General features: G+C 38.1%; 2 protein-coding genes and 1 pseudogene across 2 annotated transcripts; all 3 read left to right on the top strand.

Annotated features, from left to right (window-relative positions):
• The first annotated feature begins 28,413 nt into the window (after window positions 1-28,413).
• LOC145776641 (uncharacterized) lies at window positions 28,414-31,128 on the top strand. The gene is made up of 3 exons (XM_082587873.1): window positions 28,414-28,524; window positions 28,737-29,307; window positions 31,025-31,128. Exons 1-3 carry the CDS (start codon window positions 28,414-28,416, stop codon window positions 31,126-31,128), a joined length of 786 nt encoding a protein of 261 aa, XP_082443999.1.
• Window positions 31,129-51,237: 20,109 nt separating this feature from the next.
• On the top strand, window positions 51,238-52,342 carry LOC145776642 (SCAN domain-containing protein 3 pseudogene; annotated as a pseudogene).
• Window positions 52,343-52,380: 38 nt separating this feature from the next.
• On the top strand, window positions 52,381-52,893 carry LOC145776643 (SCAN domain-containing protein 3-like). Its single transcript, XM_082587875.1, has one exon. It carries the CDS (start codon window positions 52,381-52,383, stop codon window positions 52,891-52,893), a length of 513 nt encoding a protein of 170 aa, XP_082444001.1.
• The last annotated feature ends 19,196 nt before the right edge of the window (window positions 52,894-72,089 follow it).

Consider the following 72,089-nt stretch of genomic DNA (forward strand, 5'->3'; position numbering starts at 1 on the left):
TTTTCCCAACTCACGTTTGTTTCATTCAAGTATGCGTTACTAGCGAAACTTTCAAACTGTCTTCTCCAATTAGCAAAACCGGTGTCAGACTGCTGATCCAAATCTAGCTTATGTTTCACAAATGTGTTTAAGAGAGTCCATTTGATTTCTCTGCTGTTTTGGTTTATTCCACCTAAAGCGATTCTAGCAGCGTTTCTTTCATCATCATTATTTATGGTAAGAAGGTATGTTTCTAATGCATTGTCCGCCATTTTATCTTCAGCACACAAGTTCTTCGAGTAGGCAACAACGTTTCAGCTTCAAATACAACTGTAGCCTAATTCAAATTGTTTGCTCGCAGCGCCATATAAGATAACCAGGGCCTCCAAGAGCCCTGCCGGACCCCGGTGCAGATGTTGCTGCCGGGCCCCCCCAACGCGACATGTCGCATGATATCTCACAAATCACAAGCAAAATTTGCGGTGCGCGTTAATCCACAAGGCCAATGCATACATGGTGTTCCGCACAGTGTTTTTATTTTAAAACCTGTTTAAAAAATAATACAAAGAATGCATTAGGTTAAAGTATTAACACTCCACCATTTCACAAAGAATGCAGTATTGTACTGGTGTTTATGACTTTAAATTCACAGATACACACTAGCTATACACAAAGATAAAAGGCTGTGGCTATAGTTACACTATGTAGTGTAAATATAGCCTCAATAGTGTTGCCAGATAAGAAATTCTGCCCAAATTTGAGGAAAAGTTAATAGCTGTTGAAAACAAAAACTTGTACGGTATCATATTTTTAAAATTTTTTTTAGTCCTGGGCAAAGATCAAAACCCTAACCTTATTCTTAACTCTAACCCTTCCTAACTTTAATCCTAACTCCGGCAACATTTGATTGTAACCATGGCAAAAAGTGGGTAAAAATATCCACTTTGAAGATACAAATGGCAACACTATCCGGCATGGCTGACATACATATGTAGCATTGCATATGTGTGCATACAGCTTTACATTAACATACCGTACAATATCATTTCTGACCTTAAAATCAGCAGAGACTAGGAGACCAAACTTGGATGAATGCATTGCTATTGTTCATGACATTAAGAAATATATATATATATACCAACTTCATTTCAGGATCAATAGGCTGCTTCTTATTTTTACTCCTTTAGTTTTCTTTGCTTGTTTGAGTGAAACTGCATTCAAGCACAATTGAGGGTCACTTTCTCTTCATTTCTACAGCAAGCGGTCAGTAGAAAACAAAGTTGAATATATTTCTATTTTCAAGTCCTATCAATGTAAATATACCTACATCTATCACTATACTATGTATCGATACCTTTACAAATACCCTGCATAACTACAGAATGGCTGTTTTGAGTCAATATTGACACTGTTCCTGAAATTCAAGAGTAAGATTGGATTGGCCTGGCTGAAGAAGACTGCTAAGAAATACTTAGTGAAAACAAATGAAAAGGAAAACTTAAGATATATAAAAAAATATTATTTTTAAAAATCAACACCTTTCTGCAGTGCTGGAAAAAGTAAGTTGCATTGCAATTAGGACACTTCTGATTCTGTCTAGAGTTAAAAGAAACTGTACTTCAATTTCAACAGAAGTAAAGATCTATGATTTTTTATTCAAAAAATCACACTTTCACTTATATATCTTTTAACTTTTTTTTGATTTTTGTTAGACTGCTATAACATTTGGCCCTGCTACAAGGACAAAATTATTTTCCAGCACTGCCTCCACGAAACTTGCTTGCATTCCAATATAGCAAAATCATTCAAGTCCTAAAAACTCAAAAATACTGTAATGTTTCAGGCTATATTAGAGAAGCTCCATGATTTTAGTATAATTAGTATCCAAAAAAACACTTGAGCATTTTTGTACTGAAAAAGTGACAGTAACGACTTCTTGCTAAGCAATTCGAACAATATTTCAATACCGGTACCTACTGTTTACTATTCTCTGAACTCTTAAAATATCACTCTAAACAAGATTATCTACAACTAAAATTGTACCAGTTCAACATGATTACACATAACTGTCACTGCTGCTTGCTTGTGTCATAAATTGACAAGATGTCAGAAAAATGCATGGAATACCTTCTGTGTAATGACTGTAACCTAACCTGATCAATCAATTGCTTATTAAAACATACCGTACACACCCAAATATTCACATTGAAACACCACTGAAATTAAAACATTGAAATAAACTGAAATATTCATTCACACTGCAATATATGTTTTCTGTAGTTTTTTAAAAAGAATGCCCATGATGGGCCCAATCGAAATACAAAACTAACATAAAAAATAATATTTCATGCAAATCGACCTTGGCACGCAAATTTAAACATTTTGTCAGGCCCCCCTGAAAGCAAAAAATTGAAAATTCTGTAGTCATAAAAAAGAGCATACCCATGAAGGGGCCCAATCAAAATACGAAACTAATATAATATGAAATAAAAAACATTATTTTATGCAAAATCGACCTGAGCACGCAAATTTAAACATTTTGTCGGGCCCCTTTAACTCAACAAATTGAAAATTCTGCAGTTTTGAAAAAGGGCATAGGCTAGCCTACCCATGAGGGGGCCCAATTGAAATATGAAACTACCGGTAATATAAAAAACAATATTTTATGCAAAATCGACCTGAGCATGCAAATTTAAACATTTTGTCGGGCCCTTTGAACTAAAAAAATTAAAAATTCTGTAGTTTTGAAAAAGAGCATACCCATGAGGGGGGCCCAATTGAAATATGAAACTACCGTTAATATAAAAAACAATATTTTATGCAAAATCAACCTGAGCATTTTGTCGGGCCTTTTGAACTCAAAAAATTGAAAATACTGTAGTTTTGAAAAAGGGCATACCCATGAGGGGGCCCAATCGAAACACGAAACTAATATAAAAAACAATATTTTATGCAAAATCGAACTGAGCACGCAAATTTAAACATTTTGTCGGGCCCCATGAACTCAGAAAATTGAAAATTTTGTAGTTTTGAAAAAGGGCATCTATAGGCTACCCATGAGGGGGCCCAATCGAAATACGAAACTAACATAAAAAACAATATTTTATGCAAAATCGACCTGAGCACGCAAATTTAAACATTTTGTCGGGCTCCTTGAACCCAAAAAATTAAAATTCTGTAGTTTTAAAAAAGGGCATACCCATGAGGGGGCCCAATCGACATACGGAACTAATATTAAAAACAATATTTTATGCAAAATCGTTGAAATCAACTTTAACGCGTGAATTTAGATATTTTGTCGGGCCCCCTTGAACTCACCGGGCCCCGGTGCAATGAACCAGTTGTCCCCCCCTCTTGTGGGCCCTGAAGATAACCACTGGCCCTAAGCTGTAGTTACTTTTATTAATGAACGAACTTGACTAATCAGATAGGACAATCAACTAACAGCAGTAACGAAGCTCAACTATAATCTTGACCTTACTACACAAAATTGCTAAGTGACACGAAAAGGTTTCACAATGAATAATAATCACAACAAACACTTGGTGTGACGTCATAATCTTACAAAACAGTGCAGCGAAGAATTTCAAACGACATCTATGGTATCTTTCTGCTGATATGGTACCATTGGCTCTCTTTAGTTCAAAAGTTCCGAATGCTGAAAAGAGACGAATAGCCGATAAGCTCATCAATATGAAGCCAGCAAATCCACTTGTATCACCGCTAGATCGCACTGATTCCAGATACGGAAAGCCCAATTTCCCAAATGAAATTACTCTCGTACCATGTCTGACAGATTTCATCAAAGTTGACTCGTGGTTTTTCTTCCATATCTTGGAAATAGACGATAGTTTTCTCGCTTTGCCTGTGGGCGAATGGTCGCTATCTGCTGCTTATCAGTCAGCGCTTCTCTATGTTGGTTCAGTAAATGTAGTCAACGATGTCGCTGAGCGTGGTGTACAACTGGGTACCGATTACTTACGCAGCGCTAGGAGTGAGAAACATTTTCAAAACACTATTCAAGTTGTTGAAAGTAACAGGAAGCACATTCCAAACTTACGCAAGAGAAAATCTGTTCCTGCAGAAACCGTAACCAAGTGATATTAAATGACTATTGCTTTTTCTAAGACTGAGAGTACCGGTACGTTTAAGCATATTGGAAGACATGCTACACAATTTTACACGGTCGGATTTTCCACTAGCATGATCTTGAATAAAGTTATGTTCAAATACTTGTGAGTTTATATCAATATCACTTCATGCCATTCAAAATGTGCTTAGACTAATATTATAACATTTATCTCATTTTTGTTTTTTTGAGAGATTTTCAAACTGCTGGTAGCCCACATAAACGCTATCCAATTTCAATGATCTTTGAACACAGTAACTAACTTGGTTAGTCTAACAACAGGTGGGATCTACAAATTAATTTCTCAAAAAACATAAAAATGTTGGGGAGACGATGCGCCCTACTCTACAAGTATGCGAAACTGCCAGGATTGAGGATAAACATTCATTCAATCAACCAATTCCCAAAATGGCAAGAATAGGAATTAAGTGACGGAAAGACGAAAATGGGAAAGAGAGTGAAAGGAGGTTCCAGATGATGAGTGGCGACGGAAACCAGCTGATCATCCTTATTCCAGTCGTTTTTAGAACTTTTGAAAGGAAATATTAATCAAATTTTCTTTAAAAAATTTTGCTAAAAACAACAATTCCCATTTTAAGACAAAATTTCCTTGTAAAATTGTTCAAAATCCTTCCGATCTTCATTTCCTTTTTTTATCCTTCGAAGTGTTGAAAAATCCCTATTTCGAGATAAAACCCTTCAAATTCAAACTTCAAAAGTGGAAGTTACACTGCTCTCACCACCGTCATTCTGGCAGAATAATTCAGCGCGATCCGCCTAAAAAAGTGATCCGTAAAAATTTGTGCGATAAACAATGCGATGAAAGTAGCAACACTCGGAAGCTGATAAAATCACTTCTCGTTACCATATTAAAGCAAATGTTATATTTTTTCCATAGGAAAATGAACAGTGAACACAGAAATTTAAATAAAAAACTCGACTTGTCAAAGATAAAGCAAGTGCAATTGCGAAAAGTAAAACATAAAATCGCATATTAAGACTGCTGTATGTGATGTTACTGATGTGGCAAGAAAAGTAACCATCACAAAATCGTCTATAAAAATATCCAAAATACCTTACGTATTTAAAAATAAATAGAGATTTCAACGTTTATAGACGCCTTCAATTAAGCGTTTATAAAAATACTTTCCCGAAATATTTTTCGGAATTTTATTTTTGAATCGTGTTCAGAATTAAATTTCCTTTCCAGGGGTATTAGTCTCGTGGTGCGGCAGACGAAGGAAACGCGAGCAGAATGGTTTAAAAATGGGGTAAATATCTTACGTATTTAAAAATAAATAGAGATTTTGGTGCTATGAAGTCTGGTCCTGTTGTTGTGAGGTCTACTATAAGGTCGAGTGGTGTCTGTTCTGATGAAACATTGAATGAGTTAGGGGATTTTGAAGAGCCAGTATCGCAAAAGCGTGAACGACGTTGTGAATCGGTTAACATAGATAGTAAGTCGTTATTCCTCATGTTAGACGAATGGAAAGTAATGACTCCCAGTCGCACTGCGCATAGATTTTTATCTGGTTTATATCGCGATATTATACGCGATAATCTGGTGACATATTATACCCTCTTCCAGTGGCGTAGCCAAGGGGAGGTTTTGGGAGTTACAACCCCCCCCCCCCCCCCCTTTGACACGCGTATGACGTCACGATATTGAGAATGATGCTTTCAGTCTAAAAAAAATTGCCTAATTTTAAACGAAACTGCATTAAAAGAACGAGTTTTGCCAATACCAAACATTTAAACATCTCAGCCAGGAATTAGCAACAAGAAAAGATAGAGACTTAGCTTTATTTCCGAAAAATGCCGAAGAAAACATGATCTTATCCTTTTGCTATGCCACCGGACAGCACCATTTTACAGGAATATTCATACCCACATTTTTATTGAAAATGCTCTCAGAATGCACCAAATTCAAAGTAATTTTTCAAAATTTTCTGGGGGAGGCCCCCGCCGCTGGGTCGTCAAACCCCCCCCCCCTTTCAAAATTCCTGGCTACGCTACTGCCTTTTTCCAATCTGCCTTGAGCCAGCATGGAAGCAGTACGGCTCATAAAATCACATGGAACCCTGTCAAGTAACCCATGTTGATGCGCAATCTGCTGCAAACGGAGATAGCGAATGATTAATTATTATTATTATATGCAAAAAAGTTAGAAAAAATTTAGAAAGCATTTTTTGGATTTGAAACAAATTTATTTAAAAGGAAAGCGAGTTGTAAGTATCGATAATTTTGTGGAGCAATATGAAAATGAAATCAGAACTAGTGAAAAAATATACTCTGCACATTATATCCACCAAGCAGTGGCGCCGGCAGAGGGGGGGCAGGCGGGGCAGCTGCCCCCCAATGTTTTGGGCATCATCTTTTTAATTTTTTTATATTATTACGTATTGTTTTGTTTTTTTAATATTTGGATCCCAACCTGAAGTCAACTCAAGTTGCAAGGGGGGGGGGGGGGTAAAAGCTTGCTGCTGTTATTATTACGATTTTGTGATTCTATTCACGTACTTCGCCGGCTGCCTGTCACGTAACAATTGTTACCGGCTGTTCAGCAGATTGGCTCTTGCTTGGTTCTTGAGTGGTGACAGTGCATACAGCAGTGGGTCATTTAATGTTTCAAGGATATGATGTAGATTTAACTCAACGAAGTCTACTAAACTAATATAGTAAGTAACCAGTGGTTCGATGACTATCTCTGGCTAGAGTATTCAGAAGCTAAGGATGCCACATTTTGCTTTTCCTGTCGAGTTTTCAACAGTTTGGTATGTTATAGTCCTGTTAATATTAGTTAAAGTTTATTCTAGTAAACTGCAATTATGCTTCACCGGTGTTAAATGATTTTTTATTCTTAATGTTTCTTTATCCTATCCACGAAGATTTCATGCGCAATATAATGACGATAAAGTTTAAAACACAAAATGAGCAAACAATTATATTATTGTATATAGTATTAAGATGCAAAAAATGCAGTATGACGAAATAATGCAACTAAAGTTAACATGTTCCTGCTTTTATTAGAAGTTAAAATACGTTTCACTTGTAGTAAAATTCTTTTCTCATTCTATTATTTCTGAGGATATTGCGTTGCTTATTGCCTTTAAATTGGAAAACATGCGTCCCCGCGAGCAAGATTGTGCGTTTTTTACATCGATTCAATGCCTTACAACGTTGAATCGATGTAAAATCAGCAGATTTAGCTGGCTTGGGTTGGCGTTTTAATTGATTACACTGGTCTACACAAAATTTCAGGTTTGGGTTTTGACAACTCATTTTAGCTAATTTTGGGGTGCTGAATCCGAAAATGAACTCAGATTTTCTCTATCACATCACGTTTTTGAGATATGAAATATCCCTAATTTTTGAAAAAAATCAATTTTTGCCCCCCTTCTGTTGTCAAAACAAGGAATTCTGATGCAATAAACACTGTTTTACCTGCAATAATCTAGCTTTAATTAGCAAACAAGCATTCTATATTATATTCACACAAATTTGCGTTGTCTTTATTAAAATTTCATGCCTTGGAATAAACAATAGGCATGCAAAAGAGCAACCATAATAACATCAAACGCTACATTATGCTGATGAACATGTCGATAGGACAGTGACAAGGTATTATCTGAATTATAGCCTACAGTTCACACAATATGCACACAGACATTCCAATGGAGTGCAGAAATTCTGAAGACACACACAGAAATAGCAAAGTGCCAAAATAAAGGGACTTGGGCAGGGCGAGTTCAGAAACAGTCAAGAAAGAGCTTTCATAAAATATGAATTCTTCCCTTATAAGCTTAAAAATGCTCTTTTGAGAGACTTTCTTTTATGAGCAGCATCTGGAATTTCTCTTTTAAAACTCCAGCAATAGTTGGCCATCATATGACAATCCCACCGACCTTGATAACTGTTGTGTTCTTAGCTCATTCAATCAGAGTCATACTGGAATTCTGTTTTATTATAAAATTGCACAACCAAGATATAGTGTGAAACCTGCAAAGTAAGCCCAAAACGAGAAGTGCCAATTAACAAAAGCAGGCGGATGAAGATTAAGCAAAAGAGAAGACCTGAGGGAAACGAAAACAAAGTACATCGTTTCAATGCAAATAAACTAAAATACATAACACCTCCCCAATAAAATTTATGACCACCCATAACGAAGAGGTGGTCGGCGTCTTCTCTTTGATCGCCTTAATGTTTGTTCTTGATGCGATGACGATGATGGATCGTCGGTCGCTATCGGCGTCGATGAATCCTCGGTCGCAATCGGCGTCGATGAATCCTCGGTCGCAATCGGCGTCGATGGATCCTCGGTCGCAATCGGCGTCGATGGATCCTCGGTCGCAATCGGCGTCGATGGATCAAGAACCTCGTCAGCTGTCGATGACGACGTGAAAGTAGTCTCCCCTGGGTCCCCGTCTTCCGGCGAGATGTAACGCGGACGTAGCTGGTTGATATGGCGTCTCCATATTGGACCTCGAGGGTCCACTCGAACCTGCAAACTACGACTCCCGTGTCGCTTCACCACGACGGCAGGAACCCACCGAGGGCTTCGGCTTTGCCTGGAACCAAAGTATTAAGCATAACAAGGAGCACCAACATCGAAGTTAATTGTTTTCCGGTTTTGTTTCCGAGGCGAAGGACTCGTCGATGGTTTCGTGATCTGAGCTGAGGAAGGAAGTAAAATATCTAATTTAGTACGTAGTTGTCGGTGGTTTAATAACTCACTGGGAGAGTAACCACTGGCATTAGGCGTACGGCGAAACTGCATCAAGAATTGAGTGGTGGCACTTTTAGGCGGTAACGACGATTTTCTCAACGCCTGCTTGAAAGTGCGCACCAAACGCTCTGCAGCACCATTCGTAGCTGGATGGTATGGTGCTCCAGTGATGTGGACTATACCCCTAGCTTTACAATAATTCTTGAAGTCTTCTGAGGAAAACGTAGTCGCATTGTCCGAGACAATGGAGTGGGGGTATCCAAAATGGGCAAAATCCTGCTCTAAAAGATCAATAGTAACAGACGTCGATACGGAAGAAGTTGGGTGAATAGAAGGATACTTACGGTACTATAAGCATCGGTAACAATAAGCCAATTGGAACCTAAAAAATTAATAGCGTGATCGACATGAATTCGACTCCAAGGCTTCTCTGGAGCTATCCATGGGTGGATAGGAGTCTTGCTTGGTGCAGCTTGATGCTCACCACATGTAGTACATGTTCGGCAGAGGTCGACAATGTCCGCATCGATATTGGGCCAGTAGACTGCTGTCCTGGCCAGCTGTTTCATTCGCTGCATGCCGAAATGACCTTCGTGTAAAAGGGAAAGAATATCATTGCGGAGTTTAAAAGGAATAACCACTCTAGAACCATATAATAAACAACCATAACATGTTGTTAGAGAATCAGCAACTCTTCTAAACTGTTCGATTGGATCGTTAGAATTTAATTTCGCAGGCCATCCTTCTTGTGTAAAGCGAATGATTTTAGACAAGACTGGATCCTTGGAAGTTTCCTTGCGCAAAGTAGAAGAATCGGAATGACTAACCTGGGAATCCAACGTATCAATTGCGCAGACAATATCAACATCATCTGCACTTTCCTTCCCATCAAAAATTGTGTCATCGTTGGACGGAAGACGGCTCAAGGCGTCAGCATTTTGGTGATGCGTTGTTTTGCGATACTCTAACTTATAGTATAACTAAATTGACTCAAAAACAACGCCCAGCGTGCTAACCGGTTAGCCGCCAGCGAAGGGGTAGGTTTATCTGGACCAAAAAGTGAAAGTAAAGGCTTATGATCCGTTACCAAAATAAAATTCCTACCGTAGAGGTATTGGTAAAATTTCTTCAAAGCGAAGATGATGGATAAAGCCTCCTTTTGGATTTGGCTGTAGTTTCTTTGAGACTTTGTCAAGATTTTCGACACATTGGCTATTGGCCTCTCGCTTCCGTCCGGGGAGCGGTGAAACAGTGTGGCGCCAATGCCCACGCTTGAAGCGTCGCATGCAATTCCTAAAGGAAGCAACGGGTTAAAGTGTACGAGAACATCGTCTGCGGAAAGAAACGTTTTTAATTTTGCAAAAGCGCATTTTTCTTTGTGTTCCCAGCTCCAAGGAACACCACTCTTGGTTAAATGATATAACGGTTGCGCTACCGTAGAAAATTCTGGGGGCATAAACTTAGAATAAAATTGAACCGACCCCAGAAAAGAACGTAAGGTACCAACATTGGAAGGAGCAGGCATGTTCAGTACTGCATCGACTTTAGGACCCTTTGAAATCCCCTGTTTAGAAAGAACATGACCTAAGTACTCGACATTTGCCTGGGCAAATCTACATTTTTCCTTCCTACATCTAAGACCTTTCGAAGATAAACGATCGAGTAGTCGTTTAAGGTTCTGGAAATGCTCTTCCGCTGTAGCTCCACTTATCAAAATGTCATCCAGGTAGACTGCTACACCTGGAAGGTCACTAGTTAAATCATCCATTATCTTTTGGAAATGGCCTGGGCCAGAAGAGATGCCAAATGGCATAACATTTTGCAGTAAAACCCCTCTATGGGTACTTAATGCCAATATTTTTCGACTCTTTGGACCTAACCTAATCTGGTTATAAGCATCTGCCAGGTCAATCTTAGTGAATCCGTGGCCACCCCCTAGTTTACGCATTAAATCCTCTGGAAGAGGCAAAGGGTGCCTGTGAGTTTTAAGTTGTGGATTAACCGTCGAGGAATAGTCACCACAAACTCTTAATTTGGATTTCTTACCTTCGGTAGAAGCCTTGCGAACTGGTACTACAGGAGTTCCCCAGTCACAAAATTGTACAGGTGTCCAGATACCTTTTTCTATGCCGGCGTCATAGGCAAGAGCTAAGTCTTCTTGAATGGCGAAAGGCACTGGTCTGGGCTTTAAAAACACTGGTTTACAATCAGAGTTAAACTCAATCTCTAATTCGTAATCCTGAAGACAACCTAACTCAGGTTTAAATAAGTCTTCGTATTGATCACATAACTCGGAACATGATTTTTGCAAGTTAAAATCTATGTCGTTGTGACGATGAATAGCATGTAAAGATGAAGAAAAGAACTTATCTACCGAAATATCTAGTGCTTGAATAGCATCACGCCCTAATAAGTTAAGATTAGGGATTTCACATAGCCTACCATAAATTGAACTGTGGTCGTCTTTCCCGATTTGTTGCAGCTCGCTTCGGCAGTGAAAGATCCAATAATAGGCATCGAGTGCTTACTTGCCGACTGAAAACGTAGCTGCGGAGTCTGCAAGATAGGTTTGCCTAGCTGCGACCAAACTTCAGAAGAGATGAAATTTCCCCCTGTAGCTGTATCAAGTTCCATTAAGACGGGAAAAGACTTAATAAAAATTCGAACCTCGAGTTTAGGAACTTTACTCGACGAATTATGAACAGTATTTACCTCCTGTATGCAGTTGACCTTAGAAGAATGAACTTGAGCGGCTTTTTTACGACATGCGGATTGTACATGCCCTGTAAGTTTACAGAAATGACAGACCGCATTTTTAAATCTGCAGTTGTTAGCAAGGTGATTAGAGTTACCACATCGATAGCACTTACTTTGCTTGTTCGCATTAGCACTGACCACCGTAGCTTTCTTGAAAGAATATCGTCTATCGATGCCTTTAACTTTATGTACCACCGACGGTTCAGTGCCAAACACCGTCTCCTTAGCCACTTTGGCAGCGTCTTCAGTTTCTATGGCTATTTCAAGAGCACGTGAAAAAGTAAGATCGTCAGGTTTAATTTTAAAGAGAGTTTTAAGAACTGCTTCGTTTCCTACCGAGCACATAAAACAAGTACGCAAAGCTTCATCTAAAGGATTAGTAATAGAAGAAAAATCGCACGTGGCAGCGGCTTGCCTTATTCGTGCACCCAATTCTGGAACAGTCTCACCTGGTTTCCGCTTCAAGTTGCTCCAGAAGCGAAATCGTTCACGAATAACGAAGCGCTTAGGGTCGAACTGTGCCTTCATGTAATTCGAAATTTCCTCCATTGTAAGTTCATTGATTGGCTTTGCTGTAGACTCTTGTGCGGCCAGATTGAGGATCATCTTGTAGATGCTGGCTGACTGGTTAGTGAGGAAAACTTGAGCCTTCTTATCATCAGGAACGGACTGTGCTTTTACAAATGTGCGAAAACGTGACCAATAATCAGTCCAAAGTTCTAAAGCTGAATCAAACTCACAAAATTTTGGAATGGCTTGAGATAATCGATTTTGGTTTTCTGATTCGCATGGAATTTTGAGTGCTGAAATCAACTCCTTCAGTTGTTCTTCATGATGACGTTCTTGCTGTTGCATTTGTTGTCGTGCCTGTTCTTCTTGCTGTTGCATTTGTTGTCGTGCCTGTTCTTCTTGCTGTTGCCTTTGTTGTCGCGCCTGTTCTTCTTGCTGCTGCCTTTGTTGTCGCGCCTGTTCTTCTTGCTGTTGCATCTGTTGTCGCATGTGTTCCAGCTGCGACTGCATTAATTCCACGACTTTTTCCATATTGTAAATAATTAAAAAAAAACTAAAACTTGTAGAAAGTAAAACTCGTAGGGACTAAAACTGAACACTTCTGCGTACCACTGTAAGTTTCTCGTTCAGACGTTCAGCATCCCATCCTCGTCGCCAAATAACTCTGTTGTGTTCTTAGCTCATTCAATCAGAGTCATACTGGAATTCTGTTTTATTATAAAATTGCACAACCAAGATATAGTGTGAAACCTGCAAAGTAAGCCCAAAACGAGAAGTGCCAATTAACAAAAGCAGGCGGATGAATATTAAGCAAAAGAGAAGACCTGAGGGAAACGAAAACAAAGTACATCGTTTCAATGCAAATAAACTAAAATACATAACAATAACGTTCCTCCATAATTTTAATATCCTGGTGGAAACGTTCACCTTGTTCTTCACTAACTTTCCCAAGGTTTTCTGGAAACTCATCCGCATGGCTCTTCAAATAGTGAACTTTGATGCTCATCCTGCATCCCAAATCTTCAAAACTAAGCAGTAGCTCCCTTAAGAGATCTTTATAATTTTCTGCTTTTCTGTTTCCCAAAAAATTTCTCACAACAGCACCGAAAGCATTCCAAGCTCTAGCCTCGAATGGCAACATTGATTTTACAAAATTTTCATCCTTTAACAATTGCCTGATTTGTGGTCCATTGAAAATCTCAGCTCTTTTGTTCTCTTCACTGAGACCAGGAAAAGCATAACATATATACTTAAAACACTCTCCTTCATGATCCAAAGTTTTTACATATTGTTTCATGAGACCAAGTTTGATGTGAAGAGGAGGCAAGAGGATCTTTTTGATATCAACTAACTGATCACGTATGATATTTTTGTCTCCAGTTCTTCTCGTTTGTGATAAAATGTCACGCTTGTACTAGCTTTGAGAAGTTTCCTTTCCTGTAGCCTTGATGCCAATAACTCCACAGATTGCTTAGGCAAATACAAATCTCTCACTAAATCATTTAATTCCATTTGATTAAACTGGGAAGGCTTGTCTGACAGATCCTCAGGTGCTGGTTGAAAAATTTCACTTTCTCCTTCACTAAACGATGCTTCTGAAGAAGAAATAGCCTCTTCGTGTAGTTCTGGAAGTGATGTAAATACTGGCAGTGGTTTTTCATCACTGTGAGGAACTGGGCGCAATGCCGAATCCAGATTTGGATATTTCAAACGATGTTTACTCTTTTTGTTATACCCTTTCACACCAACAAGACAAAAATAACAATCGTCAAAATGATTTCGTTGCTCTCGCCAAGTCATGGGTATACCAAATTTCATTTGTGAACATTTTCCTTGCGACCAACTTCTCAGACATTCAACTCAGGTCTCGCACACTTTATGAGGAGCCCAGCTTTTGTCCTGGTCCCCCAACTTGACTTTTGTCCTGGTCTCCCAACTTGACGAGGAAATCTGAACCAATTTATGAATTTAGTGTAAAAATATCTCTATGTTTGAAAGTTTATAGCTGTCAGAAAATAATTATATTTGACATTTTACTGCACTAAAAAGGGCAAAAACTGGTCAATTTCACAAAATAATGGCAACGATAGAAAGAAAACTTGATGTGATAGAGAAAATCTGAGTTCATTTTCGGATTCAGCGCCCCAAAATTAGCCAAAATCAGTTGTCAAAACCCAAACCTGAAAAAAAAAGTTGAAATTTGTAGACCAGTGTTATTTTTACTTTCAGTAAAGCTTGTTTTTACGTCTAATAAACGTAGCAACATGTTGATTTTAACTGTATTGTTCCGTCATGCTGCATTTTTGGCATCTTAATAAGAAATATAAAAATTGTTCTCTAAAATTGTGTTTTAAACTTATCATTTGATATTGCGCATTTTCCTGATGAAATCTTCGTGGATAGGAAGAAGAAATATTAAGAATAAAAAATCATTTAACATCGGCTGAGTATGTATTGCAGTTGAACTATGCCCGGTGGCTGTCACAGTATATTTATTCCATTAACTTTTATTTGCCTCAATTCTCACAATGTCATAGGTTACGCAATACGCATGTGACCGCCTCTCCCTCTGCGTTTGAAATATCTACTATGTTTTGACATTTGTATTTTCCAAGCATGGAAACACGTTTTCACAGCGTTTTAGCATAGTATTTGATAATTTCTCTGTCAACTAACAGACTAGTCAAAATCATGAGGCATATTTAACTAACAGACTGTTGGGTAATCAAACACTCAGACAGGGCATTTGTAAAAAAATGTTTTTCAATCTGGAAAGAAGCTACGCAAGAATTTCGCTAGCCATGGCAGTTGCAAGTCCCATGCGGAATCAAACTGTGATTTATTTTGAATTTTATTTTTTTCAACAGATCAGACATGTCAAAAATGTGGTAGGCCTACTTTTGGTAGGCTATGTTGCAGTAGACAATAGCAGCAGAAAACCAGAGAAATTAAATAATATATCATTGTCTCGCATGTCTTGCACCAGTGGCGTAGCCAAGGGAGGGGTGACTTACCGGAATAAGATAGCTTTTTGGATCAACCAAGGAGAAAATTGATAAATAATAAAACTGTAATAATCTCGCAAAAAAAGCAATCAACCTATGTCTCTAAAGCAAAGTTTGCTTAATTTTAAACGAAACTGCATTAAAAGAGCGAGTTTTGCCAATACCAAACATTCAAACATCTCAGCCTGGAATTAGCAACAAGAAAACATAGAGACTTAGCTTTATTTTCGAAAAATGCCGAGGAAAACATGATCTTATCCTTTTGCTATGCCACCGGACAGCACCATTTTACAGGAGTATTCATACCCACAATTTTGTTGAAAATGCTCTCAGAATGCACCAAACTGAAAGTAATTTTTCAAAATTTTCTGGAGGAGGCCCCCCAGAAATCAATCAAGAAATCAAGGCCCCAGAAATCGGGCTTCGCCCGCCGGCCGTCAACACCCCCCTTTCAAAATTACTGACTACGCTACTGTCTTGCACTGTCAGTATTTTGCCCCCCCATTGTTGAAGGTCTGGCGGCGCCACTGCCACCAAGGTTACAGAAAACCTCACATTTCTTCCAAAAACAAAAGCGACCAAACATTGAAAGATGAGTCAAACTATTGCACTAGTCTGGTAGTTTCTAAATTTAGAAAACCAAAAAAACGTCGTTCAACTGGGTTTTACACTAACAATGAATCAAAAAAGCATATTCGATACGTCAATGTCATAAGTGAGTCCATGTCCACATCGGCTGTTTATAAAAACACTGCTTTTGTAACCCCTATGTGTAATGACTAGGGCAAGTTTTTGTTGCACTAAAAACATGAGAAAGTTGCACTTAATTTTAACAAAAGTTGCAGTAAAAAGTTGCATTTATTTATTTACCTTTTTACCATTCATTTACTTCGAAACACTAGACACAACCTGTTTCCGTTTATGCGGGCTTGGCCAAAAGCCAAGTCATACTTTCACTTCTAATTTAGTTCGGGCACTGTCGTGCTTTGCTGAGGTTGTTGAAGTTCTAGCTTGCAAGCAAACTGTTGCGTCATAGATAACATTGAGATGCAGCTAATCCATCACATAGCTTTTGTTATGCAAATCAAGAAAATAGAACCATACTGTACTAGAAACAGTTTTATAGCATGTTTTTTAAATCACTCCTTTACATTTTGCTCAATACTTGATAAAAGTTGCAGTAAAAAGTTGCATGAAAAATAGAAAAAAGTTGCAAAAAGTTGCAATATAAAATTCCTACAAACAGCTTAAAACATCATACCACATAAATTCTGAGTATTTAGGAAGCTGCCGGAAGCTGTAAAAAAAAGTTGCAAAAGTTGCAAAAACTTGCCCTAGTAATGACACACGGATAAATGACTTTTGGACTGCTATAAGAAAAGATTTCGAGTACATGAAGGAATTTTCAACTAAGGTGTGGCGCAGTTTGGCAATAAATCGTAACTGTTTATCTGATACCGCTCTCGTAATAGACAAAAACCACGAAGTGTCTTGGCTAGATTTACTCACGGCATGTAATAACCCCTATAGGAAAATCAAGAGCGAATAGGAAAAGCACTATACAAATCCATCGGCCATTGGTTGGCTAAGCAAACGTCTAGTAGACGCCTACATTTTGCTACCTAAAAGTCAATGAACCGAGCAACATTAACGCCATAGGGGCTTTAGACTACGATTCCACCGGATTCCACAAGCAAGCTTCTTCAAGGGACACCCTTAAAGTCAATAAAATTTTTAAAAACGGCCATGATAGAAAACGAGGACAAACTACCCCATTTTTAAACCATTCTGCTCACGTTTCCTTCGTCTGCCGCACCACGAGAATGACACCCCTGGAAAGGAAATTTAATTCTGAACACGATTCAAAAATAAAATTCCAAAAAATATTTCGGGAAAGTATTTTTATAGACGCTTGATTGAAGACGTCTATAAACGTTGAAATCTCTATTTATTATTAAATACGTAAGATATTTACCCCATTTTTAAACCATTCTGCTCGTGTTTCCTTCGTCTGCCGCACCACGAGAGTGACACCTCTGGAAAGGAAATTTAATTCTGAACACGATTCAAAAAAAAAATTCCGAAAAATATTTCGGAAAAGTATTTTTATAGACGATTTTGTGATGGTTACTTTTCTTGGCACATCAGTAACATCACATACAGCAGTCTTAATATGCGATTTTATGTTTTACTTTTCGCAATTGCACTTGCTTTATCTTTGACAAGTCGAGTTTTTTATTTAAATTTCTGTGTTCACTGTTCATTTTCCTATGGAAAAAATATAACATTTGTTTTAATATGGTAACGAGAAGTGATTTTATCAGCTTCCGAGTGTTGCTACTTTCTTCGCATTGTTTATCGCGCAAATTTTTACGGATCATTTTTTTAGGCGGATCGCGCTGAATTATTCTGCCAGAATGATGGTGGTGCTCTCTGAGTCTCTGCTGGGCTCTCTCAGAAATCAGAATCAAAATGCTCAAGAGAGTGTTGCCAGACTCAGCCAAACGAAATTCCCTGCAGTTATTGCGCAAATTTCTAAACTGCAACCTAATTTCACCAGTTCTTTTTCAGTTCAATTCAGTTGAGTTTTTTTTTTTTTATTTCTGACCATCACAACAAAAAAACAAAACATTTTCTCTGTCAGTGGCTTCAAGATTCTTTTCGTTGTGTTTGTGGTGATTTTTCAGTAAAAAAGGTTTTCATCTAACTTTGAGAAATATTGTCTGCAACTTCCGCACTACCCGTGCAGTAAAGATGTTGCCTTCTAAGACACCCACTTCAAAATCACCCAATTGCATTTCCATTCGGTTGGTAGGTTTGCTTTGAATTTTTATCCTCGGATTGACAAAGCCTTGGTAGGTTATTCTTGGTAGTTTTGCATAGCCTACTTGTAGGCCTAAGACTTTTGATGCAGGGCCGGTTACCGAGTTTGATGGAATAAAGTTTCCAATTGTTGAGTTGAAGTGTTGTTGCTGGAGAATTATTCCTCGAGCTGACTAGATGACCAAATGATCTTTCGGTGCTCCTCGTTAATTAGATTGAATTACTCAGCACTGAGCATAATTATGCGTTCTTCTATGTTTATGTGCGGTATGGTATGTTACGGTATTGTGGTGTAAGAAAGTTTATTGTTTACCGTAGGTTACTGTGGCAGAATCTGAATGGCAAATAAAGTTATTTCTCTCTCTCTCACTAGCTTTTTAGGCGAGATTCACACTAAACTCACAAAAATGTTTTTAACATACAAAAACGTCCACGAAAAATGGAGCATGGCCTATTTCCTTTTACCATTCACACCAGAAATTGTATTCCTTGTACAATTGTTCCGGCTAAGGCCAACTGTAAGGCAAAAAAACGGATTTTGAGATTTCCGTTTTTTTAACTATACAAAGTCAGACAAATTAAAAAATGTTAAAAAAGTAATCAATTTATTAAGTTGGTTAGATCGTTTTGAATTTTTATTCTCGGACTGACAAAGCCTTGATAGTTTATTCTTGGTAGTTTCGCATAGCCTACTTGTAGGCCTAGAGCAGGGGTTCTTAACCGGAGGTAAATTTACCCCCTGGGGGTAAATTTCACCTACCGAAGGGATAAATTTACTGAATCATAAATTAAAGCAAACTTTATTTTTTTTAGTTATTAAAAAACCGGTAGTGTTGCACTCGATTTTGATTCAAATTTATATATGCTTAATCTAAGTTTTCGTCTTTTTCTATGATTGCTTTTTGTTTGCTGTTGATTTCTTTCCTCACTGATTGACTGTTGAATTGCGTGTCAGTTATTGATAAAAGAAAAAAAAACTTAAGCATTCTTGTGCGCTTTTATCATAGTTATTTAGGACATTTGAGTAGACATTATTTTTCACAAGACCCCATCAAGAACAATCGTGTCTTCGGCAAATAAACAGCTTGTTTTTGATATTTGCCAAGGTACATCCAAACAAAAAAGGATGTTTTGCATTTCTTCACATGGTTGACTGGACACGATGACATCACAAGGGGCCACCAAAACGGTGGGGGTAAATTTTACTTTTTTCATTTGCCAAGGGGTAAACGAGACAAAAAAGGTTAAGAACCCCTGGCCTAGAGGCTTTTGACGCAGGGCCGGTTAGCCTACCAAGATTGACAGAGTGAAGTTTCCGATTGTTGAAATGTTGTTGCCAGAAAATTATTCCATTCATTAGGCGCTGCTGAATGGAGAGCAGTCCTCAACGTGCGTTCCTCAAGTGCACACCCTGAGAGTCGAACCAGCGCCGATTGATCTTGAAGTATCTTCATTCACGAAGTCACGCGCTTATCAACTGAAGTATCGGGGCGGCCGGATTCATTGAAAATATTTTCCACATATCTTGAACTGCCCTGAGACTTGAGAGCCTGCTATAAAATACAGCCAATGTTTGGATCTTTCAACAATCAAGACAACTTTCATTGTAGATAGATATGATTAGCAGTTTTTTTTTGTTACTTGATAAGGGCTAACGTGTGTATGGCGAAAACGTTTGTAGCTTATAGTTTATGTTCAATTTTAATGGATTATGTTAAATGCCGTACGTGTGGCTGCTTGGTTGTATAAGTCTGTGGTTCAAGACAACTTGATATAAGACCTCCGTAAAGAAAAGAACGAGTCACCTTTCGATATGATCTGAACAGTTATTGAGCAAACTGCACCCATGGTGTGGGTTGGAAGCCTGCTGAAAAAAAGTAAACACACAAAAAAGGGTCACCGCACGCCACTGCACTAAAGCTGCACTATAGTCAGTGTTGTACGCGTCAATGAAATAATTTTGATGGCGTCAGCGTTAGCGTAAATTGCCTAAAAACTTTACGGCGTAAAGTACTGCATCAGCTCTTAGAGAAATTGACGGCGTCAGCGTCAGCACTAATTTATAGCGCTATTTTAGCAAGAATCCCAAAAAACAGAAGTATTTCGCCTTACCACGTTTAGGCTGACAATAGCTATTAATATTAAAGAGCAGGTATTATGTTTTGAGACTGTATTGTAATTGGCTGCTTAGCTTATTAGTTATTTCCTTGTAGAAACACAAGGATTTCAAAATCTTTGTCTGACAATCTGTTGCGTTTGGGACGCATAATGTCCTTTCCAAGTAAAAACATGCGTTCCACGTACAGCAGCGCTGGATGGTATTGGTGAATGGCGTGTTGTATTTTAAAAACAAGTCTTGAAAACGTTTACTAGGAAAGATATCACTGTTCTAAGCGTGCTGGGTTGGTCTAGCATATGTAAATCTTTTGACGAGGTCTACTGCACCAACATCGCTCTTTTCAGGGGCATAGAGCTCTTGAAATATAATATCTTCAACCTTTGCGATGACATTCATTGACTTTTCGCTTTCTTTCTCTGATCCCTCGTTCTCGGTACTGCTCATGATATCAGTGATCACCATTTGGCAAACTTCTTCCGCTTGTAGGCTATTCCAGATAGCCTTTCCAACCAACGCGAAAGCCGGGAATTCGGATGAGTCGCGCTGACCAGAATACATTGTGAAACAAGATTTTCCATGAAAACAAAAAATGACGCATAGCGCGTGACGCTCAAAATCGGCAAAATAGTTGACGGAGCTATCACTTCCGCCAACTAAAAAATAAACTGACGGCGCCAGCCTCAGCGTCAACGTACAACACTGACTATAGTCCTTATTTTCGAAATCTCTCTTCTTAAATTTTTTTTTTCTTTTTTAACAATTGTCGTGACTTTTATAGCAGTGTCGTGTTGTGATTCTTCTAAGATTTCATTGGTCGCCAACTAAATCATAATCAATGCTAATCATCAACGTATGGGATCTCATTTGTTTATCCGTCGCCGATTGTAGTAGGAACTGACAGCAATACATACGTGTTTTGCCCATAAGGCCGCCAGGCTCGTCTGTAGGTTATCGCACTAATTAATTCATGCCATCCACTAGCGACTGCCGCTAGTGGATTATGTCATTAAACTCTTTAGTTGCCTAATAAATTGCATAACTCTTACTAATTAAAGTCATTAATTGCCGCCTTTACCAGTCAGTTGAACTTAACAACCATACCAGCAAGTGCCAAGGGTATACATTATGCTTCCCGACATTATGTGGAAAGAGCTTGTGCTAAAACCAGAGGTGGGCAGTAGCGCGCTACTTTTGTAGCGGCGCTACCAGCGGCGCTTCTTTTTTGGTAAAAGTAGCGGTAGCGGCGCTACTTTTTAGTTGGAGTAGCGGCTGCAGTAGCGGCGCTATTTTTTTTCCAAAGTAGCGGTAGCGGGAGAGGCGCTACTTTATTTTAGTCGCACTCCCGCTACCCGCTACTTTTTAATTTAAATTGAAAAAAATGCTTGTTTTTTTGCAATACTGTCGTGGTCAAGCAGCTATATAATCGGCTTGGTTGCAAAGTTTCGGTCTTTTCTAGCTGACGTTAACTTCTTCGGCGAATATCTCCGTGTGATGAAGCCTATCTGCCAGGCTTTAGACATTCTCCAGGGCGAGTCCAAGGCATATTACGGAGTCTTGCTTCCAACCATCACAATTTGCGGGAAGAAGTTGACCGAGATCAGTGATCTTGTGACCTGTGAGGAGTTGAAAGTGCAAGTCCTTGAAGGGGTGAAGATACGATTCAACAAGTGCTTCAACAACATGAAATGCGTTATGGCATCATGTCTTCATCCCTCCTTCAAGACGTCGTGGCTACAATTTCTGCACTACGTTTCCACGGATGATGTTGACGCACTGGGAGAAAAAGTCAAGACAGATGTAATTCGACTGTTGCGGGAGACATCAAGCCAGGTTGATACCGAGAAGAGTGACACCAGCACCAGTCATGACTCCGAGGATGTATTTTTTGGAGTGTTTGCGCCATCCCGTGAAACGTCGGTGCAGAAGGAAGCAACAATTGTGGACGCCTTTTTTTCGGACAAGAGCAAGTCCTTGAGCTTTTCGAATACCGAGTTAAAACATCTGTTCATTAAATACAACACCCTCATTCCTTTCAGTGCTGTGGTGGAGAGACTTTTCTCTGTTGGAAAAGATGTGCTTAAGCGAAAGCGGGCAGGACTTAATGACTCTCATTTTGAAATGCTCGTGTTTTTGAAAGATGCGTAAACAATATATTTCCCTTAGAATGTGTTTTCTATAACGACGTTAAAGTGACAGCGTAAACGAATGATAACATTCGTTTTCAAGGTCATTTTTGCGTCACTAGGGACTTGAGTGTTTCCTAGTGTCATTTTAGACAAAAGTAGCGGAAGAAGTAGCGATAGCGCGCGCTACTTTGGTCCGAGTAGCGGTAGCGGGTAGCGCGCTACTTTTGTAAATTGGTAGCGGGTAGCGGTAGCGCGCGCTACTTTGGCCCAAGTAGCGGTAGCGGGTAGCGCGCTACTTTAAAAGTAGCGGGTGCCCACCTCTGGCTAAAACAACCTTGTGTTGGCTACAAGAAGAAGGCCAACATTCCTTTCTACATAGGATTTCATTGGTTACCGCTAAATAAACGATCCTGGCCTCAGCATCACATTCAACTTTCAATTAATTGTGAAACCCTTAGAAACCTCAACCTATATTCATTCCTTGAATAATACAACAATTACGAAACCATCAATGATATTAAATGCTCGTGCATTCAATATAAAATTATTAGCAGGCTCATTTTTCATCAAAATGTGCTTGAACAATAAGCTGAGTAGGCTCATAGTTATGTTTGAAAATATTACAATAGGCTTGCACAGAGTTTAACGCAAGCAAGTAATTTAACAACAATAATCAACAATTAGTTATTTTGGTACTTTGTACAATTATTAAGCTATCTGACAATGAAAGGAACCGCGCGTCATTTTCTCTTGCATGGTCTTGCTTTTAACATTAGCCTATTTTATAGTTTGGCCTTCACTGGCTGAGGTTTAAAAAGGCTAATAATGTTATAGAGAAGACATTTTGAGAAAGAAAGTTTTCAGAGGTTAAATTTGAAACATTCTCATCCAAATGATCAGCTTAAAAATACTTCTGAAATGTGAAAAAGTTGCAACAAGCATAACCTACTTTATGATACTTTATTCAGGCTATTGTCTAGTTAAGAAGTCCACACCGGTAGGCTATAAGTTACACCTTTGAGTAGCCTAGGCTACAAAAGATTTGATACTTAAGATTAGTAGGCCTACATATTAGTTTTCTGACCAAGAAAAGGTGATTTTCAATTTTTTCTGACCACGCGCCTAATGATCAGGTGGTTCTCAAACATTTTAAATGATATATAGACTACCTTTTGCGTTTTTGAAACAGTAAAGGACCCCATCAATTAAAAAGAAATAACGGTACAATAATCAGTAATGCATTACAATTAATAAGTAGCCTAGTATCAGCTGTAGCAATTGTGGAGCCGGCTATGCTCTCTCGATTTTAATAAAGAAATAAAGTGCAAACCCATTTAGCTAACTGGAAAAACATTGAAGCGTTAATCCTTGGGGTGGGAGTTTAATGATTGTGGCATTTTACACTCATCAAATAGAACAGATCAGCTTTCCCTGGACAATGAGATGGAAGATTAACTACCTTCCATTATTTTAGAGATGTAGGCTAGCCCTAGGCAGTGCTCTGCAACCTTCAACTTGTATATCCAAGTGTATACCAGATTTTTCAAGGTATCGGTAGGCCTATAGCCTACCAATATAATGTAGGTTTAATGTAGCTAAGTAGTAACGTTCACAGGGGGTCCAGGAGGTAGTTTTGAATCCGAGATTACTTTAGAGACCCGAAATCTTTTCCAGTGGGTGTGGAAATAAAAAAACATTGCATAATCTTCAGGGCTTTAGTGTTTTATTTAAAAATGTATTGTTTATAAGGCCCGGTCCTCTCGTTGGTACTGGGCCCAAATTATCATCTCAACGACCCTGTAACCAGGACCGTTGACAGGATTTCTCGGGCCCGGCACTAATTTATTTTCGGGTCCCTTCATCGACAATGTTATGAATATAAAGGTTGTGTACAAACTTTTATTGATGTCGCTTAAGCATGGTCATTTAACAAATCTTGCACAATTTTAAGATTTCTTGAACCGCAAAACTTAATATCTCTATCTAGCGGTTGCTTTTTTGAACTTTTATTTGCCACATGGCGCTAGAGTATTACTTTCCGATTCCATTGATGTTTCACTGGTCATTATAGACTCACCAGAAGATAATTTACAGCAAAGGTAGTGCAGACAGTCAGAAAGTTTTCAATTTGATTTGGGAAAGGTGTTTAGGCCTCGGTCAAACATTTGCTAATTGCTGCAATCTGAAAAGCAGTTGTGGTCTAATTTTCAGTGCAGAAATAGAGATAGCAATCTTCTTACCTGTGCCATTTCAGTTTTTAAATTTGAACAAATATTAGCCTGTTTATTTTGAAATTCGTGTTTCGGGTAATATTCGTGGTTAGGGAACCCCACCAGAAAGCTGAAGTAGGCCCGTTACCCAGAAGGGGGCCCGGTACTTTACCATCTGATGGCTGAAATGGCTGTTTTAACCTCTGATGGCAATTCCTTTCGATCTGATTATATTAAGATCTTGACAATGTTTGAAGTTGCGGGGAATTTTTTAAATTCGGCCCCCTTAAATATTCCGGGGCTGGGTCCAAAAGTACCACCTAGACCCTCCTGTCAACGCCCTGTCTGTAGCTATCATCATCTCAACAACCTTGGGGCAACCGCCCTCCCGAAATGGTATCTTGCTTACCAAAAACCATTTTTACTACCTGTGAAAACCTGTATAAGTGTATAATGCATAATGAATGGCGTTTGCCCCTCAAAATTGTTTTTTTGGTTTTGTTACTAAGTGAGACCCTTGGTTCAACATTCGAAGGAAGTGCAGGTTAGACGCTGCTCAAGAGCATGCGGTGTGGTTGTGGCTTTGGCTACGCTTAAAAGGATGCCTGAAGATCATTAAATTTTTTACCCTCCGTCTATTTCATCTAAATTTTCCACCATCGGGCGTTAGCCTGGATGCGACAAATTATCTCGTTTTTGCCTTCCTGTTCTTGTAATGGAATGCTACGTCACAGCTTCACTTTCATTACATATGTCTAATGTTCCACATGGGAACAAGATTTTGATAGAGATTGTTTGTTTGTTTGTAACTTTTTCCTCTTTTCTTGTTTCCTTTTTATTATTTTAAATTTTTCTGAAGATGTTGCAACCGTGCCATATTTGTTTCCACTTAATATTTTATTTGGGTCTTAAGCACTCTTCAACGTTTCTACCCTTTTCTCAACCTTTGCTATGTTGATGTGTAGCCTACTGTTTTTGCTGTGATGATCAGAAATAAAAATTCTCGCTCGGTAGCTACTAACAACTTTTGTAAGAGCTAGTAAAGCCTCAAAGCAATCAACCAACCATCAGAAGTTAGAGGTAGATCAGAGAAAAACGCAAACAGTTCTGATAGAAAGTAAAGTAAGTGAACGTTCGCGTAGCCCAGTGGTTCCCAACCTTTTTGACCTTGCGGCACCCTATCAAAGAGATAAATAGTTTGCGGCACCCTGGCAAAACTTGATCAATTTTATGAGGTTTCTGTATTTCAAATAGGCCTAATAGCGCGCGTAAATAAATGTAGGTTATTTATTCAAAAGTCAGTGTGAAATTTGGGCTCGACTTCTTGCAGAAAGTCCCTTAATATCTGGGGGCTCTATTCGATAAAGCCACCCGCATTTCTTCCTCGACTATAAGCAGTCGTTCTCGTTTTTTAGTTTTTATGTTCGTTTATACGGAAAATCCACTCTCACATAGGTATGACGCGGAAAACTGCAGAAAAGGCACAATAGCTTTCTTTTCAACGCAAGGATATTCATTTGAATTTTTATCCAGAACTCGTCGAGAGGCATCTGCTTGTGCATAAGCTTAAAATTTCTATCGTTACGAATATCAATTAATTCTTCTTCTTTAAGATTCAAAACAATACGAGAGTCCAGTAAAAGTGGATATCTCACCAATGCGTAATTTTCCGTGGACAAGCAGGGGACGTATTTCTAAATTTTTTCTTCCAATGATTTTAGGTGCTGAGTTATTAATGAGAACTTCTTTGTTCTTCATTTCAGAGAAATGTGAAAGCATGTCAAAGTTTTCGTTCTCCACTTTTAAGGACCACATTTGCAGTTGTTCTCTCAGTGGTTTTATTTTATCGGTTGAAGTTAAGAGAGTTTCATTTTTGTCCTGCATTTTCACATTCACGTTATTTAAATGGTCGAAGCTATTTACTAAATACGCTAATTTGGAGACCCCATTGTAATCGCAAAGCAATTCAGAAAATTCCTCTTGCTTTTCAAGGCTGAAAAAAGAGAGCATTGCATCCTTCAACTCATATAGGCTAGCCTAGTTGAGAAGGAGCGATTTTCTGGCGTCAGCACTACCTGACTGCTCACTATATAGAACAGCGAGCACTGTGTTTCGCTAACCATACCGGTGTAACCTCCACCCTAGCCATCAAGATTTTCCCAAAAACATGTGTTTCTCTGCAGTCGAGTGTAGCAAGAACTCAGCGATAGACACGTGTTTCGCCCATGAGGCTGGGCTCATCAGTACCGCACCACTAGTTCTTGCTACACTCGACTGCTGAGAAACTCATATATAGCCTACTCGTGACAATGCTTTTCCTTGCGACAACCATCTTACTTCGGACGGTATGTAGCCTAACAGAAGATTAGCATAGTTTTCTCGCATTTCCTTGCAAAGCTTAGCAAGTAGACGTGATTTAAGTGATCTACTTTTGATGTAGTTGACCATTTTGACAACTTTGTTTAACACTTTTTAGATCTGAACCTAATGTTTTTCCGACAAGAACTTCGCGATGAAGAAAACAGTGTATTGTTATAATATCACTATTTTGCCTGTTTGCTAACAATATAAATCCTTCAATTGACCTTGACCCAACCATCGGTTTACAATGGTTCGCAAACAATCGTGCAATTTTATAATCGTGCTGGGTCACACAATCCAACAATCCATCACTGCAACTTGACTTTGTGCGCCATGAAACGCAAAATAAAATCATGAAACCTGGCAATAATGATGCCTTTCAAACTTTTTCAGGGAAAGAAAAGCAACGAGTCAAAATCTCTTTCACGCTGTTTTTCCTGGGCGAGAAAACGAAGGCTTACCGCCAGCCCAGCGGCTTCCCCACTAAGCGACTCTCTAGAAAGGAGCCGGGAATAACTACGAGGCGCGAAACTTAATACGCACTGAAACTCGGTTAGAAATAAATAAATTCCGCACTTAAAGAGTTAAAGTTAAAATAAAGAATGGGCCACACTATTGCAATATCTCGCGGCACCCTTGAGCATTGCAATTGGCACCCCAGGGTGCCGCGGCACCCCGGTTGGGAACCACTGGCGTAGCCAGTCATAACTTTTATTTTTCTGTTTAATTACCAAACAAACCGATCTAATGCATCACCAAACAAAGTTCAAAGCACGGATTAACTCTCTGGATGAGTGCTAGAAGAGTCACCATTGGACGGTAGCCACATGTTTTGATTTGTTGACGGTGTCATTGGGTCTTACTGCGAATTGAAATGTTAATGAGGACACTTTTCTGGTCAGTGCAGATTAGTGTTGCCACATTTTCTTGTACAATATAGGACTGAAACGAAGATATTTTGTCGTTTGTTGCAAATTTCGAATATGAAATTTGATCGATATGTTTTCATCTGTAGGCTATCCGTTGCAAGATTTAGCATCATTGATTAAAAATCCAGAGTTAATTAGACGTTATAAAGCACTTTAATTGTTTTGCAATCATTTTTTAGCTTTTCCTCTCGAGCACGCTTAAACGTTCATGTTTTGTCGCTTTCACCTTTTTCAGAGCTATGGCAAATGATATTGTTTTTTGCCTTCATTGCCGGAAATAAAAAAAAACATGGTGATGATGTTAACGGCGCTAGTTCAGCTCTCGGGGAGGGGGGAGGCTTGAGCAACGCATTTCAACACTGCTCTCCATTCAGCGGCACCTGGTGGTAAAGTAATTCTCTGAAAACAACACTTCATCAACAACCGGAAAACTTTACTACGCTAATCTTGGTAATCGGCCCTACGATAGTGGTTCAAAGCTTCTACAAATATGCGAAACTGCCAGGAATAACCTATCAGAGGTTTTGTCAGTCCGAGGATAAAGATTCAAAACTAACCAATTAAGCAGCCACCCTGCGTAGGCTACGCCATTGCAAACGAACATTTGTAAAGCTGATGTTAAATTGAGTGCAAATATTTTATTTGACAAAGCTAAAATTTATTGTTGTATATGTTTTGTAGGCTAATTTTAGAAGATTCTGGGCTATAATATTCGTGTTTATTTGTGAAAGCATCGAGAATGGGTGAGCCTAAAATTTACGCAACAATTGGGCCTAGCCTAAGAGGTTCATTTGGAGATGTATCAAATAATAGTTTCTTTTCGAAAGATGATGAAAGTGCAGACTCCGATGTTAGCAGAAATGAAGAACTAGATAACCAACCACTAAATAAACAATATAGGCCTTCTGGCAATCGAACGCCAAGTATCCGAACTGCAGCTAGTGACAGAAGCAGTTCTGAGCATTTTTATTATGAAATCCCTCCACCAAAACCTTTAAAAACTTTTGAACAACCCAGCAGCCAACAATCTGAAAATCAACCACTTAAAAACCAACAACTCAGAAAGCAGGAATCCAAAAACAACAATCCAGTAATCAACAATCCAAAAACAAGCAATCTAAAAATCATCAACCCATCAGCAGCCAACAATCCCAAAAAGAACAAACCCGTAACGAAATCAAAACTCAAAACACTAACAACCAAAAGCCTAGAATCCATCAGTCTAAAAGTCAACAGCCTAAAAACCAAGAAACCAGTAACCAACAATCCAAAAACAAACAAACCAGTAACCAACAATCCAAAAACCAACAAACCAGTAACCAACAATCCAAAAACCAACAATCCAGTAACCAACAATCCAAAAACCAACAAACCAGTAGCCAACGATCCAAAAACCAACAAACCAGTAGCCAAAGGTCAAATAACCAACAACCCGATATCCAAAGAACCGGTAACCAAAAAACTGAGGAGCAAAGAGTCAGATTCCAAGAAACAAGGATTCAAGAATCCAGAAACCAAAGAGCCAGAGACCAACAAGCTAGCATTCAACCACCTGGCAACCGAATTTGCGAAAGAACAATGCGCAACCATTTGCCGAACTTAGTTCTTGCACAAACTGAAGAGGACCATGATGGTATGTTGCGCTGTATGTTAATTATGTGCATAAATTAGTTGGTGATTACGATTAGAATTTCAACATTTAAGAATTTTTTTATCCGATAGACCTAGAGCTTGGGTAGAGACACAAACTAATAAGCAACAACACGAGATTTTCCATCTTTTATTCCATAAAAAATAATTGTCTATTTGGAAGAAATAAATTGAACGCTTTCGTCTCCATGGAGCCAACACCAGGATATGTAGATATAAGTGAACAAGGTTGTAAGCAAAAGTAGGTTGTATCCGCTCTACATTCTGCACAGAATGGGTTTGTGTACTATTCAGTGCTAGCTTTTTCGTTTTACTGTATAAACTTTGTCTCTGACTCTATAACGCTCCTATAGTGATCTTCATAAGACGCATTCCGTCTTTACATTATTTAGACTTTACATGATTTGTTTTCAGTCGGAAAAAATTATTTTACTTTTAGAGAATAAAATAATCTTCGTCACGGTTCAAGCGTAAAATTGTTTTGACACAAAATATAATAATTAAATCAATAAAACTGTATATTCCCTTGCATTATTGACATATGTTTTGAACGGTCCAATCTTACTGAGTAGGCTACCCTATAGATTACGGAATAAACTGCATTTTCAAGAATAACTTTTATCATACTTTTGGGGACCGTAGCCTATATAATACGCAGTTAGGGGAGACTGAGGTAAAGTGTGCAATGGGGTAAGATGAGCAATCCCTCTTTTTAGAAAAACGAGTTGGCGGAATTTTTATTTTTTTATTCTGGATATATCACTCATAATGCCACTTCATTGTATGTATTTGTTATGTCCACTGAAAATTGCATTTTACAATGGCACGCAATTATACTGTTTATGTCGAAAATTCGAAATTTTTATTTTTTTGCCAAAAACTGAATAACTTTATTGTTACACTATGTAAATCAAATCTGTTATTTTTTATATTGGTAAGTATAAAGTGTGAGGATATTCAATAAAACGTGCAGGTTGGTTAGTCTTGCAGTTTTTTAAATATTTGTAATTTTGTCACAAAAATCAGGATGGGGTAAAATGTGCAATGCTAGTTGAAGTATCTTGGAGCAGTTGTTCAACTTACCCCAAAAGAAATAGCTCTAGCTTATTTAATGTTTGAACTGTTGAATTTGTGTCTTTTTAGGTTTGTATTGGATAAAAAAAAACAGTGTTGTGTTGTAAAGCATAATGCCTCGCAATTATACAAACAAACTGACAGGGGAATGCTTCTACTTTATCGAATCGCTCAACTTACCCCAGGTCATTGCTCAATTTACCCCATACAATTTATGCCGGGGTAAGTTGAGCAACACGCGAATAAGTATCAATATAAAAAATATATAAAAATTGCAAGGTGATAAAACTCAATCTAAAATGTAGCTGATTCACTAGTGCTTTAAGTTATTAAAATTTTCCAAAACAAACCCTTCTTTTATAAATGCGGCTTAAGCAAAAAGGTGCTCATCTTACCCCACTCTCCCATAGCATACGATTGAGAAGCGACTATAATTGAGACACCACTTTCATTCCGTAACGGAGTACACGCTATCTAAGTAGGTCAATAGTGATTATAGCTACATAACATCTTTTTTTGCTATTAAGCCAACGATATTTTGAGAAAACAACATACAACCAGTTTTTAGTTTAAAAAAACTGACACTTTTAAAAGCCTTTATTAAATAATGCCAATTTTTTTTTCAGATTTAACTGAAAGAAGAAAAAAGGCTTTGTTTGCAGGTCTGGGAGCTGTGGCAATCATAACCATGCTCATGGTCATAGTATTTTTAACTCCAGGAAACCTCTAAACAGTTTGCATGTTTATCAAGATTACTTGTCTAGCTATAGTTAAAGTGGTTCATCTGATGAATGCAAAAGTAAAATCAGAAACAAAGCCTACAAATTGAAGAGGTGAAGTTACATTTAAGTAAAATAAATTCAGAGCACCTCAAGCATTTGTAGGCTACCATGAACACTGAATACATTGCCGAAATATCTGTAGGCTAACTAAATTTGGTACGGTAGCCTACCTCCTGTAAGTCTCCAAAGGCACGTACTTTTCGTTTTCACCTCTTCATTTGTTCTTATTACTGGTACTTAAGAGTAAAGAAGTTGACTCAGAAGTCAGAATAATAAATAACAGATGAAAAAATTTTGCTTTTATTCCGGATAACATTACTCGGATCACATCGAACAAGTCAGTACGGGCCGAAACAATTGAAACAAACAAGACGAGACAAAAAGAAATTTCAGATAATAACAATTTATGTATGACTTGTAGCCTATAGCAAATTATTATCTTACGGTTGAAGAGCTTACATTGCATTTTTAGACCTAACATTGATGTAACGATTTTTGCCGTGGTAAGTTAAAAGTAATTTGTTTCATTATTTAAGATTGTTGTTTATTACCGGTTTATTTTATGATCTATTTTAACCGTTTCTGTCAGTGTCACTGCTTCCTTTTGGCGTCAAGAGTTACTGGCCGAGACCATCAGGTCTACGTCTCTCTTATTGCTAATTACTCCTTCGGCTTATATCAAATAACAACGGGAAAAAGTATGCCGTTGGTCAAAAGCCTTATCTATCACTTCAATCAATTTATTTCGCAAAATATATTCGTGATTGTGTATTTTAGATAGAAAAAGTGATAAAGACTCGATTTTTGACCTATTTTCGCCATTTCTTGGTCAAATTTCTCAGTTGACATTTTATTTTGAAAGACCTTTTGCATAGAACACAGAATTTCATCAATTTTGTTTTTCCGTTTTTGTGCAAACAGTATTCCATGCACTTTTTGCACTACAAAGCAATTTGCGCAAATAATAAATTACCTTCCTAATTGATGTCTGCCAGCAAAGAATGACTCATATCGCGTCAAAAACCAACTCCCTATCCAGACAGCAAAATCGACGTTGAATCAATGTAAAAATGACGGATTTTGCTGCCTGGGTAGAGAATGGAATTTTAGCGCCGTCGTGTTATGACTGACAGACACAAAATGAAACCGCACGCTAATAGTAAACTGTCAATCAAGCTATGAATATCAGGAAATTTCTTGCATTTTATAACTGGCTGTGACAAAAGGTTTATTGTGAACTTCCCAATTATTTGATATCAACATAATCGGGATTAAAAGTTGGGGCAGGAAAAAAAAGTAAAAGTCAAGAAATCTCAGGTTTCTAGCGTCACTGCTTCTATGTGAAATTGCTGAATTAGCAGAGGGCGAGACCATAAGGTCTACGCCAGTAACAGATAAGGTTAAGATTGATTATGACTATATAAAATAAACTGGCCAGGCAGCCATACTATGCCTACTGAACTAAATATGGTTATATTTGATTGGTTTATCCGAGTAATCATGTACAGTGTTTGTTTGCTTATTGCGTTTCATTGCAACGTGTTTCGTTCGTAAATGTAATTGTATAAACCAGTGACTACAAAGTCTTTGTTTTGCTTTTTAAAGATTGATAGCAGTTTGTAGCCCTACACCAAACGTAGAGCGTATTTTTCTGTTATGCAACAACAACGGTACTGTAGGCTACACGAAAAGAGACAAGTTGAGTCCATTTGTAACAATGATTGTAATCATTTTAAATCATATTTTGTGAAAGCAGTTTTATAATCTTGTTAAAGTTGATCCTTATCGAAATTGAAACAAGCAGCAAAATATTAATGGGCTGAATCTGACAATAAAACGTAAACATTTTAAAATTTTTCACAAACAAACAAAAACTCTTAAGATCATTACCAGAAATTTTAAAATGTTTGCGGAAACTCCGATCAACCCTAACCCTTTTAAAATGTTTGTGGAAACTGCGATCAGCGACTTCGGCAAACTCTTTGGATCATTATCGGAAATTTTAAAATGTTTTCGGACACTGCGGAAAAACGGAAACTGCGATCAGCTACTTTAGCTTTGTTCTATTTTTTCTCTCAATCTTTTCAGTTTGTTTGTTTGCGGAAACACCCTAACTCTAAACCCTAACCCTTCTAAATTTTTCGCGGAAACTCCGATCAACCCTAACCTTTTTAAAATGTTTGCGGAAACTGCGATCAGCGACTTCGGCAAACTCGTAGGATCATTACCGGAAATTTTAAAATGTTTGTGGAAACTGCGGAAAAACGGAAACTGCGATCAGTGAATAATCACCACCGTCATTCTGGCAGAATAATTTTGCGCGATCCGCCTAAAAAAATGATCCGTAAAAAATTGCGCGGTAAACAATGCGATGAAAGCAGCAACATTCGGAAGCTGATAAAATCACTTCTCCTCACCACATCAAAGCAAATCTTATATTTTTTCCATAGCCAAATGAACAGTGAACACAGAAATTTAAATAAAAAACTCGACTTGTCAAAGATAAAGCAAGTGCAATTGCGAAAAGTTAGACATGAAATCGTATCTATTAAGACTGCTATATGTGATATGGCAAGAAAAGTAAGCATCACAAAAACGACTATAAAAATACTTTCCCGAAATATTTTTCGGAATTTTATTTTTGAATCGTGTTCAAAATTAAATTTCCTTTCCAGGGGTGTCAATTTCGTGGTGGGGCAGACAAAGGAAACGCGAGCAGAATGGTTTAAAAATGGGGTAAATATCTTACGTATTTAAAAATAGAGATTTTAACGTTTATAGACGCCTTCAATTAAGCGTCTATAAAAATATTTTCCCGAAATATTTTTCGGAATTTTGTTTTTGAATTGTGTTCAGAATTAAATTTCCTTTCCAGGGGTGTCAATTTCGTGGTAGGGCAGACAAAGGAAACGCGAGCAGAGTGGTTTGAAAATTGGGTAAATGTCTTAAGTATTTAAAAATAAATATAGATTTTAACGTTTATAGACGCCTTCAATTGAGCATCTATAAAAATATTTTCCCGAAATATTTTTCGGAATTTTATTTTTGAATCGTGTTCAGAATTAAATTTCCTTTCCAGGGGTGTCAATTTCGTGGTGGGGCAGACGAAGGAAACGCAAGCAGAATGGTTTAAAAGTGGGGTAAATGTCTTACGTATTATAAAATTAAATAAGGATTTTGACGTTTTGACACGCCTTCAATTATTGTGGTACATTTGTTTATTAAGTTCTTTATTGTTGTAAGGTTTTCCAACCGCACCTTTGAGGCAACCTTATGCGGTCATTAGTTTTTCAAGTAGCCTACACGAAAAGTGATCTTGAAAGTGATCTTGATCTTCAAGATCACGATCTTGATCTTGATCTTCAAGATCACATAGTTTGGTGATCTTGATCTTGATCTTACTGGTGATCTTGCCCATCTCTGATCACAGCACCAGAACAGACACCACTCATCCTTGTAGGTGTAGCAGACCTCACAACATTAGGACCGGCACCACTCGTCCCTGTAGGCCTACCAGACCTCACAGCACCAGAACTGACACTGGTCACGCGCTGACCGCAAAGTGCACTACTGACCGAGCCCCATACAAGATAAGAAAGCTTTCTTTTACCAACATGTTTGTTTCCACGTTGAGTTGGTTCCACGTTGAGTTGCTTCTTATGCTCCTACATGCGCAGGAAATTAATTTAAAAAACAAAGCTTTTTTAACTATTTTATCTTGATAATGAGCTGCCATATTATGTATTTGTTCTGCAATATATAGGCTACTTAATATCGTTGCTGCGAACACTTTATTTCTGTATGAAATCTGTAAATAGTCCTTGTTTTGATAGTCCGTTACGTAATTTCAATATGTGTGTGTAACTGTGTATATTAGTTTGTTTTTGTGATGTTGGGTTCAGTCGTGTTCTCATTGCTTTAAGAATTGGCGCTCCAGTTGTTCCAGGAACGAGGAGGCGACTGATTCTTAACTAATTCATCAACTTATTTTAAAGTATCAGGTTTGGTGGCCGTGCTTAACTATGTTTATTGATGCATATACCGCAATATTAGATCCTTTCATGCACGTCTTAAACCATTAAGGTTTTGCCACCTTTTCCTTTTGTTGGTTTTGTTACTGTATTTCTTTTTCACAATATCATTTCTTTTGCATTCTGACAAAGAAAAATAAATTGAAATGAATTGAATTGACTCTCCGCAGTGGGCACGTTGCTGACTTGTCGCGGAGGTGTAGGTACAATCGCACCTTCGGTATCCACATCTGCATACGTTCTTCCTTGTAGTGACGATCTCGGTGAGCCCGCATTTCGCTCGTGTTGATAAAAGATCAACTTATTTGCTCACTTTAAATGTGGAGTGCACTTTTCGTAAAAGAATAAAGAGATAGATAGGCCGAGGTTTTCAATCGCAAATTGTTACTTGCAGGGATTAGAGACGCTGTCAAATAAAGACGCTGTCAATATTGGTCCCTTCAAGAATGTTCTCACGCCATCTTCCAAACGCCACATGTAGGCCTACTGCGCAAGACCAAAATCCGACAAATGGATATCGTCATGCCAACAGGCATCGTCATCATCGATTTTCATTGATAGGTAGGCCTACGGTAATGAAAACGAGATAAATTGCGAGATAGGCCTACATGATCTAAGATGGAGTTGGCAATGGGAACTCGCAAAGAAGAGTCACCCCACTGCGGTAAAATGCTGCAAACTATCATCTGCACAAACAAGTTTAGATTTAATTTGCTACGTAATCGTTCAAAGTAATTCGGGAAGTAATAAGATACATTTTTGCATATCTGTAGGCCTACTCTGATAATTTCAAAGCAAAAAACTTGGCGTTTCATTGCTTATAACCCTCGACGAGTGGAAGGAAGCTGATTATGATGAACAAGAATGTTTATGTTTTAAACAAACGTGTAATGTTTCGTGCATCTACAGCAGGGGTGTCCAACCCGTGGCCCGCGTTGACTCGTCCGTTCACCTTTTTTTGTAGTCACACTAGTTATCTCCTTTACTCGTGGCCTGCGCAATCATTCATACTCAAACATAAACCGCATGTGGCCCTTTGATCAAAAAGGTTGGACACCCCTGATCTACAGTGATGAAAAAAGCTGTTTTTATCCTAGAAAAATTAAATGCCTTACTTGCAATAATAGAACGCTTATAGTCTTAGACTAAATGTTAGTCAAGTATTAGGTATTGTATATCGGTGGCCATGGCCGCCAGCTGTTTCGAGGCCTGCATATCAAAATGGTCACAACTCACAACTGCTTTTATATTTCCTAAATAGCCCATAGCCCAGGTAGCCGACCATTCACTACATAAAAATATTTTTCTGGGTTTTGACCAGTTTTGACCGGTTTAAACCTAGTTTTCACCGGTTAAAACCAGGTTTAAACCGCTTAGTGGTCAAAGCCAGTTTTGACCAGTTTTGACCAGTTTTGACCACTTAACCACTTAACCAAAACCAGTTTTGACCAGATCAACCCTGAGCCGGAGTCGGCTAGTTATAAAACGAGGAGTCGCATATTTTTCGCCCGACTCCACAGACCACAGCCCTCCCAGACAACCACTTTATCTGGTCCAAATCTTTACCAGATCGGGTACGATTTTGACCAGAAAGAGTGGATGTCTGGGTTGCATATAATAGCTTCTTTACGGTGTTCAAATATTCTCAAATGAATTGAATAACGCCAGTGCAAACCACATTGTCTAAGGCAAACTTCAAATTACTACAATACATACAATTTTACTTTTAGTGCCAAACTCCCTTCCGCCTCCAATCTTTTATCACTTTTCAAACCAGTCACATTGCAATTTGCAACAAAGTGATGGCAAGCAGGTGATCAAGAAGAAAAACACAATTAATGTGATATTCACGTGCGCTCACATATCGCGGCAGATTATGTAGCGTTCTAAACTAGTCATTGTAAGCTAGCCTACTCGTAAACGATTAAAACAAAAAAGAAGATATTTATGCAACAGTTACAAAGCATAAAAAGACGTACAGTATGAGCGAAACGGAGTATTCTTAACAGTCGTTGAACATTTATAAAATAACGATTTTCGTTTGTTGGCAATGCAGCAAAGTGAGCGCATTTGCCGCAAAATATCCAGTTCATTAGACAAACAGTTAACTGTTACATGTATACACCTAAACACTTAACCGACCCAACAAAGAGAAATTTCTCAGGCTCAAGCGAGTGGGATTCAAAAAAGTTTAAAATGTTGAGAAAATAACAAACCAAAAGATGTTTTACAATTAGAAACAATGTCATGTTTGGGGGCGTAACCGATTAACCGTCACAGCAGTTTAGAAGATATTTGTTTGAGACCATGTAAAGTTTGGAATAAGTAACAAATATCATCTGCAAACTTTATGTGATTAACACAAATCTTAAAAAATCAGACAAGTAAATCACACTTATAATGTGCTTTTATGTTGAATAGTTCATACATACTAAACACTGTGTGACATGCACATATCAGAGGCGTGTTTGTCTGATGTCTATGCTTCAAAGTTTGGAGCAGTTAATCAATTGACCAAACAATGCTTCTTCATCTGTATTGTATGTAGCGGTTGACAGTGCTGTCTGCATTGCTGACGAGTTTTCTTTTAACATGGAGAGCAAACATTCCTGAAAAAATATTTAAGTTACGCTGCAGGCCGCATAAAAAATAACTACAAAAAGTACTAAAGTTGCTTGATTTATGTCAAAAACAAAAACCTTCAACACTTAAATAACATGATTATTGCTTGGTTGACCTTGGATGTAACAGTTTGTACAGTATATATTGAAAAGCAAGCATACATCTTACATACCTAATTTGAAGATACAATTTTGGTAAATAGGTGACTTTCTTCAACCATACACAGATGAAACCAAGCAACCACACGGCATTTAACATAATATATTAAACTGAACATAAACTATCTACGAACGTTTTCGGCCATACAAATGTTAGCCCTTTTCAAGTAACGAAAAAAAATTGTTTTTACATCTACTTCGAAATAAATAACTGATCTTCACACTAAATTGAAAACGAAATGCATAAGAATGAAACGGAAAAGCAGAAGAGAAAGGCACATCACATGGCGGTTAATTCCGTGAGGCAAACACGCATCATATGTAACAAACATAGTCTAAACCGCAACCTAATTTCACCAGTTCTTTTTCAGTTCAGTTAGTTCAGTTGAGTTTTTTTTTTTTTTTTTTTTTCTGACCATCACAACGAAAAAACAAAACATTTTATCTGTCAGATGGCTTCAAGATTCTTTTCGTTGCGTTTGTGGTGATTTTTAAGTAAAAAAGGTTTTCATCTAACTTTGAGAAATATTTTCTGCAATTTCCGCACTACCCGTGTAGTAAAAAAGTTGCCTTCTAAGACACCCACTTCAAAATCACTCAATTGCATTTCGATTCGGTTGGTAGGTTTGCTTTGAATTTTTATCCTCGGATTGACAAAGCCTTGGTAGGTTATTCTTGGTAGTTTTGCATAACCTAGCCTACTTGTGGGCCGAAAGACTTTTGACGCAGGGCCGGTTACCTAGATTGATAGTGTAAAGTTTCCAATTGTTGAAGTGCTGTTGCTGGAGAATTATTCCATCGAGCTGACTAAATAACCAAATGATCTTTCGGTGCTCCTCGTTAATCAGATTGAATTACTCAACACTGAGCATAATTATGCGTTCCACTATGTTCATGTGCGGTATATTACGGTATTGTGGTGTAAGTACGGTAAGTTTACTGTTTACCGTAGGTTAATATGGTAGCCTAGAATCTGAATGGCAAATAAAGTTATTTCTCTCTCTCTCACTAGCTATTTAGGCGACATTCATACTGAACTTACAAAAGTGTTTTTAGCATACAAAAATGTCCACAAAAAATGGTGCATGTTTATTTCCTTTTACCATTCACACCAGAAATTGTATCTCTGTTTGCTTGTAGGCCTACAATTGTTCCGGCTAAGGCCAACTGTAGCCTAAGGCAAAATACGGATCTTTCCCTTTTTTTAACTAGACAAAGTCAGACGAAATTAAAAAATGTTAAAAACGTTACCGTATCAATTTATTAAGTTGGTTAAATGGTTTTGAATTTTTATTCTCGGACTGACAAAGCCTTGATATAGGTTATTCTTGGTAGTTTCGCATACTTGTAGGCCTAGAGGCTTTTGACGCAGGGCCGGTTACCGACATTGACAGAGTGAAGTTTCCGACTGTTGATATGTTGTTGCCAGAAAATTATTCCATTCATTAGATGCCGCTGAATGGAGAGCAGTCCTTAAACGTGAGTTCCTCAAGCGCACACCCCGAGAGTCGAACCAGCGCCGATTGATCTTGAAGTATCTTCATTCACGAAGTCACGCGCTAATCAACTGAAGTATCGGGGCGGCCGGATTTATTGAAAATATATTCCACATATCTTGAACTGCCCTGAGACTTGAGAGCCTGCTATAAAATGCAGCCAATGTTTGGATCTTTCAACAATCAAGACAACTTGATATAAGACCTACGTAAAGAAAAGAACAAGTCACCTTTCGATATGATCCATTTCGATATGATCTGAACAGTTATTGAGCAAACTGCACCATGGTGTGTGTTTGAAGCCTGCTGAAAAAAAGTAAACATGCAAGAAAGGATCACCGCACGCCACTGCACTAAAGCTGCACAATAGTCAGTGTTGTAGGCGTCAATGAAATAAATTTGACGGGGTCAGCGTTAGCGCGAATTGCCTAAAAACTTTACGGCGTAAAGTACTGCGTCAGCTCTTAAAGAAATTGACGACGTCAGCGTCAGCGCTAATTTGTAGCGCTACTTTAGCAAGAATCCCAAAAAAACAGAAGTAGCCTATTTCGCCTTTAGGCTAACAATAGGCATAGTTTAGGCACGTTTAGGCTATTAACAATAGCTATAAATAAACAGCAGGTATTGTGTTTTGAGACTGTAGGCCAGTGATTCCCAACCGCGGCTCTTAGAGCCGCATGCGGCTCCAAGCTAGCCTTCTTGCGGCTCTCATTGACCCCTGAAAATCCCACAAAAAATGTATTTATAATAATTAGGGCTATTTTGTGACTTGTCAAAATTGTTTACGAAGTCAAAAATGTTTACAAACTGCATTGTCGTTGTGTCGTAGAGGTTGCACTGTCAGTGAACTTTTCATTTTACACAGTGATGCCAGGTTGTTTTTTGAAAACAAGCAAGTGAATCTAACAAACAAGCCCAAAACAGGCAAATCAACACAAAAACAAGCCCAATAATTTGCAACCAATACCAATTAGCATAAAGCACGCGGTTTAACAGTTTTCAGCTTGGCGATGAAGTTTGGATTGCTGATTTGGCGTTTTTTGTTGATATCACTAGATTCACTGCACACCTTTTTACTCTAAATCGAACTCCACAAGGCAATAGCAAGTTTTGTCACAATTTGTACAGCACAGCAATTGCTTTTGTTAACAAGCTTTGTCTTTGGAAAACGCAGCTTGCAGGTGGTATTACAACACATTTCCCGTTATCGTTAATGTTAATGTTAATGCGGCGGTTGAACTCATCAAAATAAATTCATTCCGTTAATATTTTCCAATGATGTACAATGTACATGTTTGCAAATCCTATTGCAGTTAATGTGGCCACTGCTCCTGATAATTTTCAATTGGAGTTGCTAGACAAATATCGAGCTCAAACAATTATTTCAAAATAAAGACCTACTTGAATTTTGGAGTTGAGTTCCAGAGGGAAAGTATCCCAACTTGAAAACCAATGCCCAGAAAAACGCCTCTGTATTTGGATCAACTTACGTAGCCTATGTGAAGCACTTTTCAGCAAAATGATCACAATCAAAAATAAATATCGCAATCGGTTGACCGATGACCACCTCAAGCAGCTACTGCATCCTCTGCAATTGCGCCTCGCTTTGACAAACTTGTTAAAGCTCAAAGCCAATGCCAAGTTGGACATTAAATTGATTTGTGTTATTTTTCTTGTTGGTGTTGCTATTCGTTGGTACATGCTTTAATGCTTTAAAATTTTCGTTATAATTACTTGAGTGTTTTCATGCGGCTCCATACGTAGTCTGAAGTTTGAAATTTGGCCCCGACACCAAAAAAGGTTGGGAACCACTGCTGTAGGCTATTGTAATTGGCTGCTTAGCTTATTAGTTATTTCCTTGTTGAGACACAATAGGCATTTTAAAATCTTTGACAATCTGCTGCGTTTGGGACGCATAATGTCCTTTCCAAGTGAAAACATGCGCTCCACAACAGCGCTGGATGGTATTGGTGTGTTGTATTTCAAAAACAAGTATTGAAAACGTTTACTAGGAAAGGTATCACTGTTCTAAGCGTGCTGTGTTGGTTTAGCATATATAAATCTTTTAACGAGGTGTACTGCACCAACATCGCTCTGTTCAGGGGCATAGAGCTCTTGAAATAAAGTATCTTCAATCTTTGCGATGATATTCATTGACTTTTCGCTTTCTTTCTCTGATCCCTCGTTCTCGGTACGGTAGCCTACTGCTCATGATATGAGTGATCACCAGTTGGCGAACTTCTTCCGCTTGTATTCCAGGTAGCCATTCCAACCAACGCGAAAGCCGGTAATTCGGATGAGTCGCGCTGACCAGAATACATTGTGAAACGAGATTTTCCATGAAAACAAAAAATGACGCATAGCGCGTGACGCTTAAAATCGGCAAAATAGTTGACGGCGCTTGCACTTCCGCCAACTAAAAAATAAACTGACGGCGCCAGCCTCAGCGTCAACGTACAACACTGACTATAGTCCTTATTTTCAAAATCTCTCTTCTTAAAAGTGTTTTTTTTTTTAACAATTGTCGTGATTTTTATAACGGTGTCGTGTTGTGATTCTTTAAAGATTTCATTGGTCGCCAACCAAATCATGATCAATACTAATCATCAATGTATGGGATCTCATTTGTTTTTCCGTCGCCGATTGTAAAAGGAACTGACAGCAATAGGCTACATACGTGTTTTGCCCGTAAGGCCGCCAGGCTCGTCTGTAGGCTATCGCACTAATTAATTCATGCCACATAATCCACTAGCGACTGCCGCCTTTACCAGTCAGTTGAACTCAACAACCAAACCAGCAAGTGCCAAAGGTATACATTATGTAGAAACAGCTTGTGCTAAAACAACCTTGTGTTGTCTACAAGAAGGCCAACATTCCTTTCTACATAGGATTTCATTGGTTACCGTTAAATAAACGATCCTGGCCTCAGCATCACATTGAACTTTCAATTAATTGTGAAAACCTTAGAAACCTTAACCTATATTCATTCCTTGAATGATACAACAATTACGAAACCATCAATGATACTAAATGCTCGTGCATTCAATAGAAAATTATTGGCAAGCTCATTTTTCATCAAAATGTGCTTGAACAATAAGCTGAGTAGGCTCATAGTTATGTTTGAAAATATTACAATAGGCTTGCACAGAGTTTAACGCAAGCAAGTAATTTAACAACAATAATCAACAATTAGTTATTTTGGTACTTTGTACAATTATTAAGCTATCTGACAATGAAAGGAACCGCGCGTCATTTTCTCTTGCATGGTCTTGCTTTTAACATTAGCCTATTTTATAGTTTGGCCTTCACTGGCTGAGGTTTAAAAAGGCTAATAATGTTATAGAGAAGACATTTTGAGAAAGAAAGTTTTCAGAGGTTAAATTTGAAACATTCTCATCCAAATGATCAGCTTAAAAATACTTCTGAAATGTGAAAAAGTTGCAACAAGCATAACCTACTTTATGATACTTTATTCAGGCTATTGTCTAGTTAAGAAGTCCACACCGGTAGGCTATAAGTTACACCTTTGAGTAGCCTAGGCTACAAAAGATTTGATACTTAAGATTAGTAGGCCTACATATTAGTTTTCTGACCAAGAAAAGGTGATTTTCAATTTTTTCTGACCACGCGCCTAATGATCAGGTGGTTCTCAAACATTTTAAATGATATATAGACTACCTTTTGCGTTTTTGAAACAGTAAAGGACCCCATCAATTAAAAAGAAATAACGGTACAATAATCAGTAATGCATTACAATTAATAAGTAGCCTAGTATCAGCTGTAGCAATTGTGGAGCCGGCTATGCTTTCTCGATTTTAATAAAGAAATAAAGTGCAAACCCATCTAGCTAACTGGAAAAACATTGAAGCGTTAATCCTTGGGGTGGGAGTTTAATGATTGTGGCATTTTACACTCATCAAATAGAACAGATCAGCTTTCCCTGCACAATGAGATGGAAGATTAACTACCTTCCATTATTTTAGAGATGTAGGCTAGCCCTAGGCAGTGCTCTGCAACCTTCAACTTGTATCCAAGTGTATACCAGATTTTTCAAGGTATCGGTAGGCCTATACCAATATAATGTAGGTTTAATGTAGCTAAGTAGTAACGTTCACAGGGGGTCCAGGAGGTATTTTTGAATCCGAGATTACTTTAGAGACCCGAAATCTTTTCCAGTGGGTGTGGAAATAAAAAAACATTGCATAATCTTCAGGGCTTTAGTGTTTTATTTAAAAATGTATTGTTTATAAGGCCCGGTCCTCTCGTTGGTACTGGGCCCAAATTATCATCTCAACGACCCTGTAACCAGGGCCGTTGACAGGATTTCTCGGGCCCGGCACTAATTTATTTTCGGGTCCCCTTCATCGACAATGTTATGAATATAAAGGTTGTGTACAAACTTTTATTGATGTCGTTTAAGCATGGTCAATTGGTCATTTAACAAATCTTGCACAATTTTAAGATTTCTTGAACCGCAAAACTTAATATCTCTATCTAGCGGTTGCTTTTTTGAACTTTTATTTGCCACATGGCGCTAGAGTATTACTTCCCGATTCCATTGATGTTTCACTGGTCATTATAGACTCACCAGAAGATAATTTACAGCAAAGGTAGTGCAGACAGTCAGAAAGTTTTCAATTTGATTTGGGAAAGGTGTTTAGGCCTCGGTCAAACATTTGCTAATTGCTGCAATCTGAAAAGGGTTTTGGTCTAATTTTCAGTGCAGAAATAGAGATAGCAATCTTCTTACCTGTGCCATTTCAGTTTTTAAATTTGAACAAATATTAGCCTGTTTATTTTGAAATTCGTGTTTCGGGTAATATTCGTGGTTAGGGAACCCCACCAGAAAGCTGAAGTAGGCCCGTTACCCAGAAGGGGGCCGGTACTTTACCATCTGATGGCTGAAATGGCTGTTTTAACCTCTGATGGCAATTTCTTTCGATCTGATTATATTAAGATCTTGACAATGTTTGAAGTCGCGGGGAATTTTTTAAATCCGGCCCCCTTAAATATTCCGGGGCTGGGTCCAAAAGTACCACCTAGACCCTCCTGTCAACGCCCTGTCTGTAGCTATCATCATCTCAACAACCTTGGGGCAACCGCCCTCCCGAAATGGTATCTTGCTTACCAAAAACCATTTTTACCACCTGTGAAAACCTGTATAAGTGTAATGCATAATGATTGGCGTTTGCCCCTCAAAATTGTTTTTTTTGGTTTTGTTACTAAGTGAGACCCTTGGTTCAACATTCGAAGGAAGTGCAGGTTAGACACCGCTCAAGAGCATGCGGTGTGGTTGTGGCTTTGGCTACTCTTAAAAGGATGCCTGAAGATCATTAAATTTTTTACCCTCCGTCTATTTCATCTAAATTTTCCACCATCGGGCGTTAGCCTGGATGCGACAAATTATCTCGTTTTTGCCTCCCTGTTCTTGTAATGGAATGCTACGTCACAGCTTCACTTTCATTACATATGTCTAATGTTCCACATGGGAACAAGATTTTGATAGAGATTGTTTGTTTGTTTGTAACTTTTTCCTCTTTTCTTGTTTCCTTTTTATTATTTTAAATTTTTCTGAAGATGTTGCAACCGTGTCATATTTGTTTCCACTTAATATTTTATTTGGGTCTTAAGCACTCTTCAACGTTTCTACCCTTTTCTCAACCTTTGCTATGTTGATGTGTAGCCTACTGTTTTTGCTGTGATGATCAGAAATAAAAATTCTCGGTCGGTAGCTACTAACAACTTTTGTAAGAGCTAGTAATACCTCAAAGCAATCAACCAACCATCAGAAGTTAGAGGTAGATCAGAGAAAAACGCAAACAGTTCTGATAGAAAGTAAAGTAAGTGAACGTTCGCGTAGCCAGTCATAACTCTTATTTTTCTGTTTAATTACCAAACAAACCGATCTAATGCATCACCAAACAAAGTTCAAAGCACAGATTAACTCTCTGGATGAGTGCTAGAAGAGTCACCATTGGACGGTAGCCACATGTTTTGATTTGTTGACGGTGTCATTGGGTCTTACTGCGAATTGAAATGTTAATGAGGACACTTTTCTGGTCAGTGCAGATTAGTGTTGCCACATTTTCTTGTACAATATAGGACTGAAACGAAGATATTTTGTCGTTTGTTGCAAATTTCGAATATTAAACTTGATCGATATGTTTTCATCTGTAGGCTATCCGTTGCAAGATTTGGCATCATTGATTAAAAATCCAGAGTTAATTAGACGTTATAAAGCACTTTAATTGTTTTGCAATCATTTTTTAGCTTTTCCTCTCGAGCACGCTTAAACGTTCATGTTTTGTCGCTTTTACCTTTTTCAGAGCTATGGCAAATGATATTGTTTTTTGCCTTCATTGCCGGAAATAAAAAAAAACATGGTGATGATGTTAACGGGCTAGTTCAGCTCTCGGGGAGGGGGGGGGGCTTGAGCAACGCATTTCAAGACTGCTCTCCATTCAGCGGCACCTGGAGGTAAAGTAATTCTCTGAAAACAACACTTCATCAACAACCGGAAAACTTTATTACGCTAATCTTGGTAATCGGCCCTACGATAGTGGTTCAAAGCTTCTACAAATATGTGAAACAGCCAGGAATAACCTATCAGAGGTTTTGTCAGTCCGAGGATAAAGATTCAAAACTGACCAATTAAGCAGCCTCCCTGCGTAGGCTACGCCATTGCAAACGAACATTTGTAAAGCTGATGTTAAATTGGGTGTAAATATTTTATTTGACAAAGCTAAAATTTATTGTTGTATATTTTTTGTAGGCTAATTTTAGAAGATTCTGGGCTATAATATTCGTGTTTATTTGTGAAAGCATCGAGAATGGGTGAGCCTAAAATTTACGCAACAATTGGGCCTAGCCCAAGAGGTTCATTTGGAGATGTATCAAATAATAGTTTCTTTTCAAAAGATGATGAAAGTGCAGACTCCGATGTTAGCAGAAATGAAGAACTAGATAACCAACCACTAAATAGACAATACAGGCCTTCTGGCAATCGAACGCCAAGTATCCGAACTGCAGCTAGTGACAGAAGCAGTTCTGAGCATTTTTATTATGAAATCCCTCCACCAAAACCTTCAAAAACTTTTGAACAACCCAGCAGCCAACAATCTGAAAATCAACCACTTAAAAACCAACAACTCAGAAAGCAGGAATCCAAAAATCAACAATTCAGTAATCAACAATCCAAAAACAAGCAATCTAAAAATCATCAACCCATCAGCAGCCAACAATCCCAAAAAGAACAAACCCGTAACGAAATCAAAAATCAAAACACTAGCAACCAAAAGCCTAGGATCCATCAGTCTAAAAGTCAACAACCTAAAAACCAAGAAACCAGTAACCAACGATCCAACAACCAACAAACCAGTAACCAACAATCCAAAAACCAACAAACCAGTAACCAACAATCCAAAAACCAACAAACCAGTAACCAACAATCCAAAAACCAACAAACCAGTAACCAACAATCCAAAAACCAACAAACCAGTAGCCAACGATCCAAAAACCAACAAACCAGTAGCCAAAGGTCAAGTAACCAACAACATAATATCCAAAGAACCTGTAACCAAAAAACTGAGGAGCAAAGAGTCAGATTCCAAGAAACAAGGATTCAAGAATCCAGAAACCAAAGAGCCAGAAACCAACAAGCTAGCATTCAACCACCTGGCAACCGAATTAGCGAAAGAACAATGCCCAACCATTTGCCGAACTTAGTTCTTGCACAAACTGAAGAGGACCATGATGGTATGTTGTGCTGTCTGTTAATTGTGCATAAATTAGTTAGTGATTAGAATTTCGATATTTAAGAACTTTTTTATCCGATAGACCTAGAGCTTTGGTAGAGACACAAACTAATAAGCAACAACACGAGATTTTACATTTTTTATTCCATAAAAAATAATTGTCTATTTGGAAGAAATAAATTAAACCCTTTCGACTTCCATGGAGCCGACATCAGGAAAGCTAGATATAAGTGAACAAGGTTGTAAGCAAAAGTAGGTTGTGTCCGTTCTACATTCTGCACTGAATGGGAGTCGTGCTAACTTTTCGTTTTAAAAACTTTGTCCCTGACTCTACAATGCTCTTAGTGATCTTCATAAAACGTATTCCGTCTTTACGTTGTTTAGACTTTACATGATTTTTTTCAGGCGGGAAAAAATTATATATTTATTTTACTTTTAGAGAATGAAATAATCATCTTCACGGTTCAAGCGTAAAATTGTTTTGACACAGAATATAATAATTAAATCAATACAACTGTATATTCCCTTACATTATTGGCATTTTTTATGAACGGTCCGAACCTACTGAGTAGCGTATAGATTAGGGAATAAACTGCATTTTCAAGAATAACTTTTGTCATACTTTTGGTACCGTAATAGCCTATATAATTCGCAGTTATCTTATAGCAGACGATTGAAGACCGGCCGTATTGAGACGCCACTTTCAATACGCGACGGGGGTCAGTGGCGGTCTTAGGGTATTTCGGGCCCTGTGCGGAATATGCTTTGTGGGTCCCAATGACAATGATCCAATTCAGTAGCGTAGCTAGGTATTTTGAAAGGGGAGAGAGGTTTTGACGGCCGGCGGTCGAAGCCTGACGATGTGTTCGCCGGCGACACCCAGCAGCGGGGGCCTGGGGGGCTTCCCCCAGAAATGTCGTGGGTGGCTTATAAGCATGTAAGCTTGTAAAGGTGGCCCGACGCGACAATATCAGCACTTGCCTCACCCTAAAGGCGCAACTGACTTCAAGGATACCGGTAGGCTACTTGCTTGTGAATCGAAATTTTTCCATTGGAAATGACAAAAATTACTGCATTTTCTGAGTAAATTGCGGGCCCCCTAATTTGTGGGCCCTGTGCGATCGCACAGTTTGTACACCACAAAGACCGGCACTGCGGGGGTAGCCTACACATGATCTAAGTAGGTCAATATAGTTATTATAGCTACATATCTTTTTTTGCTATCAAGCCCACGATATTTTGAGAAAACAACAAACGACTAGTTTTTATTTTTTTTAAATTGACGCTTTTAAAAGCCTTTATTAAATAATGCCAAATCGTTTTATTTTCAGATTTCATTCAAAGAAGAAACAAGGTTTTGTTTGCAGTATGGCTTGGATCCTCCTTAATCATAGGCCTAATCGTGATCATGGCGTTTTTACTTTCAGGAAACCCCTAAAAACTTTGCTTGTTTATCAGGATTACTTGTCTAGGTATAGTTAAAGTGGTTCATCTGATGAATGCAAAAGTAAAATCAGAAACAAAGCCTACAAATTGAAGAGGTGAAAACGGAACGTTACTGAAGTTACATTTAAGTAAAATAAATTCAGAGCACCTCAAGCATCTGTAGGCTACCATGAACACTGAATACATTGCCGAAATATCTGTAGGCTAACTAAAATTGGTACCTCCTGTCTAAGTCTCCAAAAGCAAGTACTTTTCTTTCTCACCTCTTCATTTGTTCTTATTGCTTAAGAGTAAAGAAGCTCAGAAAAATAAATAAAAGATGAAAAGATTTCTGCTTTTATCTCGGATAACATAACTATCGAACAAGTCAGTACGGGCCGAAACAATTGAAACAATCAAGACAAGTCGAGACAAAAGAAATTACAGATAATAACAATTTATGCATGATTTGTAGCCTATAGCAAATTATTATCTTACGGTTGAAGAACTTACATTGCATTTTTAGACCTAACATTGATGTAACAATTTTTTGCCGTGGTGAGTTAAAAGTAATTTGTTTCATTATTTAAGATTGTTGTTTATCACCGTTTATTTAATGATCTATTTTAAGATTGACCATGACTATAAAATAAACTGGCCACAGTGGCCAGGCAGCCATAATATGCCTACTGAGTTATATTTTGGCATATCAATGTACAATAATTATGGTTATATTTGATTGGTTTATTTGAGTAATCATCTGCAATATTTTTTTTGCTTCTTGCGTTTCATTGCAACGTGTTTCATTCGCAGCCTAAATGTAATTGTGTGAACCAGTAATCACAAAAATCTTCGTTTTGCATTTTGAAGATTGACAGCAGTTCGTCGCCCTACACCAAACGTAGAGCGTAATTTTCTATGATGTAGACACAACGGTACAAGAAAAGAGACAAGCGGACTCCATTTCTAACCTCTTAATTTTTTGTAAACATTTTAAGTCACATTTTGTGGAAGCTGTTTTATAATCTTGTTAAAGTTGATCCTTATCGAAATCGAAACAAGCAGCAAAGTATTGATGGGCTGAATCTGACAATTAAATTTGTTTTGTTTGTTAGCTGCAACGTGTGCTGCATAAACACGCTACAATTATCCAAGAAGATGTAAAAAAAATGTATTAAACGTAAAGAACCATTTGCGTTTTTGGCTACTTAGCCTAGCCTACTTACAAAACTTGTCCTCTTTTTGAGTGATGAAAATATGGTAGAGCATGCGGCTCGTTTTAAAATTGTAGAAAGTTTTGTAATGCGCTGATACAGTCAAATACAGAAGAAGACAGTTAGAAAATGTTAAGTTATGTCGCCTAGAGTAGGCTATACTTTAAGAATACTTGTTTTGGAAACACAGTTGAAAAATTGCCAGTAAGCTGTTTTATGCACCAGTACCCTAAGCCAGGGGTCGGCAATCACCGGTCCGCGGACCGCTGCCGGTCCGCGAGGAGTTCATAGCCGGTCCGCGAAGAGTTCATATACTTTTACAAATTAAGTGAACGTTCAGAATTATTATAGTGGTCTAAGATTAACTGATAAAAATTCAAATTAATCTTTTTAATCAATACACATGTAGAGGCGTCCTTTCTTCATTAAACTTGCTAACCTCTACCACGTGCATTTTCTTGAGCTTGTTGAGACTGGCGAGGCAGCAATACTGTTATTACGTCATAGTAACTTTTCTCTAGGTGCCATTTTACAACAGTTACTGTGCGATTCATTTTCAAAAAGAGTGACTTAACTTTTACGTTGACCATTCATTTGTGAGTGTGAAATTAGAAGATAGAGTGCAGAAGTTTTTGGGAGTAGCAGTTTGACTATTGATTAAAAGTTCATAAAGTCAAACTATGGTAGGACTAGACTGTAATACCAGCATAACACTTAACAAAGCAGCTGCTACAGAAATTGGGGTCCAACTAATTTAAACAGCGTCGGAGTATCGGAATATTTAGAATAAAAGCTAATTTATCAGGAAGTTATGGGTAAGCTTAGGGTGAGGACTGAGGAATAGATTTAGGTTTATGGTGAACGTTATGATTAGTGTTAGGTTTCCGTAGACCGTAACATTCCCATAATTCCGACACTTAACGTCGGAAAGGAAAATATCGAAATATCCGATTTTTCGGAATTAGGGTTAGAATTAAGTAAGGGTTGGGGTTAGGATTTGGTTTTTGGTTGTAGTACGGTGAATTAACCCTCATTCCGACACTCAGTAAATTAGATGGACCTAAGAAATTGTTACTGAAACTTAATTGGTAAAATATTACAGATTTATCCGAGAAAAATGAGTACAAAACAAACATCTATGTTGATTTTTTTTGGAAATGGCCGTGGGCCAACAGTATTTGAAAAATCTGATGTCGCAAACGAGGGGTCTACATCTACAACCTCAAAAAAAAGGAAGGCTTCTTTCATTCGCCATTATAAGTCGTCCTATATAAAGTACGGATTCATTTCAACTTGTGATTCCGAAACACCTTATCCGCTCTGTCTAATTTGTAACAGCAAGTTATCAAACGACGCTATGAAGCCCTCAAAACTAATTCGGCACTTGCACACAAAACATCCCGAACTAAAAGGTAAACCTTTGGACTTTTTTGAAAGAAGAAAAAGTGATCACGAAGCTGAAAAACGATTACTAAGGACAGGTTTATCAACAAAGCCAAATGCACTAAGAGCATCGTACTTGGTGTCTCACCGCATTGCTAAGACTAATAAACCATTTACTATCGGAGAAGAATTGATTTTACCAGCGTGTAGTGATATTTGCCGTGAAGTTTTAGGAGAATCGGCAGCTAAAAAGATAGCGCAGGTTTCGCTTTCTGCGCGCACTGTTGCGAGACGTATTGAGGACATGGCGATAGACATTGAAGCTCAACTGTTAGAGCGGTTGGTGAAGTCACCATGGTTTGCGATTCAGTGTGATGAATCTACTGATATCGAAAACAAAGCTGTGCTGCTAGTTTTTGTTCGATATCTTTATGAAGAGGATGTTCATGAGGACATCTTATGTGCTTTGTATTTGCCAAAAAAAACCACAGCCTCCGAACTGTGGAAGGCTCTGAATGAATATTTCATAGGGAAACTAAACTGGTCTTTTTGTGTCGGTCTGTGTACGGATGGGGCTGCAGCCATGATTGGTCGTCTGTCTGGTTTGACTGCTCGAATTAAGGAGGTCGCACCAGAGTGCGAGGCCACTCATTGTTTCATTCACAGAGAAATGCTGGCTAGCCGAAAAATATCATCCGAGCTTCATAGTGTATTCAATGATGTAGTAAAAATGATCAACCTTATAAAAGCGCATGCACTGAACACTCGGCTGTTTGAGCAGATATGTGAGGACATGGATGCCGAGCACAAATGCCTTCTGTTGTACACAGAAGTAAGGTGACTCACCAGAGGAAAATCACTGAACAGAGTTTTTGAACTAAGTGAGCCACTGCAAAGGTTTCTTTTGGAGAAAAGTTCAGATCTTGCTAGCAAATTTATTGATGAAAAATGGGTTCTCAAACTTGCCTACTTGTGTGACATATTCAAGCTGCTCAATGAACTAAATCTTTCGCTTCAGGGCAAAATGACAACTGTATTCAAGTTGGCAGATAAAGTGGCTGTGTTTACAGAAAAACTAAAATTGTGGGAGCAGCGCGTAAACAAAGGGGTTTTTGACATGTTTCAAACATTAGCAGAGACTTTGAAAGACAGTGAGCCTGAGCAAGAGTTCTCCGAACTTGTGAGCAGACACTTGCGTAGGCCTACTCTTTTAATAGAATTCAAGCGCTATTTTCCAACCGCTAAAGACCCTCGAAATGCAAAGGATTGGATCCGTAATCCATTTATTTTCAAACCTGGTGAATCGACCTTACCTGTTCGACAACAGGACCAGCTCCTGGATATTGCTAATGACGGTAGCTTGAAAGTTATTTTTCATACAACGACTCTACCAACGTTTTGGATGAAAGTCTTGCCGGAATACCTTCACCTTGCCATAAAAGCATTAAAAACCTTGCTGCCATTTCCGACATCCTATTTATGCGAGTCTGGATTTTCTGTAATGGCAGCAACAAAGACGAAACCGCGAAACAGATTGGACGTGAGAGAAACATTGCGGGTGTCGTTGAGTTCTATATTTCCTAGGTGGGATCGTCTCGTTGAGGCAAAACAAGCTCAAGGCCCACATTAAATAATGACCTTGCAGTATATGAGCTGCAATAAATTTTCATTGTTGAACATTAGATTTTTTTAAAGACCGGTCCGCGAAAAAATTTCATTTTGAAACCGGTCCGCAGAGCAAAAAAGGTTGCCGACCCCTGCCTAAGCCTTTGCAGTAAGCTAGGTGTTTGTTTGTTTGTTTGTTTGTTTATCTTTATCCTGCATTGCGGGAAAGCGGACTTGAGCGCTATGCATCGGTGTACGCCTTCCGACATACACCTGACCCACGCTGCAGCCGACGGCAATGTCTGTTTTCCGGTTGTCTACTTTACTTATGACTTAAATTTGGTACTACCCATTACTCGAAATCGATCACTAGGTAGAGGCAATTATCGTTAAGTTTCTTGCCCAGAGAAACAATAGCAAGTGCGGGTGGCTGGAGTCGAACATGCAGGCTCTCGACTGCGAGCCCAACGCGCATGGGTGGTTACGGTATGGAAGGTTAACTTGACAAGTAGCTATATGAGCGTGCAGTGAATACCGAGGGCCTGATGCTAATAGCGCAATGCAGGTTATAATAACAAGGTTTATTAAATTGCTATCGGCGTCAATTGCCATTTTACAATAAACAGAGGTTATTTACGATAAACAGAAGCCCCTCTAGGCAGGGCCGGATTAAGGGTACTGTAGGCCTAAGGCTGTTTACTAGAGAAGGGCCTAATTTTGCAAACCAAGCTACAAAAAGAAATAAAAATGCATACATGAAAAACTGAAATTATTCACTGCAAAATGGCTAATGATGGCGCATAACTGGTTTTGGAAACAAACACAATTTTTATTGTCAAATTTGAAGCAGATGGAAAAGATTTTGGAAAGAAAAAGATGGATCGTAGGTACCTATGGTAATACTATACCTAATGACACTCTAAACCAGGAGTTTTCAACCTTTTTTCCACCGCGACCCCCTCAGAGCAATCAATGTTGTCTCTCGCCCCCCATTAAAGTATTCAACAAAAGCATATTTAATGCAAAATTTAAACAAATTTGCTTCATGCCGACATCCAGTTATACTTAGTTTTGCTGTTCCAACGTAAACTTCCGAAACGAAAAACGTTTTTTTGCGATGTTATTACGGCTTTGATTACATTTCCTCTCATTGTTATTTGCATTTTCTATCAAGCTTGTCTAGATAATAGGAGAAAAAATAATGAGAATAATCCACGTTTTCGCACTTTCACCGGTTGAATTTATTGCGATATTTTATGAATTTATTTAAATCAATTTCAGTGAGATGGCTGGTGCTGCATATTTTTAAATATTAATTTTGTCAATGCGTGCACCAGTTACTGAAAGAACTTTCAAACAAAATATCCAACACTAATTTTTTTCAATGCCATTGAAAACGATACTGAGAAATCTATATTTTGCATAGGATTCTACATAATTTTGCTTTTTTACCACAGCGTTGTTACTAGTTAACTTTAGTCTGCACAAAACAACGTACAAGAACTTGGTGAAAAATATCAAATGCTTTCCTATAGGCCTAGTTAAAGCCTTTGCAACGTCTGAAAGCTTAAACGATATAATAACCTCAAGTGGAGGAATGGGCAATTGCGAAAAAACACAGTTTTTAATCTTTTCTGGCAAAAAAAAATTTGAAAACAATACACTTTCAAGCGCCTCGCAAACCTCCGATAAACGGCTCGCGACCCGAAGGTTGAAAAGCCCTGCTCTAAATTCAATTTCGGTAAAAGTTGCGCCTACGTGGTTTTGGAAATGGGCTCTTCATATGTATTGACTCAACTCAGTCATTCGTTTTTAAGCAAAAACTGTACTGTACTGGTACTGGATCTGTATCACTATCAACTTTACAAAAATTGGGGGCCGAATTTTTCCAGGGCCTAAGGCTATAGCCTTATTAGCCTAATGGTTAATCCGGTCCTGCCCATGAGTAGGCTATATACCATAGCATCTTTTCACATATAAGGTAGGTGGGCAATTGCCCCTTGTGGGCGCTTGCCCCTAGGTGGGCGCTTGCCCCCTAGCCCTTTCTTTGCCCCCCTAGTTTGAAACTAGGTGGGCAATTTTTAAGACGTATTTTTTTAAGTTTGACCCTAGTTTTATCTAAAAACAGTAAAGCAGTAGTTTTTGTGCATTTTTATGGAACACTTTACTTTTGCTATCTATCCGCACTACCAAACGTGGGAATTCGTTGTAAGTTATTTCATTGCGGTTATTTTTATATATTTATGCTATAGCAACATAAGGTGGCATCACTAGATGCCTACATCATTTCTTAAAAACGAAGCCTGCCCGCCAACGCAACTACTCCGCGATTCTCACAGCTTACTATGGTAAAATTACCATTTAGACCCAAGAAGCTGACTTGAGAGTGCAACCCTTAGTAAAAATAGTGCTTTCCAATTTTGATAAAAGTGATTCGGCAATTGCTTCTTAACGAAAAATGGTATGGAATATGTTTTGGTACGATGGGAATCGTCGTATTTTTATATTTTTAACTGGCTAAGGCTAAAATTGAGCACAGTTTCCCTTAAGTAGATTTTGTTTTGTAACTCTGTTCATTTACTTCTTTCTGGCTTAAGTAACTGAATTTTCTTGTTCTTTCTAGGTATGTGTAATGATGCATTAGAACAGGGGTCACCAAACTGTTTTCTCTGAGAGCCGGATTGCTGCGAGATTAACAGCTGCGGGCCGGATGCAAATTGCGAAAAAATATACAACTATTTAGAATCTCCATTGACTTGAATTGAGCACAATAAATAACAAAGTCAGCGGTGGAATAGCAAAGTTGTGATGAAAATCGAAAGATTGCTGGAAAAGTTATCCCCTGCTATGATACACTACCTGGCATCATGCTCTTGAAAAAACATTACATCTTTCCAAATTTGGCCTAGGCTGTCCCCATTCGTGGTGGCCTAATGATAAACAGCAACGTCAGTCCTTTACAAAAAGTTTGGTCACTTTTTTCCTTAACAGGTTGTAGTGCAGCTGTTATTTCCGCAGCACGTGGCGGGCCGGATGAAATCAGTTTGCGGACCGGTTCCGGCCCGCGGGCCGTAGTTTGGTGACCCCTGCATTAGAATAAGCAGGTTATACCGGACTGAGCAGAAATGTTTTATCAGCTTGTTGATGTCTCGCTGCTAGTTATTCATTATTGTATAATATGTGTGGACTGCTCTGAAGTTTGACAAAACTGCAACATGATCTTTTAAATTTCCAAAAGACATGGAAAAGGATTTGCAAGACTAAACAATAGCCAGGTACCCAAACCTTAGTCATCAACGACAAAAGAACAAGAAAAGTGATAGGACAAGCTGCATAACAGGTTCTGCACTATTTTTCTTTTCAAAAATAATTTTTATTAGGCATAACAGTTGGGAGAAAACTTTGCAGCTTTTTTCGATTGAACTTTTTAGATTATAAAAGTGATCAAGTAACGTTTTTGATACTCTTCACATTTTGAACTATTATATGTCTTTGGCAGTTAAGGATTGAACAGCTAAATGGAAAGCTTCAGCATACATCTAGAACTTATGAGTCTACCTTTGACCTTACTTTTGTAATATCGTGAATGTTCCATTCAAGCAGATTATTAATGTGTGTTGTGATAACCAACCAGATACTAGATAACCAACCACTAAATAAACAATATAGGCCTTCTGGCAATCGAACGCCAAGTATCCGAACTGCAGCTAGTGACAGAAGCAGTTCTGAGCATTTTTATTATGAAATCCCTCCACCAAAACCTCCAAAAACTTTTGAACAACCCAGCAGCCAACAATCTGAAAGCCAACCAATTAAAAACCAAGAACCTAGAAAGCAGGAATCCAAAAATCAACAATCCAGTAATCAACAATCCAAAAAAAAGCAATCTAAAAATCATCAACCCATCAGCAGCCAACAATCCCAAAAAGAACAAACCCGTAACGAAATCAAAAGTCAAAACACTAGCAACCAAAAGCCTAGGATCCATCAGTCTAAAAGTCAACAACCTAAAAACCAAGAAACCAGTAACCAACGATCCAACAACCAACAAACCAGTAACCAACAATCCAAAAACCAACAAGCCAGTAACCAACAATCCAAAAACCAACAAACCAGTAACCAACAATCCAAAAACCAACAAATCAGTAACCAACGATCCAAAAACCAACAAACCAGTAACCAACGATCCAAAAACCAACAAACCAGTAGCCAAAGGTCAAATAACCAACAACCCGATATCCAAAGAACCTGTAACCAAAAAACTGAGGAGCAAAGAGTCAGATTCCAAGAAACAAGGATTCAAGAATCCAGAAACCAAAGAGCCAGAGACCAACAAGCTAGCATTTAACCACCTGGCAACCGAATTTGCGAAAGAACAATGCCCAACCATTTGCCGAACTTAGTTCTTGCACAAACTGAAGAGGACCATGATGGTACGTTGTGCTGTCTGTTAATTGTGCATAAATTAGTTAGTGATTAGAATTTCGATATTTAAGAACTTTTTTATCCGATAGACCTAGAGCTTTGGTAGAGACACAAACTAATAAGCAACAACACGAGATTTTACATTTTTTATTCCATAAAAAATAATTGTCTATTTGGAAGAAATAAATTAAACCCTTTCGACTTCCATGGAGCCGACATCAGGAAAGCTAGATATAAGTGAACAAGGTTGTAAGCAAAAGTAGGTTGTGTCCTTTCTACATTCTGCACTGAATGGGAGTCGTGCTAACTTTTCGTTTTAAAAACTTTGTCCCTGACTCTACAATGCTCTTAGTGATCTTCATAAAACGCATTCCGTCTTTACGTTATTTAGACTTTACATGATTTTTTTCAGGCGGGAAAAAATTATATATTTATTTTACTTTTAGAGAATGAAATAATCTTCTTCACGATTCAAGCGTGAAATTGTTTTGACACAGAATATAATAATTAAATCAATACAACTGTATATTCCCTTACATTATTGACATTTTTTTTGAACGGTCAGAACCTACTGAGTAGCGTATAGATTAGGGAATAAACTGCATTTTCAAGAATAACTTTTGTCATACTTTTGGTACCGTAATAGCCTATATAATTCGCAGTTATCTTATAGCAGACGATTGAAGACCGACCGTATTGAGGCGCCACTTTCATTACGCGACGGGGGTCAGTGGCGGTCTTAGGGTATTTCGGGCCCTGTGCGGAATATGCTTTGCGGTCCCCAATGACAATGATCCAATTCAGTAGCGTAGCTAGGTATTTTGAAAGGGGAGAGAGGTTTTGACGGCCGGCGGTCGAAGCCTGACGATGTGTTCGCTGGTGACACCCAGCGGCGGAGGTCTGGGGGGCTTCCCCCAGAAATGTCGTGGGTGGCTTATAAGCATGTAAGCTTGTAAAGGTGGCCCGACGCGACAATATCAGCACTTGCCTCACCCTAAAGGCGCAACTGACTTCAAGGATACCGGTAGGCTACTTGCTTGTGAATCGAATTTTTTCCATTGGAAATGACAAAAATTGCTGCATTTTCTGAGTAAATTGCGGGCCCCCTAATTTGTGGGCCCTGTGCGATCGCACGGTTTGTGCACCACAAAGACCGGCACTGCGGGGGTAGCCTACACATGATCTAAGTAGGTCAATAGTTATTGTAGCTACATATCTTTTTTTGCTATCAAGCCCACGATATTTTGAGAAAAAAACAAACGACTAGTTTTTATTTTTTTTAAATTGACGCTTTTAAAAGCCTTTATTAAATAATGCCAAATCGTTTTATTTTCAGATTTCATTCAAAGAAGAAACAAGGTTTTGTTTGCAGTATGGCTTGGATCCTCCTTAATCATAGGCCTAATCGTGATCATGGCGTTTTTACTTTCAGGAAACCCCTAAAAACTTTGCTTGTTTATCAGGATTACTTGTCTAGGTATAGTTAAAGTGGTTCATCTGATGAATGCAAAAGTAAAATCAGAAACAAAGCCTACAAATTGAAGAGGTGAAAACGGAACGTTACTGAAGTTACATTTAAGTAAAATAAATTCAGAGCACCTCAAGCATCTGTAGGCTACCATGAACACTGAATTCATTGCCGAAATATCTGTAGGCTAACTAAATTTGGTACGGTAGCCTACCTCCTGTAAGTCTCCAAAGGCACGTAGCCTACTTTTCGTTTTCACCTCTTCATTTGTTTTTATTACTGGTACTTAAGAGTAAAGAAGTTCTTCTTCTTTTTCTTTGTGTGAACCTTCTTCGCCACTCCAAGGGTCGAGGGGCTCTGCCTTTTACAAAAAAATAGAAGTAAAGAAGTTGACTCAGAATAATAAATAAAAGATGAAAAGATTTTGCTTTTATCTCAGATAACATAACTATCGAACAAGACAGTACGGGCCGAAACAATTGAAACAAACAAGACGAGACAAAAAGAAATTCCAGATAAAAACAATTTATGTATGATTTGTAGCCTATAGCAAATTATTATCTTACGGTTGAAGAACTTACATTGCATTTTTAGACCTAACATTGATGTAACGATTTTTTGCCGTGGTGAGTTAAAAGTAATTTGTTTCATTATTTAAGATTGTTGTTTATCACCGTTTATTTAATGATCTATTTTAAGATTGATTATGACGATAAAATAAACTGGCCAGGCAGCCATAATATGCCTACTGAAGTAAATATGGTCATATTTGATTGGTTTATCCGCGTAATCATGTACAGTGTTTGTTTGCTTATTGCGTTTCATCGCAACGTGTTTCGTTCGTAAATGTAATTGTATAAACCAGTGACTACAAAGCCTTCGTTTTGCTTTTTAAAGATTGACAGCAGTTCGTAGCCCTACACCAAACGTAGAGCGTATTTTTCTGTTATGCAGCCACAACGGTAGCCTACTGTACAAGAAAAGAGACAAGTTGAGTCCATTTCTAACCTCTTAATTTTTTGTAAACATTTTAAATCATATTTTGTGGAAGCAGTTTTATAATCTTGTTAAAGTTGATCCTTATCGAAATTGAAACAAGCAGCAAAATATTGATGGGCTGAATCTGACAACTAACTTTGTTTCGCTTGTTAGCTACAACATGTGCTGTATAAACACGTTACAATTATCCAAGAAGGTGTAAAAAATGTAGGCTATTAAACGTAAAGATCTATTTACACTTTACTTGCTTACAAAACATGTCCTCTTTTAGGGTGATGAAAATATGGTAGAGCATGCAGCTCTTTTTAAAATTATAGGAAGTTTTGTAATGCCGCTGGTGGTAGGCTACAGTCAGCTGCAGAAGACAGTTAGAAAATGTTAAGTTATGTAGAGCATAATTAAAGAATAGGCCACATCTTTGGAAACACAATTAAAAAATTGCCAGTAGGCCTAAGCTGTTTTTATGTAGCCTACCAGTAGCCTACGCCTTTACAATAAGCTATCTAAGTGACTGTATAACAAATAAGCTTATGTGGTAGGCCTATGGGTGGTTAAATTGACAAGTAATTATATGAGCGTGCAGTGAATATCGAAGCCTGATGCTAATAGCGCAATGCAGGGTATAATAACAAGGTTTATTAAGTCGCTATAGGCGTCAATTGTCAATTTACAATAAACAGAGGTTATTTACAATGAACAGAAGCCCCTCTACTGTCAAACATAATAAAAGCTTTCGTACCCCTACTTTAGATAGGGGATACTCGGGTAAGTTGGCCCAGCAAAATGAAAAATTGAATTTATGAGTTAATAACAAAACATATTTTAAACAGGCCCGGATTTAGAGGGGGGCAGAGGGGGCAGTTGCCCCGGGCCCCCCGACTTTTGAAGGGCCCCCCTATGTGAAAAAAATGTGATTTTGTGTTATTTTATTCCTTTTGACCTTTAAAGTTTCTGCAAAATGCTGTGCAGTACTGGACTGATGCTACTGTAGACGTAGAGATGGTTTTTACGCGCCGTAGGCGCGAAAAAATTTTTTGCACGGGGGCCCCCCGATCTAAAAGTGCCCCGGGCCCCCCATCAGCTAAATCCGGCCCTGATTTTAAAGCGAATGCTATTGAAGAGTAGAGAATTTATCACTCTAGAAGTGGACATATTCTTGCATCAAACAAACATTCTTAGGTATATAATTTGTCAAGTTTTCCGAAAAAAATAAAATCGACCATCTTGCCTTCCTGTGCGGGTAATTTGGCCCACACCATGGAAGGTAAGTTGGCCACGTGGGCAACATGTCCATCTACGGTATATTAAACAGTGGAAAAGTTCTTTTTCTCCCCAATTTTGTTTTCTTTCTAATTATTTCTTGGTTTTATGGAGGCATACATAGATTGTATGCATTCATGTATGGTTTATAATATAATCTACTATTAGGCTATAGGCTAATGCTGTATTTTACCTCAGTAAACTTTTTTACATGAGTAGCCTACACCAAAAAAATAAGCTTTCGAAAATAACAAAGGTTGTATGAATGATATGAGATGTTCTACTGGTGCAAATTAAGCTAAACTATCACAAGATGTATACAGTGACAATCTGCTTTTATTCCGACGTTTCGTCAATCAGACACGACTGACTTCTTCAGGGGGCTAGACCAGGTAGTGACTACCTGTCTAGCATGGCAAAACACAGGACATATTGCTGAAAACAACTAAACATGCAAAATGAAAATTCAACTTCTGGACAAAAACTTATCGCGCGCAAAGTTTGAAATAAGTTAGAAAAAAGGGGGACTTAATTGCGATCAACAAGAAACTTAAATAACAACAAGATAGGAGAGTGAACGGCATGAGTCATGAATCGAGTTTTGTACGCACTACTGCACAGTTTTACAATCAGCATGAAACCAATTTAAAAAAACGTCAAATCAGCACTTACAATAGTTTTTTGTAGATAGCGGGAAAAGAGATGCCATCATTGCGATTCATTATATGAGGCTTGTGATTGATGAACCAACTTTCAGAAAACATTCGCTTTTTATAATCACTTTCAACTTTTAGAATTTTAGAATTGCTCCAAGTTATTTTATGATCTGAAGTTATGGCATGCATGCAAGGAGCAGAATGTTCAGGGCGTTGATATTTGAAAGCTCTTTTGTGTTCATTAATGCGAGATTTGAGATCTCGTTTTGTTTGGCCAACATAAATTAAATTGCAATCATCACAAGAAACTTGGTACACTAAACCTGAGATTTCGCTTTGATTCAAGGGGTCTTTTAAAGATGGCAAAAATTTACTTATTGTCAAGAAAGGTTTCAAAGCGACTTTTACACCAATTTCATTTAAGATACGCCGAATTTTTTCAGAAACTCCCTTAACATAAGGTAAAGAAACAAAAGACTTATACTGGGTAGATGGGGGTACTAAACTTTTAGGTTGTCGTTGGCAAGCATGCTTTCTTGGAAATCCATTGAGGCGTAAAGTATTGTGTAATGCTTTGTTCTGTCGTGAACGTTCATGCGGATCTGCGACATGTGTGTCAATGCGGTCATACAAAGTTTTAGCTACAGTAAGTTTTTGATGTTTGGGATGGTGTGAATTAAAACTTAAATATCTGTCAGTGTGTGTGGGTTTTTTGAAAATTGTAGTGGTCAACGTGATTGTGGCATTGTGACGAATAACTGAGACGTCTAAAAATGATATGGAGTTGTTTTTTTCATGTTTTGTTGTGAATTGAATTGAAGAAGATATGCTATTCAAATGTTGATGAAATTGGTTGACCGCAGACTTTTTTATAATGCAAAAAGTGTCATCTACATATCTCACCCAAAGTTGCGGTGGTGTATGGAATGAAGTGATGGCAGTGCGCTCAATGTATTCCATGAAAATGTTAGCCACGACCGGGGAAATGCAAGAACCCATCGGCGTACCATAAATTTGACGATAAAGAACGTTATTATAACAAAATACAGTAGACTCAAAAGACAATTTCAAAGCTTCTGTGACGTCATTGATAGAAAGTTTAGTGCGTTCGTGTAAAGACTTATCTTGCGAAAGTAATTGAGAGATAATCTGCAAACATTCTTTGAGAGGAACGGAAGTAAATAAGCTCACAACATCAAAAGAAACAAAGCAATTATTGCAATCAATAGAGGTGTTTTTGATTAATTGTACAAACTCAGATGAATTTTTTACAGTGTATTCTTGGTTCAACAATGGCGATAAAATATCAATTAAAAATTTCGATAAATTATAAGTAGGCGAACCGATAAAGGAAACGATAGGTCGAAGAGGGGTGTGGTTTTTATGAATTTTGGGCAATCCATAGATTTTCGGAGTTACACTCTTATTACACTTAAGACGATGATAAACTGGCATGGTGATTTTTCGTTGAGTTGCAAATCGCCAAACTAGTTTGTTTACAGATTTTTCAATACATGCAATAGGATTAGGTCTACGTCTTAAAATTGTATATGTAGTATTGTCATTTAAAAGTTCAGAGAGTTTGTTATGATACTCAGAACTGTCCATAATTACCGTTGCGTTCCCTTTATCGGCTTTCATTATTTTGATGGAGCTGTCAGATTTCAGTTCTGACTCATTCCATTATAATTTAACAAGGGCTGTACTGCATACCGTTAGAATTGTCCAATATTTACATATGTTGTTCTCTTTTCAATTCTGAGTAAAACAAAAAAAAAATTTTTGAAAAAGGTTCAGCGATTCAAAAGATACTGCGATTTGAAATTTCCTTGTCACTTGGTGGCGCCACATGCAAAAAATCTTTAAAAATCAATATTTTGGGCTTCGGTGATCATAGAGAGTCGCTGAAAGTGTCTAATTTACCATTTTTGGGGTCAAGGAATATAAAAAAGTAAACTGTTTTGCTCTAAAGCTAATGGAAAAAAAGTTATGGAGCAATAAAATACTTTTGGGCGGCGGACTTGAAAATCAAAAAAAGCCATGCGGCATTCCGCTTTTTCAAAAAAAAATTTTTGGAAAATGTAGCTTAAAGGTATCTGGTTGATATAAAAATGGATTTTCAAATTATAATTTAATGCCTCATGAACAATATATATAACCTCTATAATGGTTATTTTTGCTATCGATTATATGGATAATGATCAATGTAGAACATTGGTTAATGATGTGCGTATTGTGCATGGTGCTGGCAAAGGAATGTGATATAACCAATTCCGTAGCCACATCAATCAAGGAAAATATGGGTCCCCCCCACCCAAAAAAGTGAGTATTATCTGTTTAAAACAGGGGTTTCATGGTTACCAACCACTCATTGTCGCCCAATTAAGGTACTCTTGAGAGGCTGAGGAAAATTGTTGCGATGTTGAGAAACAACTTGCAGAAGATACTGTAGTTGTTCCTTGTCCTAAAGTTGTTAAATTCCCAGGAAAGGTTGTTCCTCCCTGCATGATTGTTTGTTACAGCTAATGACTTACAAAAATTTCGAAAGGATAACAAAACATCACATATCACATCATTGAAAGACTAATCAAAAAAGAATTATTATAGTTAGGTGCCTTAGTCACCCCAGTTGACTGTACATTATTGAAATGAATTACAGTGAATGATTGGCATGTGATATGAAATGAGAAAATGCATTTTGGATCTTTGTCTTGTCTTCCGGAAAAATTGTGTATTTAAGGGCAGATCGCCGTGCGGTATTTGTTGCTTTTTTCAGTCGAGGTTGTTGGATCTCACAAAGAATGTGTTGAATGGAAACCCAGCATTCGTCCTCTCTTGGTGGCCATACAAACAAATCTTCTGTAGTATCACCATCACATTGATGAAGAAAATTTACAAGTGCATCTTCTGAAGCAGTATTAATTTCGGTTATTATTCCAATCCACCACTGGTCATCATAAAAGCAAGAAACATATTTGGCAACCTTTAGATTACTTACAGATTTGCTCAGCTCATGATCTGAGAAGAAGGTGTGTATACCAGCATAAAGCTCGTCCTCAGATGTTCGCTTGAACATAACTTTTCCAACCGATACTGGTGTAAAATGGTGAAACGAACGAGTTCCAGGCACTGTACAACCAGATTCATACCGTTTTTCAAGAAAAGCTCTGATGTTGCTGAGATACTCTGGATCCAACAAAAAAAATTCAATTCCTTTGATCCTGTGTTTACAGAAATCAAAAACTTTCTCTATTGTGAGAAGCTCTGTTCCCAAAGGCTGCATCAAGCTTGTTCGCATAAGCGTTCGCTTCACAGTTCCACCAATACCATCGCATGGTGATTTGCCATGGCTAGTGGCAAAAAACACCCATGAAGCGTCATACCCAAAATCCTGTGTGTGAAAAGTCAAATTTAGAAAATTCTTGAAGTTTTTATATTGACCGCTGCAGCCATCAGAAAAGTACTCAATTTTGGAAATTGACGGAAAATGAATTTTGAGATAATCCATTAACTTACCCTGCAGTGCATACACAAACCCGGTGTCATGAGTTAAATCAGCAGACAAGAAACAGAATGAAAATGATTGGACTGTGTCATCAACAACAACATACAAAACGACTGGGTGAAGACTGCATTGCTCCTTGTTCCAGTGGTAGCTCTGTATCTCATCCTGAATAATGTATGAATAGTTCTCGGCAAAATCCCCAAGAATTATTGCCGTGTCCGGTGAAAGGTTTGCTTTAAGTTGCTTCAGATAACGGGCTTGACACTTTGAAATATAAGAATGAGAGGTCAGGTTATCCATCTTTGCTGAAGCAAATTCAATGAAATCAGACAAACACATTGTTAAAGTATTGAGTTCTGATCGGTCTGTTGACTGCCATTGCTTGAAATAAATGTCTTCAGAATCTCTTCCATTGAAGTGCTCGTTTAGTTTTGATGTTAGTCCTTCCTTTCCTGGGCAGTTCGAACAACGATGAACCATACACATCCTATCTTCTACATTACACACAATTTCGGCCATCATTTCTTTGTATTCTAAACCACAGGCAGAAGCAACCAGTTTGGCATTCTGATGAATAGCACAAACACACACCGAATGACTCCCAGAAGATCCCATCTTAACACACCATTTTGGACGGAATTCACAAAACTTCGATAAACCGATTTTGCTTTCAGGAAATTGTGATTTAAAGGCAAAGTACAGTTCCTTCAAATTGCAGAGAAGAAGTCGCTTTTGCCTGTGGATTTTATTCCCCAAACTGACATAGTCACCGGACCCTGGCATCAACCGAGAAAACTCGTCATCTTCATAAAATGCTAGGACCTGGTCTTTGACTGTATCACTAATACCCTGTCTAGCAGATCGCACAGGTTTTGATAGTAGGCTGTGATCAGATTTCAGCTTCAAAGCCTGACGTACTGTGCTTATATGACAATCAAAAAATTTTGCTGTTTCATGCATAGACCATGATGACGGTTTTAGTGTCAAGATTTGCACCTTATCTCCATGAATAGTTGTTTCCTGGAATTTTTCCTTCAATTCAAACATCAACTTATTGAGATCATCATATGATGTCTTCCACTCTTTGTTGGAACACGTTGGTTGTTGTTCTATAAGATCTATAGCAATGTCCCCGGCACTAGAAAATGACTTTGCTAACTCATTTGTAATTTGGTTCAGTTTTCGTTTTATGGCAGTGGGTTTGTGTCTCTTTGGCATGCTGTGCAACTTCAAAGGAGAATATCCAATTGCCTGTAATGAGCTGTTTAATTTTTCTTTCTCACTTTCCCCTTTCTCTTTATTCTTCCATTCTCTAATTTCCTCGTCATTGTCACTCCCTGATGTAGATGTAGCCATTTGCCCCTTCTCGGATTCTCCTCTCTCAACTTCACTTGTTTCATTCATCTCAGATTTCATCTGCTTTAGACATGCATGGCATACTTTGAAACCTAGTATTATTGCTTCATATTTCATTCTTAATTTCCTTGCAAGATCCAAATTAATTATGTGTGTTCCTTTGGGGGCTTTCATCATTTTACTTGCATGAACTCCAAGTACATCGCAACATAGTTTAGATGCAGCATGGCTTGTGAATTTTCTAAGGTAGTAAGCTTCATGATGAAGGCATGTGTTTACACCAGCTGTTCCATCTGTGCAATCTATGCCTGATCGCCATAGAAGCAATTCTCTTTCCGATACTGGGAGCTCATCAAGAGGCTTAAGCATTTTTTTCCTGCAGTGGGACAGTGAATGACAATTGTTGATGCTATTTGTGAGTGAGCCAATTGTACATGGCCCAAGTTCCGTATCCAAAACATGTAATGATACCATTCCACTTTCTTTTTTGTTTTCTTGCAACTTTGTGTGTACTTATGATTAGGTATAATATGTTACCTACTCTCTAAAAATCAAAGATGCAAATTAAGAGTTATTTATTTTAAACATTTCAGAGATTAATACTAATAATGTTTGTTTTTATATACCGGTAGCACTGTATCCATCGCAGAATGCATTGCTCCTCAGCGCTTTAAAAAGCAGACAGTGTCAATGTAGCTGTATAGAGATGCAACTGAGTACATTATTACCCGAATCCATTCCGTTGCTCAGTGTCAAGCAAGAATTAAATTCAGTGCCATTTTTAAAAAGTCTATGGTATGACCCGACAGGGTATCGAACCCATGCCTACCGATTCAGAGGCGGCACATCATTAACCAATTATTCATGAGGCATTAAATTATAATTTGAAAATCCATTTTTATATTAATCAGACACCTTTAAAGTACATTTTACAAAAAAAAATTTTTGCGAAAGCGGAATGCCGCATGGCTTTTTTTGACTTTCAAGTCCGCCGCCCAAAAATATTTTATTGCTCCATAACTTTTTTTCTATTGGGTTCAGAGCAAAACAGTTTACTTTTTTGAATTCCTTGACCCCAAAAATGGTAAATTAGACACTTTCATCGACTCTCTATCATCACCGAAGCCCAAAATATTGATTTTTAAAGATTTTTTGCATGTGGCGCCACCAAGTGACAAGGAAATTTCAAATCGCAGTATCTTTTGAATTGCTGAACCTTTTTCAAAAATTTTTTTTTTGTTTTGCTCAGAATTGAAAAGAGAATAACATATGTAAATGTTGGACAATTCTAACGGTATGCAGTAACAAATGTCAAAAAATTTGCTAAATTAATTTGGAATTAGCCTTCTTTTAAAGCTGTCATTTCTTCTGGAAGAAGGTTAGGTGGTGGGGGTCTTGCCGTATTCAGAATTTGAGTAATCTTTGATCTGGCCATTGCAACACCAGCTGCGTCATTTACTCCTCTGTATCCTTTTTTTGTTGCCGCTACAATATCTAATTTAGGAATTGACTTGGGAGAAATGGCAAAATTGAGACCTTTTTTCAACACTTTGATTTGAGGTTTAGTGAGTTCTTTCTGGCTTAGATTTTTCACCCATCGGTTTGTCAACGATGATGTATCATTTCTTTCTGAGAGCTGTGTTTGTCGTAAAGCAGCTAATTTTTTTTCATGAATTTTCTTTGTTTTATTGTTTGAAGAATGTTGCGTTTTAGTGGAGTAGTGCAGTAAATCTTGGACATGGCCTGACTTTAGCTTGCTCTTCAAAAAGTCATAAAGTTGATTATAAAATGATTTTTTCTTCTTAATTTGAATGTGACATTCCGTTATGCGCAATTTTAAAAATTCAAAACCGTGTTTGGACGCTAATCGAAAACCACGAGATGTGCGAATAGGTGGAGAAAACTGTAGACTTTTAGGAAGAATTCTTTAAACACGGTTTTGAATTTTTAAAATTGCGCATAACGGAATGTCACATTCAAATTAAGAAGAAAAAATCATTTTATAATAAACTTTATGACTTTTTGAAGAGCAAGCTAAAGTCAAGCCATGTCCAAGATTTACTGCACTACTCCACTAAAACGCAACATTCTTCAAACAATAAAACATAGAAAATTCATGAAAAAAAGTTAGCTGCTTTACGACAAACACAGCTCTCAGAAAGAAATGATACATCATCGTTGACAAACCGATGGGTGAAAAATCTAAGCCAGAAAGAACTCACTAAACCTCAAATCAAAGTGTTGAAAAAAGGTCTCAATTTTGCCATTTCTCCCAAGTCAATTCCTAAATTAGATATTGTAGCGGCAACAGAAAAAGGATACAGAGGAGTAAATGACGCAGCTGGTGTTGCAATCGCCAGATCAAAGATTACTCAAATTCTGAATACGGCAAGACCCCCACCACCTAACCTTCTTCCAGAAGAAATGACAGCTTTAAAAGAACTGAAATCTGACAGCTCCATCAAAATAATGAAAGCCGATAAAGGGAACGCAACGGTAATTATGGACAGTTCTGAGTATCATAACAAACTCTCTGAACTTTTAAATGACAATACTACATATAAAATTTTAAGACGTAGACCTAATCCTATTGCATGTATTGAAAAATCTGTAAACAAACTAGTGTGGCGATTTGCAACTCAACGAAAAATCACCATGCCAGTTTATCATCGTCTTAAGTGTAATAAGAGTGTAACTCCGAAAATCTATGGATTGCCCAAAATTCATAAAAACCACACCCCTCTTCGACCTATCGTTTCCTTTATCGGTTCGCCTACTTATAATTTATCGAAATTTTTAATTGATATTTTATCGCCATTGTTGAACCAAGAATACACTGTAAAAAATTCATTTGAGTTTGTACAATTAATCAAAAACACCTCTATTGATTACAATAATTGCTTTGTTCCTTTTGATGTTGTGAGCTTATTTACTTCCGCTCCTCTCAAAGAATGTTTGCAGATTATCTCTCAATTACTTTCGCAAGATAAGTCTTTACACGAACGCACTAAACTTTCTATCAATGACGTCACAGAAGCTTTGAAATTGTCTTTTGAGTCTACTGTATTTTGTTATAATAACGTTCTTTATCGTCAAATTTATGGTACGCCGATGGGTTCTTGCATTTCCCCGGTCGTGGCTAACATTTTCATGGAATACATTGAGCGCACTGCCATCACTTCATTCCATACACCACCGCAACTTTGGGTGAGATATGTAGATGACACTTTTTGCATTATAAAAAAGTCTGCGGTCAACCAATTTCATCAACATTTGAATAGCATATCTTCTTCAATTCAATTCACAACAGAACATGAAAAAAAACAACTCCATATCATTTTTAGACGTCTCAGTTATTCGTCACAATGCCACAATCACGTTGACCACTACAATTTTCAAAAAACCCACACACACTGACAGATATTTAAATTTTAATTCACACCATCCCAAACATCAAAAACTTACTGTAGCTAAAACTTTGTATGACCGCATTGACACACATGTCGCAGATCCGCATGAACGTTCACGACAGAACAAAGCATTACACAATACTTTACGCCTCAATGGATTTCCAAGAAAGCATGCTTGCCAACGACAACCTAAAAGTTTAGTACCCCCATCTACCCAGTATAAGTCTTTTGTTTCTTTACCTTATGTTAAGGGAGTTTCTGAAAAAATTCGGCGTATCTTAAATGAAATTGGTGTAAAAGTCGCTTTGAAACCTTTCTTGACAATAAGTAAATTTTTGCCATCTTTAAAAGACCCCTTGAATCAAAGCGAAATCTCAGGTTTAGTGTACCAAGTTTCTTGTGGTGATTGCAATTTAATTTATGTTGGCCAAACAAAACGAGATCTCAAATCTCGCATTAATGAACACAAAAGAGCTTTCAAATATCAACGCCCTGAACATTCTGCTCCTTGCATGCATGCCATAACTTCAGATCATAAAATAACTTGGAGCAATTCTAAAATTCTAAAAGTTGAAAGTGATTATAAAAAGCGAATGTTTTCTGAAAGTTGGTTCATCAATCAAAAGCCTCATATAATGAATCGCAATGATGGCATCTCTTTTCCCGCTATCTACAAAAAGCTATTGTAAGTGCTGATTTGACGTTTTTTTAAATTGGTTTCATGCTGATTGTAAAACTGTGCAGTAGTGCGTACAAAACTCGATTCATGACTCATGCCGTTCACTCTCCTATCTTGTTGTTATTTAAGTTTCTTGTTGATCGCAATTAAGTCCCCCTTTTTTCTAACTTGATTCAAACTTTGCGCGCGATAAGTTTTTGTCCAGAAGTTGAATTTTCATTTTGCATGTTTAGTTGTTTTCAGCAATATGTCCTGTGTTTTGCCATGCTAGACAGGTAGTCACTACCTGGTCTAGCCCCCTGAAGAAGTCAGTCGTGTCTGATTGACGAAACGTCGGAATAAAAGCAGATTGTCACTGTATACATCTTGTGATAGTTTAGCTTAATTTGCACCAGTAGAACATCTCATATCATTTAATTTAATGCCTGGTGAACAGCCTCATTCAATTTTCAGCAAGGTTGTATGAAACATCATGTAGCCTAGTTGCAGGCCGTAACCAGACATTTTCAAGGGGAGGTTCCCAAATCCAAAAATATGGACCTTTTGATAACACATTCTTCTTTGCGTGTCTCCAAGCAAGCAATCAAAACATAGGAAGTGTCAGTAGATAATATATAGACCAACAAACAAAACAAACTTCAAATTGTCAACATTACAAAAACAAAATAAATAAATAGGCTGCAACCATTTTCACATTAACAATAGCACATCTACAGGGGCGCCGGAAGCGGGGGGGCAGATGCCCTTTTAAGGTCATGTAAGCTACTGCACATTTTGCAAAATATCAATTTCTGCTATTCGCTTGTAGCCTAAATTGTCTACGATATGCGAGGTTCTAAACCAGGGATCCGCAAATAGTGGGTTGCGACCCAAATTTGGGTCGCAAAAGGGTTTAAACTTATTATAAATATAACTTGTATGTCAAAAATAAATACAATCATATACTCTTTGACGTACTGAACTACTGAGTTTCGTCTTTCCACCTAAAACATCGGGAAGCTGATCGTGAGCTACATATTCAGAACAATGGTAAACCTCTGTCCTTCTGCCCCGAACCAAAATATCTTGGGGTGACACTAGACAGATCGCTCACATACCGCCACCATTTAGTGTCACTGCGCGAGAAACTGACATACCGCGCTGCGCTACTCAAGCGCCTGGCAGACTCCAGCTGACACTTCGCGTATAGCAGCCTTAGCCCTTGTCCACTCTTCATCAGAGTACTGTGCACCTGTTTGGTGCTACAGTGCTCACTGCCACAACATCGACACAGCCATAAATAGCGCCTTGCGCGCAGTGACCAGATGCCTGCATCCCACAGCATTGGACAACCTCCCCATTCTCGCTGGCATCCAACCCGCTGATCTTCGTCGTGAAGAAGCCACTTTGTCTCTCAGTCGACGGCACTGGAGCCTAACCATCTTCTCCACCACAAGCTCTCTACTCTCCAAACGAGCACCCCG

Source organism: Aplidium turbinatum, chromosome 9 (assembly GCF_918807975.1).
Source record: "Aplidium turbinatum chromosome 9, kaAplTurb1.1, whole genome shotgun sequence".
Classification (NCBI taxonomy): Eukaryota; Metazoa; Chordata; class Ascidiacea; order Aplousobranchia; family Polyclinidae; genus Aplidium; species Aplidium turbinatum.

What these genes read in the sequence shown, in the direction of transcription:
- LOC145776641 (XM_082587873.1), top strand. Translation starts at nt 28,414, where the DNA reads ATGGGTGAGCCTAAAATTTACGCAACAATTGGGCCTAGCCTAAGAGGT. An exon ending in ATGAAAGTGCAGACTCCGAT is followed by an intron (nt 28,525 to 28,736) that starts GTTAGCAGAAAT and finishes CCAACAACTCAG; the next exon opens with AAAGCAGGAATCCAAAAACA. An exon ending in AACTGAAGAGGACCATGATG is followed by an intron (nt 29,308 to 31,024) that starts GTATGTTGCGCT and finishes TTTTTTTTTCAG; the next exon opens with ATTTAACTGAAAGAAGAAAA.
- LOC145776643 (XM_082587875.1), top strand. Translation starts at nt 52,381, where the DNA reads ATGTTTCAAACATTAGCAGAGACTTTGAAAGACAGTGAGCCTGAGCAA.